This window comes from Thamnophis elegans, chromosome Z, assembly GCF_009769535.1.
Source record: "Thamnophis elegans isolate rThaEle1 chromosome Z, rThaEle1.pri, whole genome shotgun sequence".
In the NCBI taxonomy this organism is placed as follows: domain Eukaryota; kingdom Metazoa; phylum Chordata; class Lepidosauria; order Squamata; family Colubridae; genus Thamnophis; species Thamnophis elegans.
The window spans coordinates 136,663,046-136,735,134 of NC_045558.1; the positions used below are offsets into that span (position 1 = coordinate 136,663,046).

General features: G+C 40.0%; 3 protein-coding genes across 3 annotated transcripts; all 3 read left to right on the forward strand.

Moving 5' to 3' along the window:
- Positions 1-8,306: 8,306 nt before the first annotated feature.
- On the forward strand, positions 8,307-9,236 carry LOC116521986 (vomeronasal type-2 receptor 26-like). Its single transcript, XM_032236574.1, has one exon. The coding sequence runs from the start codon at positions 8,307-8,309 to the stop codon at positions 9,234-9,236; it is 930 nt and encodes a 309-aa protein (XP_032092465.1).
- Positions 9,237-12,188: 2,952 nt separating this feature from the next.
- LOC116521987 (vomeronasal type-2 receptor 26-like) lies at positions 12,189-19,401 on the forward strand. Its single transcript, XM_032236575.1, has 7 exons — positions 12,189-12,238; positions 13,086-13,250; positions 15,057-15,354; positions 15,578-16,423; positions 16,805-17,032; positions 17,976-18,102; positions 18,500-19,401. Exons 1-7 carry the CDS (start codon positions 12,189-12,191, stop codon positions 19,399-19,401), a joined length of 2,616 nt encoding a protein of 871 aa, XP_032092466.1.
- Positions 19,402-52,495: 33,094 nt separating this feature from the next.
- Positions 52,496-60,207, forward strand: LOC116521988 (vomeronasal type-2 receptor 26-like). The gene is made up of 4 exons (XM_032236576.1): positions 52,496-53,293; positions 54,124-54,351; positions 55,353-55,479; positions 59,306-60,207. Exons 1-4 carry the CDS (start codon positions 52,496-52,498, stop codon positions 60,205-60,207), a joined length of 2,055 nt encoding a protein of 684 aa, XP_032092467.1.
- Positions 60,208-72,089: the final 11,882 nt, after the last annotated feature.

Genomic DNA, 72,089 nt, shown 5'->3' on the forward strand with positions numbered 1-72,089 from the left:
GCCATGTTAATCAGGGCTTCCATTGAGAGATTACCCTTAGGAAAACATGCATTTTGGACCTTCACATGTTATAAAGGGCCCTGTTAGAGATCTAGAGATCTAAAGAAGCATTTTAAGAGAACTTTGATTTTTGAAAAAAATGCTGCAAGAATATTCGTCTCTCCCTTTCAAAAATGGAAATACCACCAAGTTTATTTTATTTATTTATTTCATTAAGCGTGGATTAGATAACAGATATAAGTATAAACATGATTTTCAATACATGATATCAATACGAATACCAGGTAATATTAGGACAGTGACGGCAGGTACACTGGTGCGACTGTGCACGTCCCTTAAAGTCCTCTTTGGAATGGGGTGAGGATGACCGTAGACTGTCTAAGGTTAAAGGTTTGGGTTTTTGGGGAAGAAACCACAGTGTCGGGTAGTGCATTCCAGGCATTGACCATTCTGCTGCTGAAGTCGTGTTTTCTGCAATCCAGTGTGGAGTGGTTTGCCATACGTTTGGATCTATTGTGAGCTCGTGTGTTGTTGTGTTTGAAGCTGAAGTATTCATTGACAGCTAGGACATTGTAGCAGATATTTATGTACTGCGCTTAGGTTGGGTCGAAGATGGCAAAGTTCTAAATTGTCTAAGCCCAAAATTTCAAGGCATAAGTTATTCTGTTGAGAGCAGAGGAGTGGAGGACATTTCTTGGGCAATATCACTGAACTTGTTTGATTCTATTTATGTCTGATATGCAGTCCAATTTTCAGACAGATGAGCTGCATTCAAGAATTGGTCTAGTGAAAGTTTTTTATGTCCTAGTTGGCAGTTCAATATTATCAGAGAAGAAGCTATGCAAGATTAATGCCCTTTTAGCAATGTGGTTACAGTGAGCTCTGGCACTTAGACTGTTTGAGATGAGTGCTCCAAGTTCCTTGATAGTGTGTGGGTCGTCTACAAAGTCACATCCACGCAGCTTGCATTTAGGGGACACAACACCAAGGATGAAAACCTGCTAGAATGCTTACGGTTGAACATAAAAAAAGACATTACCATAAGAATATACTCTAGGGCACCAAACCAAGCATACGAAATAGATGAACGTTTTGCTACAAACTTAACCAATGTATGTCAAAATACATTACAGGAGTAACAGGGGGGTTTATTTACCCAGACATTAAAGGGGGGAATCGGATGGGTTGACCCAGCTGACAAGTTTGTCATTCAAACGGTAAAGGAGGAAGCAAGAGGGCAGCTCAACTAGAATTTATTCTATTTTGTTCTTTTTTTTCTCTTTTTTTAAAGTAAACTTTTTACTACTTTCCAAAATATTTTTATTAAACAGTTTTTTCCCAACATTTCCACATCGTAAGCTCCATTATAATATTTTTGTCTGTACATGTATACACATACACACACACACACACAGAGAGAGAGAGAGCGACAGAGAGAGAGAGAGAGAGAGAGAGAGAGAGAGAGAGAGAGAGAATACATTTCCATTTACTAATATGTTAATTCATAATTATATTTCTTCTATGCTTTTTATTCTTTCAATGTGCTAATTTCTATGCAATGCATCTTATATCTATCTGTGTACATATATTCCTCTTATAGATATTATTCTGTACTATTTTATATACAGTAAATCTTACTTTTTCCCCTCTTATTTATTTATATGGTTTCATGATTTTTCTCTGATTTCTTAATCTTTCTTCCCTAAATGCTTTTTTATTCTTTGCATCTTTCCTCTAGCCATTTGTACCATAAATTCCATACTAAGTGATAATCAGATTATCCTTTATCTTTTATTTATTTTGTAATTCTGTCCATTTCAGCACACTCTAATACTTTTTAAATCAAATTTCCTCTGTTGGTATAGTTTTGTTCTTCCAATTTTGTGTGTATATGATTCTTGCTGCATTTATTGCATATAATATTAAGTATTGATTTTTTTTCTCATAGTTCCCAGTAATCATCCCTAAGAAAAATAATTCTGCTTTTAGCTCTATTGCTAATGTAGTTATCTCTTCAAGCCAGTTTTTTATTCTTGTCCAATATTTTCTTGCTACTATACACATCCACCACATATGATATAATGTTCTGTGGGCTTGACTACATTTCCAACAATTCTGTGAACAGTTTGGAAACATTGTCGCTATTCTATGTTCTCTTCTAAAGAGCAACCATCACTTTCCCTGTTGAGGAAATGTCTTCCAGTCAACCTCTCCCAAATCCTTGCCTAGAGGCAGTGGTGGGATTCAGGCAGTTCACACCAGTTCGGGAGAACCGGGGGTTAATGTTTTGAGCAGTTTGGCAAACTGGTGGTTGGAAAAAATCATTAGGGGAGAGAACCAGTTGTTAAATTACTTGAATCCCACCACTGCCTAGAGGTATAGAACAGGTCTTGCTAATCAGTGACTGTGGAGACAGTCAGAATAATGTGCAAAGCCAAAAGTCTCATTCAATGAAATTCAAAATTAATCTCTATTGAATAAATTGCTAAAGTTACCTATTTAGTTGAGAACCAGATTGAGTTCTTTTTTGGGATTTGATTTTCTCCACTTCTCCACTTTTATTTCAGCCTAATACCAAAATATGCCCAGCATCCTCTTTCTATGTATTTTGCCATTGATGAGATCAACAAGAATGCCAAGCTGTTCCCCAACATCACACTAACACCGAAGATTTATGAGACTAGTTTCAATGCCATGAAGGCCAGTGAGGATGTTTTAGATTTTCTGTTTCTGAATCGAGGGAGTCCTATCAACTTCAATTGTGTTGGAAGAAGGAATCTGAACTTCTTGCCTATCATTGGTGACCTCCCCTCGCTCAATTCCATCCAGATGGCCCACATGTTGAACATCTACAAGTTTCCACAGGTATGACCATTTTCCATAGATCAGTTTGTTTCTTGTTTCTTCTTTGTTTCTTTTCTTTTTATTAACCCTAGCTTCTTTCATTTTTACCGGGCTATCATTTATCAGTTCTGAGTCTACTATAATGAATCTTATGATCTCTTTCTTAATGTAAAACTTTCGCAAAAAAGTCATGATGTCACAGTGAAATCCAATATTCTATGGAGAATGGAAAAAGTCTATGCTCTTCATGATCACAAAAGGACTCTGAATTTAATTTTCTATGCCTCCTTCTTTCCAACAGATCAATTATGGTTCCTTTGATCCAGTCCTGAGTGACAAAAGGGAGTTCCCTTCCTTCCTCAGCATGGTTCCCAATGAAAATTTGCAATACGAGGGGATTGTCCATTTACTGAACCATTTTGGATGGAATTGGATTGGCCTCTTGGTCTCAGAGGACGAAAGTGGGGAAACCTTTCTTCAAAATCTCCAACCAAAACTCTTCCAGAGTGATATTTGCATTGCTTGGACAGGGTTGATTCCAATTATAATGGATGCAGTCATAAATAAGTATGTTATTTTTGATCGCGTAACAAACATAATATACACTATCTTAGGGAAGAATATCAGTATATTCCTTGCCTCCGGGACTGCCCAATCTATGGAGACTCTACAATGGGGGCTTTATTCTACTGAAATTAACCATCAGAATCCAATAGATCACAGAGTATGGATCATGACCTATCAATTGGATTTCACCGTGATTTCATCAGCACGAGGGAAATTCCAAGTTCAAACTTTCAATGGTTCCTTATACTTCTCCCTCCATACTAGGATTGTCCCAGGATTTCAGGAGTTTCTTGAGAAAATAAAACCTGATAAACATCCCTTTCTTTACATTAATTGGTTCTGGGAATTGGTGTTTGATTGTTCACTGCCTCCATATCAGAAAGGTGTTAAACGCTGCACTGGGAGGGAAAAACTCAAGACCGTCTCTGGCTCTGTGTTTGAAATGACCATGTCTGGAGAAAGCTACAATGTCTACAATGGGGTTTATCTTGCAGCACATGTGTTGCAAGCAATGTATTCAAAAAGAGCAAAAAGAGCAAAGCCAGCTCCTGTGAGGAATCAGGATGCATCAAATCTTCAGCCTTTGCAGCCATGGGAGGTATGTCATTGCTCTTCTCAGATACATTTATAGAAGCCCTGAAAGGGATGGAGTAGGATGGGAAGGCAACAATACATAGACAATCTGGATTTGTTTCTCTGTAGCAACCAATAACTATTAGCAAATATTAGTAAATCTCCAATAACTGATGCAGCTCAATTATACCTAAAAATCATCTCCAAAGTCAAACCATCTCCAAAAGGAACTATGTTTGGAGATCTACTACTTAATGCTGTTTCAGGGAGTGAAAATCTATTAATTTTAGCAACTTTTGTGCAAAGTCTCACACCCAACATCACCCAAAAAATTAATGCACAAAATTAAAAAAGTTTCTAGGTTGTCTCCATATTCTTCATTATAGTATCTCTCCTAATCTCTCTGTAGTAAACAATACTTCTGTTCTTGCTATACTAACTATTGTGCTATGGAACTGTTGATGTACTGTGCAAATATTGTGAAAAAACTTTTACATATATGGTAATCCTGAAAAGTTTGTGACGTTTTAATATTTCTACATAAACATGACCTAAAATATAACTGGTTTTCATCACAAATCCTAAAACTAGAAAAGGAGGGCTGAAATAAACCTGCTGATTGATTTGTTGAGTAAAATGATCCATTTGTGCACATCTATGGACCTAAAATCACTAGAAGATCATAATAACTGGATTGTGTTTTTATCTTAATTAATAAAATTTCCAATTCCAATTGATGTATCCATTTTCACTGTAACACTTTAGATGTATTATATTTATATGGCACTACAGACATATGGGACAGGAGGATTGGAAAGACTAAGTTAAATTTCTACAAGACTCTAAGTAATATTACTTTAAGGAATTTATTGATTCATGTGAAAGAAACTTATACAAAGCTGTGAGTCAAGAGTAAGAGGTGGAGAGTGATGCATTCCCTGTCCTTCCCTTTTCTTCCCATCACATGTAATGGATATCTTACCTTATTTATGTAGAATTGTCTCTTTCCTCTAATGATAAATTTATGCAAGAATTGAAAAATAAGCTGTGTGAGAATCTGATGCCATGAATCTTAATTTTATCGGTTACTATATTCCATTTAAATCAATACATATTAGGAAATTGTTGGATCTGATATTACTGAAATTTAAAATGGGTTCTGGTCCATGGGTTGAAGAGATTTCTGAATCAAACCAGAAAGCAATTGGTATTGGTATTGGTATTTTATTATTTGTATGCTGCCCTTCTCCGGGAGGACTCAGGGCGGCGAACAATTCAAAGGGGAAGAAAGGGGGAACATAAAAGACAAAATACAAATAATAAAAGTGGACAACAGTCGCACAACCATACATGTCGAGAGGGGAGGGAACTCATCACCCCCAGGCCTGCAGGCAAAGCCAGGTTTTGACGGCTTTTCGGAAGGTCTGGAGAAAGGTGAGGGTCCGAATCCCTGCGGGGAGTTCATTCCAGAGGGCCGGAGCTGCCACAGAGAAGACCCTCCCCCTGGTAATAGCCAGGTGGCATTGGCTGGTAGATGGCACCCGGAGGAGGCCAACCCTGTGAGATCTAAGGGGTCTGTGGGAGGTAAATCGCAGCAGGCGGTCTCTCAAGTACCCAGATCCAATACCATGAAGGGCTTTATAAGTTATGACTAGCACCTCGAAGCGTATCCGGAGACTGATCGGTAACCAGTGCAGCTCGTGGAGGATAGGTGTAACGTGGGTGTACCGAGGTGCACCCACGATCGCTTGCGCGGCTGCGTTCTGGACGAGTTGAAGTCTCCAAATACTCTTCAAGGGCTGCCCCATGTAGAGCGCATTGCAGTAGTCCAGTCTTGAGGTCACGAGGGCTTGAGTGACTGTTGCGAGTGCCTCCTGGTCCAGGTAGGGACGCAACTGGTGCACCAGGTGAACCTGGGCAAATGCCCCCCTGGTCACAGCCGACAAATGGTGTTCTAAAGTCAGCTGTGGATCCAGGAGGACCCCCAAGTTGCGAGCCCTGTCTGAGGGGCGTAGGTTTTCACCCCTCAGCCTGAGTGATGGAATATTGACCAAGTTTTTGTGAGGAAAACACAACAACCACTCGGTCTTGTCTGGATTGAGTACAAGCTTGTTAACCCCCATCCAGACCCTAACAGCCTCCAGACACTGGCACATCATGTCAACCGCTTCACTGAGTTGGTACGGGGCGGACAGATACAACTGTGTATTGTCCGCATATTGATGGTGTTTTATCCCGTGCCGTCGAATGATATCACCCAGAGGCTTCATGTAGATATTAAATAGCAGGGGGGACAGGACGGAACCCTGAGGAACCCCGTATTTCAGGGGCCTAGGGGTCGACCTCTCCTCCCCAACTAACACCGACTGCGACCTGTCCAAGAGGTAGGAGGAGAACCACCGAAAAATGGTGCCTCCCACCCCCACCTCTCGCAGTCGTCGCAGAAGGATACCATGGTCGATGGTATCGAAGGCCGCTGAGAGGTCAAGGAGCACTAGGATGGAGGAATGACCTCCATCCCTGGCTCTCCAGAGATCATCGGTCAGTGCGACTAAAGTGGTTTCCGTGCTGTAGCCAGGCCTGAAACCAGACTGAAAGGAGTCTAGATAATCGGCTTCATCCAAGGACCGCCAGAGTTGCGAGTCCACCACTTTCTCAACAACCTTCCCAATGAAGGTGAGGTTGGAGACTGGACGGTAGTTGTTCAAACTGGCTGGGTCCAGTGATGGCTTCTTCAGGAGGGGTCTCACCACCGCTACCTTCAATGCCGGTGGAAAGAAACCCTCCCGAAGAGAGGCATTCACCATCGCCTGGATCCAGCCCCGCGTCACCTCCCTGCTGTTCGCGACCAGCCAGGAGGGGCACGGGTCCAGTACACATGTGGAGGTACTCACCACTCCCATGGCCTTGTCCACTTCATCAGGAGCAACAGGTTACAATTATGATAAGATTCACTAGAGAAAATCAGTTGGGATTCTGAATAAAGCCAATCTTTGGGGAAGATTAGGATAACTTCTCTCTCTCAAATCCAGCTTCACTACGCTCTGAGAAACACCCGTTTTAATAACAGTGTGGGAGAAGAAATCTTTTTTGATGAGAAAGGGGAGTTTGACCCAGGATATGACATCTTCAACTTTGTCTCCTTCCACAACCAATCCTTCCAGAGAGTCCAGATTGGAAAGATGGTCTCCAAATCTCTTGATGGGAAGAAATTCACTATTAATGAAAATACCATTGTGTGGAATCACAAGTTTCAGCAGGTGGGATATTTGATAAACTCTAACCTGGTAGACTATTATTCAGAGGTGAAGATATTCTTCTCCAATGATCTTAAAGTCCATAAATGAAGAACAGTGATAGTACTCAGGAATCTTGTGGTTTTGCTAAATATTTGAGATGGTCTTTATGAAGACCACTACATACCAAGAAGAGCAACAAACATGATTAGGGGGCTGAAGGCTTAAATACATCAAGAATAGTTACAGGAACTGGATATGTCTTAGTAAAAAGAAGGAAGATGTGGTAGCAGCGTTCCAACATCTAATGAGCCATGAGAAAGAAGAGAGGGTCAACCTGTTCTCCAAAGCAACTTAAGGAAGCTGGGTCTTGGGAGGCAGCAAATAATTCAGGGGAGGGCAGCTAGAGGTGGCATTTGCTGGTTCTCATAACTGCTCAAAATTTCTGCTACTGATTCACCAGAACCGTTTAGAACCGGCCAAATGCCATTTCTGATGTGTTTGCAGAAAACTCAGAACTCATCCTAGGAAGTGGATGATTTGATGTAAATATGGACACTCTCCAAATGCATCTTGGGCCATGTTGACATCAGAAGATTATGCATCTCCCTGAAAGTACCAAGTTCTTTTAATAAAATGGAGAATTTGTACAACATCTTGATGAATCCCATTCCTAAAGTTTCTTGGTTTTTTTTCAGGTACGTCCCCGTGCCAGATGTGTAGAGAGCTGCCATCAGGGGTACAGCAAGGTTGTTCAGGAGGGGAAACATATTTGTTGCTACAATTGTAGACAATGTCCTGAAGGAAGAATTTCAATTGAAATGGGTAAGTAAAGGAAGAGACAGCTGAGAGTTGAGAGCTTACAAATTCATCTTTCCCTATTTTGGTTGAGGGTTGCAATTCTCTCCAAAGCACTCCACCACTAATGCTGCTGTTCAAAGAAATAGATATTCATAAATAACAAGGCAGAATCCATACGCTTGTTAAGAAAGAATTATTGTGTATGTTTCATGGGGATTGTGAATGGCATCCACAGACATGATCTCTTTCAGTTAGCTGTATATATATTGTCCTATATAGTTGGGAATGACAAGGTTTTCGTCATGTATTTCAGATGCAGACCAATGTGAGAGATGTCCAGAAGATCAGTATTCGAATGCAGAAAAAGTCCAGTGCCTTCCCAAACGTTTCAGCTATTTATCCTATAGGGAACCCTTGGGAATCGTTTTGAGTTCTCTGACTCTTTTCTTTTCAGCAATTCTTATTTTGGTGGCAGTGACCTTCATTCTACATTGGGACACCCCCATTGTCAAAGCCAACAACAGGAACATCACATGTGTACTCGTTTCCTCTCTCCTGCTGTGTTTTCTGTGTTCTCTGATCTTCATAGGTCAGCCTGGGAATGTGACTTGCTTTCTCAGGCAAACAATGTTTGGTACCATTTTCTCTCTCTCGGTATCTTGTGTCTTGGCCAAGACCATCACGGTTGTTTTGGCCTTCCTGGCCACTAAGCCAGGAAACCAGATGAGGAAATGGCTAGGAAACAGACTGGCGGGATCCATCATTGTCTTCTGCTCCTGTATTCAAGCAGTTATCTGTATGGTATGGTTGATCATATCTCCTCCCTTCCCTGAATGGGACATGCATTCACAGGCTCAAGAGATCATTGTTCAATGTAATGAAGGCTCAGATGCCATGTTTTACATTATCCTGGGCTACTTGTGGCTCCTGGCCACCAGCAGTTTCACTGTGGCTTTCTTTGCCAGAAAACTGCCTGATACTTTTAATGAAGCCAAGCTGATCACCTTCAGCATGCTTGTGTTTTGTAGCATTTGGGTGTCCTTCATCCCAGCCTATATGAGCACCAAGGGGAAATACACGGTGGCTGTGGAGGTCTTTTCCATCTTGGGCTCTACTGCAGGCCTCCTGGGCTGCATCTTTTTTCCCAAGTGCTATATCATTCTCCTGAACCCACATCTGAACACAAAGCAGCATCTAACCAGGAGAACAAGTTAATAATCAATAATGCTATAATTCAGCCTTTATCTGGTGACCAAAATCATCCATGTGAACAGTCCAAATATTCAAACTTGCAACCTTAATCATGCAATTCAATGCTATTTATTTTATTTTCTTCATTTCTGTAAAATGCTGTATATAATCAATCCCTAAGGGTTCATCTGAGCCGTCAAACAGCTAAATGGTTAGAAGATGGTTAGCTATATAAAAGTTTCAAAACAAACAAACAAACAAACAAATAAAAATAAATAAATAGTACCAAAATTGCATTAATTTTTTTAATACTATGGAGAGAATAAGGGTATATTGGGAAATGCATGGTTTTGGTTAATGTGTGAGAATCTCTTTGGTTTCCATGATGTCAAGTAGTTTTATTGAAAATTTTAATATTGGCCTCATTATCTACCCCTGATTTTATCAATTTGAGAAGTCCCACCTGGCTCTTCTGTTGTTGAAATGCGGTGATTTTTGTCATCTGGAGGTGGGACACCTATTGAAAAATATATATTAGGTTCCTATGTTAATATATATTAATTAGCTTGTTACCTTATACAGTATGTTATACATGAGATGAAAGCTGCTGAGATTTGCTTAAGAATAGTATTGAAAATGCAATGAATTAACTCACAAACATGAGAGTTTTTCAATGAGCAGAGATTGACATTCAGCAGCTCCACAGTATCTTTCAAAATAAATTTATCTATTTTGTACCATTACAATCCCAAATGGTATTTTTCCCTGCATCCTTCCAGAGATTTACATAAGGGCCACTTTCTGTTCCTGACACTGATTTTACTAGTAGACAAATCTTAGTAAACAATGTGAGAAAACCAAACAAAGCACCCATAGGTGCAGACACTCCTACAACATGGGAATAATAATCTGAATAGGAAAAAATTGTGGAAATTTTCTAGCAATTTAGCTTGATGCATCTTCTACTCTCTTGATATCCAAATACACTCCAAGCTGACTTTTCTGCTTTGTTTTTCCCCCAGCAGAGATTGGTTAGAAAGAAGTCTGTGTTTTGCCCTGGCTATTTTATGATCCCATGTGCATTACTTTTATATAAAACTTCAAACATATTTATACTCCTTCATATAATACTCCTTCGTGTAATTTAGCATTCATGTGTTTTACAGGGGAAAAAAAATGTCTGTAAGATTAGTTGGGTGAAGACTGAGAAACATGGAAATCCACCACACTCTACACTGAAATTGTTTGTGCATTACATCACACATACATCCAGAGATTAACAGAATTGGAAGAGACCTTGTAACCTCCTGCCCAAGCAGGAGACCCTACATCTGCCTCCACCTAGGAACAAACTCACCACCTCCTGATTGTGAGGGGAGAGCTCCACAAAATGATTAGCATTAGCCCATAGCACAAATTCAAGGAAGGAACAAATACTAAAGGGACAGTGAAATACCTTTAATAGTTATTTTCTGATATTGTAAAAGCTCATCTCCAACATATGAATGCTTTTAAAATGACATTTATGCAGACAAAAGCTTTAGTAAATCTTTGGAATTAGAATTTCCATACATCTGAAGGAAAAAATATCCTTAATGTTGTCAGATAAATTTAGTATGAGTCATCTTCAAAATGCTTGTAAAATATTTGACCTTATTTCTTTTTTGCAATTATTTTTATAATATTATTTGGTGTTAGTTTTCAACCCTCTTGTTTAAAATCCCAATAAATATTTTTAATGGCAAAACACTCACAAAAGGGCAAAATGAACCTCTTACACCTTTTTTTATTGCAAACCTAATTTACGATTTCTAAGCATTCCCAACTCCAATCATGAAGAAGAGCCTACAGCAACTTTCAAGATAAGATTTACAGATACAGATGAACAGAATTTGAAGGTACCTTGTAGGTCATCTAATCCAACCCCTCACCCAAGCACGAAGCCCTACACCATTTCTGACAGATGGCAGTCCAATCTCATCTTGAAAACTTCCAGTGATGAAGGTTCCACAACACCCGACGGCAACTTGTGTTCCATGGGTGAATTGTTCTCACTGTCAGAAAATTTCTCCTTATTTCCAGGTTGAATCTCTCTTTGATCTGCTTCCATCCATTCTTCCTTGTCTGGCCTTTATGTAGTATCTGAGATCTTTAAAAATCACTCCACCCAGATTATAAATTTGAAGCTAAAGCTGCTTATCGTGTGGGTTTCTCGTTCTTCTTGTTTTCCCTGAAATATGCGGAGCCAAAAAGGAGAATATTTGAAATGATTCAACCCTGAGCTTCACATATTCTCCTTTATTGGTAGTGAAATATGATTTTGGTGAAATTTGGGAGATTTCTTGTATAGGAATATCAGACTGATAGATGCTTGGATGGATTATTTCAAGAGATAGAAAAAATACAGCTAGTCCTTGACTTACAACAGTTTGTTTAGTGACTATTCAAACATACAACGAAACAGAAATAACTGATTTATGACCATGTTTAAAAGATACGGCCTTTGCAACATCCCCATGATCATGTGATCAAAATTCAGATGCTTGGCAATTGGTTCATACTTAAGGCGGTTGCAGTATCCTACAGTCATCGGATCACCATTTGCGATATTCTGACAATGGACAATTAAGTTGCAAGTAAGACCCCCAATGAAAGAAGACTCCGAGTCTTGAAAGTTCCATTTTATTAGAGATGTCATATTGGCACATCTGGGAAAACCCAAATCTGAAAGTTTCCAGGTTTCTTTCACCCAAAAGAAAGTTCAAGTCCCTGCACAGCACCCACATGTCCATCACATGGCCCAATCAGGCACCTCCCAACTAGAGATGCCTCCCAGTCACACCCCTCCAGGTACAGGCCAAGGTGTCCTTGACTCTCTGAGAAAGGAATGTTATTTAGACTATCTATCTCCCATACTCCATGTAATCCCTCCTCCCAATTTCCCACAGCACTAAATGTGGCAGGCCTGGAGGCCCAATGCAAGTGATGGCTTCCTGGCCTGACACTAACAAGAAGTCCATGAACAGGCTAGTTTTACTTAACAACTGGGTTATTTACTTAAAAACTGCAGTGATTCACTTAACAACTAAGGCAATAATGGTCACAAAATGGGGCAAACCTCACTGAAAAAAATGTCTCAGAAAGTTTGGGCTCAGATACGGTCATAAGTGGAGTATTGATTTCTTTTGGTTTTTCCATTTTAGCAAAGACAACGGACTATTACAGCTTTCCTCTCTATATTAAATTAATCCCACTTTCAAGATCATATCTTTCTGTCAGCCCCTTGTAATTAAGCTTAATGTGATCTAAGAAGTTGGCATCCATGTGGAGGTTGATGTAGATCAAGACAGCTAATTCAATTCTCAAAAGCCAAAGTTTTTGAAAACTTTCTGGATATAAGGTCAAGGTAAGAACAAAGAAGATTGCAAGGCAAGAGAAAGAAAATAGCACTTGCTTATGGAAACAAACTGTAACTCTTACAACAACACAAACACTATTTGCTGAAATCCCCAGGGAATACAGTCTAAGGTGATAATTTGCAAATGTCTGTATTTCAGTTCAGTTCCTTGACATCATCACATCTGAACAAGGATGGCAAGGAGAAAAAAACCAGAAAATCCTGCTGCACTTTGAAAGATCCCTCAAAATTGATCTTGTGCCACTGAAATCAAGGAAACCACTCTATTTTATCTTTACTTTTTAAATTTATATATCTTCCTCCTTTTCAGTGGATGTTCCCCATTAGGTCTAACCAAGGCAATTTTTTTTCCAAACTTGACTGCTATATTTGTTGACCATGTTTTCAAAAGGATGGAAGGATGGCTCAAGTCTTCTGGCATATAACCTTATTCTGTTCTTCTTTCTACCTGGCAGTGTCAATCAGAATTTGAAATCAATCTGCCTCCAATCCAATAATGTTCACAGGAAACTTTCCACCTCTGGAGATGAAACATTACTTGTGGGATTTTTTTCCTATGTCAACCCTGATGAACGTGCCCAGAGTTTCAAAAAAGTGCCAGTAATTTCTGAATATGGATCGTAAGTGCCTCGTTCTTCCTTGAGTAAAATGCAATATAAATTCAGACAAAGGGGATAGAATGTAGAGAAAAGGTAGATTATACTAGTTCAATTATGGCACTGCTAGTTTGGCTGTCATTTTTAAAGATGTTAGCTATGTTGATCAGGGCTTCCATTGAGAGATGGCCGTTAGGAAAACATTCATGTGGGACCTTCACATGTTACAACAAACCCTCTTAGAGATCTAGAAATCTAAAAGTGCATTGTAAGGTAAATGTGGATTTTGGGGGGGAAAATGCTCCCAGAGCAAATACTCTTGTCTTTTTATTTTCTGCTTAGTTTTTTTATTGAAAACAAAGGGAAAAGAATAATGCTATCATATTGTTTATATCTTTCATAGATTTTTAAAAATCTACTTGTAAACTGATCAAATGATATTGGCTACTAGAAATATATAATATGCTTATTATATTTATGATATAATAAATTAGAGATATACTATCATGCAGTCACAGCAATAACAACCCAAATAATAATAATATCAAGAATAATAATCTCCATTTCAAAAATGGAAATACCACAAAGTTTGTGGGGAATAGGATCATGTCCTCCTAACCTTTTTCCATTCAGCAAATACTGGGTTCTTTCATATCATCTTTTTGACTATGATCAGAATTCACAAATTAAAATGCAGGCAACTACAATCCTTTCTAGTAAAGTATTGGTAGCACTTTCTCAAAGGAATACAAAACCAAGAGGCTTCTTTCTAAGAAATTGCAATGCACATCATCATCACCACCACAAGGTTTTTATTAGCTGATGCCATGGGCTGAAGAAAAGATGATACAATTCAAAAGAACAATGTAAAGATCTATTTCTATCTTAAACATTGTTCTATATTGATTGAAGTGTGTAGTAGTTACATGTAAACTTACTTTATACAACAGTTGTAGAAAGATCTAGATAGTTGATAATTTTATAAACTCTTCAATATACCTTTCCTATTGAAAGAAGGAAGCTCCAACAAATCACCAAACTATGAACTAAAAGTTTAATTTATGGACCTGATCGTATAATTTACTGCCCAAGATTAACATTTTGTTTTTAGTTGTGAAGTCAGGTCCGACCCATCACAACCCCATGGACAATGTTTCTCCAGGCCTTTCTGTCCTCTACCATCCTCTGGAGACCATTTAAGCTAACACAAACTGGTTGTTGGAAGAAATCATTAGCGCAGGGAACCAATTGTTAAATTACTTGAATCCCACCACTAACTAGAGGTATAGGACTGATCTTGCTAATCAGTGACTGTGGAGATGGTCAGAATAATGTGCAAAGCCAAAAGTCTCCTTCATTGAAATTCAAAATTAATCTCTGCTGAATCAATTGCTGAAATTATACTCAATATTACATGGGCAAACAATATATACAAACTCAAGGTAAACTGCTCCAAACTCGATTACAGAAAATATGACTTCAGCAACAGAGTGGTCAATTCCTGGAATGTACTACCTGACTCTGTTGTTACATCCTCCAACCCCATAACTTTAACCCATAAACTGTCTACCATTGACCTCACCCCATTCCTAAGAGGTCTGTAAGGGGGCTTCCATAAGAGCATGAGAGTGCCTACCATCTCTGTCTTACTCTTCCCATCTATTTGTATCCATATCCTGTGTTCATGTCCAAGTTTATACGTATACCTCTAGTCTCGAACATGTTTGACAAACTAACTAACTAAATAAAAATAAATCAATATGTAGTTTGGAAGTAGATTTAGTTCTTTTTTAAAATTTGCTTTTCTCCACTTCTGCGCTTTCATTGCAGCATATTACCAAAATATGTCCAGCATCCTCTTACTATGTATTTTGCCATTGATGAGATCAACAAGAATGCCAAGCTCTTCCCCAACCTCACACTAACACCGCTGATTGCTCAAACTAGTTTCAATGCCATGAAGGCCAGTAAGTTTGTTTTAGATTTTCTGTTTCTGATTCAAGGGAGTCCTATCAACTTCAATTGTGTTGGAAGAAGGAATCTGAACTTCTTGCCTATCATTGGTGACCTCACCTCACTCAATTCCATCCAGATGGCCCACATGTTGAACACCTACAAGTTTCCACAGGTATGACCATTTTCCACAGATCAACTTGTTTGACCAAAAATCCTCTCATAGTTTTTTTTGTTTTTCTTTCTTGTTTCTCCTTTGGTCTTTCTTCTTCTTTTTCTTTTATTTTTATGAATCCTAGCTTCTTTCAATGTCAGCCAGTCTATCGTTTACCAATTCTGAGTTCCCAGAATCTACCATCGTGAAACTTATCTTTTCTATGCATCCTTCTTCCCAACAGATCAATTATGGTTCCTTTGATCCAGTCCTGAGTGATAAAAGGCAGTTCCCTTCCTTCTTCAGCACGGTTCCCAATGACAATTTGCAATACGAGGGGATTGTTCATTTACTAAAACATTTTGGATGGAACTGGATTGGCCTCTTGGTCTCAGAGAATGAGAGTGGGGAAGCCTTTATTCAAAATCTCGAACAAAAGCTCTTCCAGAGTGATATTTGCATTGCTTGGATAGCGTTGATCAGAATTTTAGCAGATGCACTCTTAAATAGAGGTTTCATTCAGGAACAGGTAGACAACCTATTAGGCATTATCTTACAGAAGAATGTCTCTGTATTCCTTGCTTCTGGAACTGCCCAATCAATGGAGATTTTACAATGGGGGCTTTATTTGCGTGAAGCTTACCAAATGACCCCAATAGATCACAGAGTATGGATCATGACCTACCAGTGGGATTTCACTGTGAGTTTATTGCCAATAGATAGCTTTCTAGTTCAGACTTTCAATGGTTCCCTATACTTCTCCCTCCATAGAAGGACTGTGCCAGGATTTCAAGAGTTTCTTGAGAAAATAAAACCTTTGGTGCATCCCATTTCATACATTGATTGGTTCTGGGAATTTGTGTTTCATTGTTCACTGCCTCCATATCGGAAAGGTGTTAAACGCTGCACTGGGAGGGAAAAACTCAAGACCGTCTCTGGCTCTGTGTTTGAAATGACCATGTCTGGAGAAAGCTACAATATCTACAACGGGGTTTATCTTGCAGCACATGCGTTGCAAGCAATGTATTCAAAAAGAGCAAAAAGAGCAAAGCCAGCTCCTGTGAGGAATCAGCCTTTGCAGCCATGGGAGGTATGTCATTGCTCTTCTCAGATACATTTATAGAAGCCCTGAAAGGGATGGGGTAGGATGGGAAGGGAACAATAGATAGACAATCTGGATTTGTTTCTCTGTAGCAATCAATATCTATTAGCAAATATTAGCAAATCTCCAATAACTGATGCAGCTCAATAATACTTAAGAATCATCTCCAAAGTCAAACCAGCTCCAAAAGGAATTATGTTTGGAGATCTACTTCTTAATGCTTCAGAGATTTCTGAATCAAACCAGAAAGCAATTCAGTTACAATTCAGATAAGATTCACTAAAGAAACTCAGTTGGGATTCTGAATAAAGCCAAACTTTGGGGAAGATTAGGATAACTGATATGACTTCACATCTCTCTCAAATCCAGCTTCACTACTTTCTGAGAAACACCCGCTTTAATAACAGTGTGGGAGAAGAAATCTTTTTTGATGAGAAAGGGGAGATTGACCTGGGATATGACATTTTCAACTATGTCTCCTTCCACAATAAATCCTTCCAGAGAGTCCGGATTGGAAAGATGGTCTCCAAACCTCTTGATGGGAAGAAATTCATTATTAATGAAAGTATCATTATGTGGAATCACAAGTTTCAGCAGGTGGGATTTTTGGTAAACTCTAACTTGGTAGACTATTATTCGGAGGTGAAGATATTCTTCTCCAGTGATTTGAAAGCCCATGCATGATTGCACTGGAAAACAAAGAGCAGTCCTTCCAGTTTCCAGAACTTCCGTACGCATGAAGGCCAGCTGATTTTTGCCCACACATGAAAATGAGCAAATGAGAATGGAGGTGAAGATATTCTTCTCCAATGATTTGAAAGCCCATGGAGCATGCTCCCACCAGAAACTGAACTTCTGGTTTCCAGCATGCATGTAGGCAACCTACCCTTCTTGTTACTTGAACAATGATCAGTTGGCCGGCATGCATGATTGCACTGGAAAACAAAGATCAGTCCTTCCAGTTTCCAGAACTTCCATACGCATGAAGGCCAGCTGATTTTTGCCCACACATGCAAATGAGCAAATGAGAATGGACGTGTTTCAGTAGCCGGATTTTTTAAAAAATACTACCGGTTCTTTGAGCATGGCTTGGTGGGCATGGCAAGGGAAGGATACTGCAAAGTCCCCATTGCCTCCACCATTACTTGCTTTCCAAATCCCCTTTCCTGTGCAGGGCAACAAAAGAAAACCCAGCTGATCATCTGAGTCTCGGGAGGCAGCAAATAAATCAGGGGCAGGGGCAGCCAGAGGTGGTATTTGCCAGTTCTCCTAACTGCTCAAAATTTCTGCTACTGGTTCGCCAGAACTGGTTAGAACCAGCTGATTGCCATCTCTGATGTGTTTGCAGAAAACTAAGAACTCATCCAAGGAAGAGGATGATTTGATGTAAATATGGACACTCTCCAAATGCATTTTGGGATATGATGACATCAGAAGATTACTAATCTCCCTGAAAGTACCAAGTTCTTTTAATAAAATGGAGAACTTGTACAACATCTTGATGAATCCCATTCCTAACATTTCTTGTTTTTTTATCCAGGTACGTCCCCATGCCAGATGTGTAGAGAGCTGCCATCCGGGGTTCAGCAGGGTTGTTCAAGAGGGGAAACATATTTGTTGCTATAATTGTAGACAATGTCCTGAAGGAAGAATTTCAATTGAAACAGGTAAGTAAAAAAAGAGACAGCTGAGAGTTGAGAACTTCCAAACTCAACTTTCCTTTGGTCTTTTCATCTCTGCTATGCTATTTAGTGGATGGGATTTGGGTGAACTGCAGTAGATTTTATTTTCAAAGGTGGGTCTAATTTAAATACTTGTATAAATCCATTTTATTTTGGTTGAGGGTTGCAATTCTCTCCAGAGCACTCCACCACTAATGCTGCAGTTCAAAGAAATAGATATTCATAAATAACAAGGCAGAATCCATACGCTTGTTAAGAAAGAATTATTGTGTATGTGTCATGGGGATCGTGAATGGCATCCCAAGCCATGATCTCTTTCAGTTAGCTGTATATATATTGTCCTATATAGTTGGAATCACAAGACCTTCTTCATGTATTTCAGATACAGACCAATGTGAGAGATGCCCAGAAGATCAGTATTCGAATGCAGAAAAAGTCCAGTGCCTTCCCAAACGTTTCAGCTATTTATCCTATAGGGAACCCTTGGGAATCGTTTTGAGTTCTCTGACTCTTTTCTTTTCAGCAATTCTTATTTTGGTGGCAGTGACCTTCATTCTACATTGGGACACCCCCATTGTCAAAGCCAACAACAGGAACATCACGTGCATCCTCCTTTCCTCTCTCCTGCTGTGTTTTCTGTGCTCTCTGCTCTTCATAGGTCAGCCTGGAAATGTGAGTTGCTTCTTCAGGCAAACTATGTTTGGCACCATTTTCTCTCTCTCGGTATCTTGTGTCTTGGCCAAGACCATCATGGTTGTTATGGCTTTCCTGGCCACTAAGCCAGGAAACCAGATGAGGAAATGGCTAGGAAACAGACTGACGGGATCCATCATTGTCTTCTGCTCCTGTATTCAAGCTGTTATCTGTATGATATGGTTGATCATATCTCCTCCCTTCCCTGAATGGGACATGCATTCACAGGTTCAAGAGATCATTGTTCAATGTAATGAAGGCTCAGATGCCATGTTTTACATTGTACTGGGCTACCTGTGGCTCCTGGCCACCATCAGTTTTACTGTGGCTTTCTTTGCCAGAAAACTGCCTGATACTTTTAACGAAGCCAAGCTGATCACCTTCAGCATGCTTGTGTTTTGTAGCATTTGGTTGTCCTTCATACCAGCCTATCTGAGCACCAAGGGGAAATACATGGTGGCTGTGGAGGTCTTCTCCATCTTGGGCTCTACTGCAGGCCTCCTGGGCTGCATCTTCCTGCCCAAGTGCTACATCATTCTGCTGAACCCACATCTCAACACCAAACAGCATCTGACTAGGAAGACAGATTAATGGTTAAGTCTAACATTCTATACTTCAGCCTTTAACTGTGACCAAAAGTAATACTAGAGAAAGTCCAAATATTCATGGTGGCACCTTAACCATGCAATTCAATGCTATCTTTTTCTGCACTTTTTCTGCACAACATATATAATAAATCCACTAGGTTTTATCTAAGCTAGAGGATAAACAGTGAAATCCTACTTTTTTTTTACACTTCGCTGGTGCTCGTGAGGAACCATAGGAGAGTCATAAGATATTGAAGAAGACAGCCAGAAACACATTGCCCTGTTCCCGTCCCCTGCATGCAGACATGAGGAGTTTTATAACTTTATTGAGGTCCCATTCACACTAACCATAAGTTCTATTGAGTTCGATTCTTCTCAGTCTAGGTGTCTCTGTATGCTGTTTTGTGTATGAATAGTAAATTAGTTTCACTTGTATGTCTGAAGATAACATCGCAGATCATTTTACCAAGGCCCAAGGGAATATGAAGCATAACCGTTGTTGCAATGAATACAGATTATGATTGTAAGATTTATATATTGTCCTACCCAAAGGGGAGAATGTTAAGAATATAATTCCAACGGTTGAGTTGGCAATATATCATCCATATAGTAATGCTGTAATTGTTTCTTTAAATCATACTGTAAAATGTGATTGGTTGCTGTACTCCTCAATCGGCCATAAGAGGGAGCCAGAATGCCTGTTAGTTCTCTCTCTGTTTGTTAGATGCTGGGCTGATCTGATCTGAGTGCCGTAAGCTATTGTAAGTTTTGCAACTTTTAGCAAACCTTGATTACTGGACTGATTATATGTTACTGGACTATGTTATTTGGATTATCCCTTTACCGAGAGATGTTGAAAGCTGACAGACTTATCCGTGTATGACTTGGACTGTTTGATGGACTTTGATACCTCTATTTCCAAGAAAGTAAAAGTCTATTTAAACTGCAGTGTCTCTGTATGCTGGTTTGTGTGTCCTCCAACAAAACTCTCACAACGCTTCACTGAACGTACTCGCTCTCCCAACGGGGAGCTTACCTAACAAGAGCCACGAAGTCCAATGGCAAAGATACAAGTCTGCAAGTTCACACAGATGAAGTTCAAAGTTCAGACACATTCCAAAGTTCACACAGGCAAGCTTCCAGGCAAATATGCAAAAAGAAGCCTGTAGTACAATTATGTGGTCCAACAAATCACAGGTCTCTTTCAATAGAGCATGCACATTCTTTGCACTGGTAGAGAATGCAGTTCATCCTCATCCACCCTGACTGGCTACATCTGTAATCCTTCTCCACCCCATACTTCTGACTAGCTGTCTGAGCTCTACTGCTACAGCTGCATCTTTCTCCCTTCCTTTCCAGCCAGGTGTTAATTTGGTAGTTCCCCTGATTCTCCCTCTAAGGTTCCTGGTCTCTCTTCTTTCTTTGGCTCATTTACTCCCAACTCGGAAATCTTGGCATCTTCCTGATGCTCCTCCACAACCCTTCTGAAGTTCCCAGAATTGATTCTTCCTTGCGGTCCAAGCTGGAGTCCAGGGAAGCCATCTGAAAATAAGGCCATGCTATATTTTTGGGTGGGCAAAATTATAAGCCCCCACTGAAAATAAGCCCCCTAACACTCCCCTCTCCCGCCAGGCACAGCGCCACTCAGCAACCTAGCGATACCCCGAAGGCACCAAGCCATAAGAGCCAGGAAGGGGAGGGAGCAAATGCGCTCATTTTGCTTGCTGCCTTCAGGATACTGCAAGGTTGGTGAGTGGCGCTGTGCCCAGCTGGAGTGGGAGGTTGCCTGGTGGCTGCTCTCTTACAGGTCCAGGGGCAAATGGCTGTGTTGCACTGTCACAGCAGTGCAACACAGCAGCCATGAGGTGACCATGCTCACGAGCAGCTGCCCGGCAACCCCCCTTTCCAACCAGGCAGAGCACCACTCACTGACCCAGTGATATCCCATAGGTGCTAAGTCACGTGGCACTCTGCCCACCCCCCAGCTCCCGTGGCTTGGCACATTCAGGATACTCTTAGCTCCGCCTGGCTGAAAAGGCATGCTGCGCGAGTGTCTGTTCTGCCCCCACCTTGCGTGCCTCCCAGCAGCAACCTGCCCTGGCCCAGCTTTCCCTGCAGGACCAAGGCACCACCGCGGCGCTCTGAGCATAACCTATTCTCTGGCTTCCAAACTCCGGAGATCCACTGCTGTGTCTTCCAGCAGCGGCCCGACTGGGGGTATGCTCTATGGTTGTGGGCCAGCTGCCGTAAGACTCTCTGTCTCACTTTGGGATATCACTGGGTCAGTGAGTGGCTCTCTGCCGAGCTGGAAAGTGGGGCTGCTCATGAGCGTGATCACCTCATGGCTGATGTGTTGTGCTGCTTTAACAGCGCAACACAGTCATTTGCCCCTGAGGCTATGCCTGGCTCTTGGGGCATCAGCTTGCAAGAGAGCAGCCACCTGGCAACCCCAAAACAATAACCCACCCCAATAATAAGGCCCAAGCAATATTTTGTGGGTCAAAAGAAAATAAGATCCTATTTTATTTTTGGGGAAACACGGTAGTCAGTGAGAATGAGTCAGCACAAACACAGGTAGAATGTTTGGCATTGTTTCTTTTTCATTTTGTACTTATTTTGTACTTTTTTCTAAATATTACTTAGCATTCATTTTTTATCTTTCTCATTTAAAATGCCAATAAAGTTATTTTTTTAAAAAATGGCAAAGAGCAAATTCCCAAATTCTCTTCCCAATTCTTTATTGCAAACATAATTTAGGTTATTTGAGAAACGCCAATCCTCAAGAACAGCCTATAGCAGTTGTCAAGATAACATTTTTATCTGAGATTTTACAACTCCTATTTTAAGCTAAAGATGCTTATCATTTCCTATTTCTTCTCAGGTTAAACACTGAAAGGTGATTCTGGTGAAAATTGTGAGCTTTTTAGTATAGGAATAGTTGATTGAGAGATGTTTAAGTGGATTGTTTGAAGAGATAGAAATAATTACATTGATTTGCTTTGGCTTTTCCATTTGAAGGAACACCAATGTACTGTTGTAGATTTTCTCTGCATATTGGAATAATCAAATTCTCAAAGTCACATCTTCAGTGGGATTTCTGTGACTCAACAAGTGGGCAATAATGTGAGAGGTAATGTTGGTTGATGTAGGTAATGTAATTCTCAAAAGCTTAAGTTTCTGTTGTTGTTGTTTTTTTCTATGTGGAAGGTCAAGGTAAGAATAAAGAAGATTGCAAAGGAAGAGAAAAAAATAGCACTTGCTATGGGACATTAACTGCAACTCTCACAATAACCATGTACAGACTTTAGACAAACAAAATTGCCTAAAATCACAAGGGAGTAGAGGATAAGGTTATGATTTGCAAAATGACTATATTCCACTTCTGTTTCTTTGGCAGTCTCACACTTGAATAAGGACATCTGGGAGAAAAAGAGTAAAAAAAAAAATATCTGTACTTTGAAAGATTACTCATAATTCACCTTAGGCCACCACCATCTCATTTAGCCAAGTCAAGAAAACAATTCTTTTTTATCATTTACTCTTGCAAAACCTCCTTCTCAGCCAACATTTCTCATTAGGTCTAACCAATGCCAGTTTTTTGGGAAACCTGATAACTATATTTTCTTGACCATGTACTTGAAAAGATGGGACGATGGCTCAGGTCTCCTGGCATTGAAATGTATTCCCCCCCCCTCCTCCTCCTCTTCTTCTTCTTCCTCCTCCTCCTCCTCTTCCTCCTCCTCCTCCTCTTCCTCCTCCTCATCCTCCTCCCCCTCTTCCTTTTCTCCTTCTCCTTCCCCTTCTTTCTTCCTTCCAGTGAGAATTTGAAATCAATCTGCCTCCAGCCCTTTAAAGTTTCAAGGACCAATTCCACCTCAAGAGCTGAAATGATACTTGGCGGATTTACTTCATTTTTACTCAGTGTTAACAGCGTACAGGATTTCAAAAACCTGCCAATTGTTGTTAAAATTAGAAAGTAGGTGCCTCTTTCCTCTTTGAAGAAAGTACATTGGAACTGGAGAGAAAGGTGATAGAATGCAGGGTACATTATTCTGCTCCCTTTGCTGTCACATTTAGAGATAGATACAGAGACAGGTTTTCAGAATTGGAAGGGACCTTGTAGTCCAATCCTCACAACCCCCACAAACCCCCACACTATTTTTTTCAAGTTTTATTTGTTTTTTTTATATTCCATTTCCACCGAACATTTAAGATCTGGGTTTTAAACAATCAAAATCCACATGCTTATTACAATATTCATCACAATGGTATTAATAATATATCAGTACAATTACAATAGTATATAGCATCTTCATCATCAAATTCTCTCCACATTAACATTTTTTATATATATAATATATATTTCATTTGTATAACATTTTTGGCAGTTGTATTAGCCACTAACACAGCCCAGCTTCGAATCCCAATAAAGGTATGGCTAGCTGATGAGAGCTAAATAGCTTGAAACAGATCTATACTAGTCTCCCTTTATTTATTTATCAGCACAAATGCAACACAAATGTAACACAGGCAACAGTAAAAATAATGGCTTTCTATCTGGATGGTCTTTTGTAATTAGCCAATAGACATAGAAAGGAAGCAGTATGCTTCCTCCCATATTTGGGCATACCAGGGGCTGTGACACAATACATATACATATACATACATACATACATACATACATACATACATACACACATATCTCCTCCTTTCTAACTTCTGTTTCTATTGTCTACCCATTGGTAAAATACCTCCCATGTCGAAAAATATTCAGTTTCTTCTATATCTTTAACAATGAGCAATAGGTTGATAGATAGAAGAATATAATTTAAAACTAGCTAAACTTACCTAAATTTAGTGACAACAGGTATAGTTAAATAAAAATTGATAATTATAGAAATGTATACAATATCTAGTGTTAATGATAATTAATAATTTAATATGAATATTGAATGTTACCCTTGAAGGGAAGGCTAGAAATACTTTTGGACTATATATAAAAGTCATTAATAACAATAACAATAAAAAAGAACAAAATTAGACAAAGTTAAGTTTTAACTATTAAGGGGAAAATGTTATGATATAGGATCTAGTTAAATAAAGAAAGGATAATGATAATAAATTATATACATGTATGGGTAGAATATAAGGGAATTGGATGTAAATGGTAAACAGGGATTTGGAAAGGATGATTAGAAAATTTTGGTATTAAACATTATGGATGTTTAGCTAGAATAGGATATGAGGATTTAATGTGAATGAAGAATTTTATAAATAAGTAAATGAAATGCCAGTATGTGATTATGTATTAAATCTTGGTATATTTTATGATGAAGGACGTTTAAATAATCATAGTTAAATAAAGGTGGAGGTATGATGATGGTAATATAATAAATATCCGAGTTAAGATATTAGAGTTAATATGAATTATATTTGATAACGGTGGAAGAGATGCACAAAAGCCTTTTGTAACCAACTGATACACTTTCTACAGTTTGTAAAGAAGGAGGATTTGTATGCTTGTTTTTGAAAATAAAAATATATTTTAAAAAAACAATGAGCATTCCTCTGTCCATTTCTGTCCATTCTAATATTTTGTTTCATTACACTCTCATCTGACACTACTTCATCTTTTTTCCATTCTTGTGCAAATACAATTCTAGCAGCAGTTAATATATGTAAGACCAGATACATAGTCTTTTTGTCATATTATCTGAGCACCAAAGGGAAATACAAGGTGGCTGTGGAGGTCTTCTCCATTTTGGGCTCTACTGCAGGCCTCCTGGGCTGCATCTTCCTGCCCAAGTGCTACATCATTCTCCTGAACCTACATCTGAACAGAAAACAACACCTGACCAGGAAGAAAGATGAATAGTTAAATCTAATAATCTCTTATTCAGCCTTTAACTGGTAATTAAAAGTGTTGGTCAGAAAATGTTCAGATTTATAAATATTGTAAATAAATGAATGAGTGAACAAATGAATGAATGAATGAATGAATGAATGAGTACCATAACTTCATTGGAACTTTTAATAGTTTGGTGCGATGGATAAAGCAAGGATAGTTTGAGAAATTCATGGTTTTTGTAGACATGCGAGAACCCCTGGAAAATAAGCTTTCCCAGATGTCATATAGGTTCATTCAAAATTGTTATCATTGGTCCCATATTCTATCTTTGTTTTTCATCTATTTGAGAAGCACACCTTGGTCCTCTGCTTTGGAAATTGTATAATTTTAATTCTTATGAAATATGGCCTCTGCACAGGTCTCCTGGGATGATTTTTCTCCCCAAGTGCAATATTATATTCTTCCACCCACTTCTAAACACAAAATATCTAACCACAAGGAGAGTTTAATTGTAAAATCAAACTTTCTATTATTTGGCATATATCTGGTGACTTAATTATCCATATGGACGGTCTAAATATTCAAGGTGGCAATTGTACGAATGCATGTCCTGTCCTGCTGGGTTTGAAATCTTCATTGAAGCTTTGCCAGCCTTGAATAGTATTTCCCTCATATTCGCCCTGTGCAGGAACCAGGCCCAAACTCAATGAGTCCAATTCAGGAACACAACAAGTCTATAAAGTCATCCACCTGGTTTAGAGTCAAAAAACAAGTCCATGGTCCAAACACAAAATACCAAGACCAAAGGTCCAACTTTCTAGAGGCAAAGTCCAAAGTCTGATGATCAAAGTCTAATAGCACAGTCAATGTTTCAATTCACAGAAAACATTACACTTGGCCAATAAAGAACTATTCTGTTCTGTTATGTTCTGTTCTGTTCTACTCCGTTCCATTCCATTCCATTCTACTATACTCTATTCTATATTCTATATTCTATTCTACATTCTATATCCTATTGTACATTCTATTCTACATTCTACATTCTATTCCACTCTACTCTACTCTGCTCTGTTCTGTTCTGTTCTATTCTATTCTATTCTATTTCTATTCTATTCCATTCCATTCTTCTATATTCTATATTCTATTCTACATTCTATTCTATTCTATTCTATTCTATTCTATTCTACTCTACTCTACTCTACTCTACTCTATTCCCTTTCCATTCCATTCTTCTATACTCTATTCTACATTCTACATTCTACATTCTACATTCTACATTCTACATTCTAGTCTAGTCTAATCCATTCCATTCCATTCTTCTATATTCTATTCTACATTCTACATTCTATTCTAGTCCAGTCTATTCCATTTCATTCCACTCTTCTATATTCTATTCTACATTCTATTCCATTCCATTCTGTTGAAAATAATTAATTCGTACCCAAATTCATTTTGTTTTAGTGTTGAGTGAACAAGTTGTTTAATAAGCATGTTGTAGTCATCATAATCCCCAGTTTATTATAATATATTTTCTTGAACCTATGGGATGTCACATTTTGATAGGCCTATGTCATTCAGAGTCAAGGTAACCTTCAGGTTGATGACTTGCAAATTGAAGGGCATTCAGTAACTGCCTCATGGGATAGATGTATTCTGAAAGCAGGCACCAGGTATCAATCCACTCAAATTAATTTCACTGCATGGACTACAAATCCCTCCTAGATAGATGTGGATCAGATTCTGATTTCTGAAGGAAACAAACACCATTTTAGAAGAAGCCATGAGGAGAAATTCCTGAGGTAGTGGCCCAAGGAGCAGAGAGAGAAAACCAACAGACAGAATGTCTGCAGAGACCACATTACAGCCCAGCAAAGAATTTCTAAGAAGAAAAAATGGGAACAATGATGGCATTTCATCTGTGGTGATAAGACTCCTTTAAAAAAAGACTGTTTACAACGAAGAAAAACAACTGATGGACAAGTTGCTGTTTCAAAATTTAGCTACGGCAATAGCAGAAACAAATGGTTAATAGATAGTGGGGCCAATCCAGAGGTGGGTTCCTACCGGTTCGCACCAGTTCGGTAGAACTGGTTCGTCAAATCTACCGAACCGGTTAGAAGAGGTTCCACTAGAGGACCCGGAAAGCAGGCCACACCTACAGAAGAGGTTCCAAAAAATTTTGAAACCAACCACTGGGCCAATGAAACAATTGTTAATAATTCAAAACTGTTTTTCAGAATGTGTCCAGCTGGAGGAGATGCAGTAGCTTTGGCAAATGGCCAGAAGGCTAAAGTCCTGGGAAAAGGCAATGTGCTGATTCCATGTCTGGAGGAAAAGTTTAGTAACATATTATGTGTGCCTGAAATGGAGCATAATTTAGATTTGGGTGAAGTCACGTTGACTGCCAATTATTTAATCAAATGGGTCCATTTTTTTTTTCAAAAAAGGGAATGAATAGCCCTTAGGAGGCTTATAGAGTGCTCCTGGGTGGGGGGCAATAATGAGCAAAAATGGTCCATTTTTTGCAAAAACGGGGCGGGGTTTTTTTTTTCCAAAAAAGGGACATTGATAACCTTTAGGAAGCTTACAGAGTGCTCCTGGAGCCTGGGGGGACAAAACTCAGCAAAAATCTGCCCATTTCTTTGCTCATTTCTGCCCTCTCAAGCCGCCAGATTCTGGGGCCCAGAATCTCTCAGGAAGCCTCCTACAAGATAGGCATGGCCATCATGGTGAAGAGGACGGGGTTTTGGGAGGCAAAAATGGTATATTCAGTGTATAAGATGCACCCAGATTTTCAGCCTTTTTTTTTTTGAGGGAAAAAGAAGTGTCTTATACTCTGAAAAATATGGTATATATTCATACACACACTCACACAAAGAGGGACGGAGAGAGAGAGAGAGAGAGAGGGAGGGAGGGACATATGAACTCTCCACTGACATTATTCCAATGGTGATAATATTCTCCAGACATCAAAACTGTAAACAAATGACATTAGAAAAAAGAAAATATAAAAAAGGACTGCCCCATGGGCACTGGGGAGTAGAATGCAAGAACACACAAGTCTTGTGATTTAAACTGTCCCAAATTACGTTGTGTTTTCTGGAACTCTACATGGCTATTGAGACATTTTTCAGGATTATCACTATATGCAATAAGAATCAGAGCTAAGAGTCAGGCTTCAGACTTGCTCTTGACAGCAATATTGAGGCTGTTGTATGCAGAGTAACATGGGAAGCTGCTGGAGGAAGGTCTATACTTACAGAGCATTTAATGTGCAGAATGCTCTTCATTCTCCTATTTCCACTCTTCAGAGTGGAGTCTCTGCCATGTCACCCAGGAGAAGCCATACCTGTTCCAAATGAATGGTACCAGCAAGGGGACTTTGTCATCGGTGGGATGGTATCCATGGCTAACTACCAATTCAATGAAGTTTCATTTGAGCAGCATCCATCTCAGGAGTATTTTGGACATCCAGAGTAAGCTATTCTTAACATTCAACCTTTCTGTTATCTCTATGTAGGAATTTGCAATGAATAAAGAGAAAAGTAGATTATCTTATTTCACAATGAGAACATTCTGTTATGTGTTTTCAGGGATATTAGCTACAGTTTGATTCAATCTGCAACAATGGAAATCACAAGTTCAGTGCAGGAGAGTTTAGAATAGAGTTGGATTGGTCATTCTCCAATTGTGCATGCATATGGGGTAAAGCATCTCTCTGGGGTTCCAGGAAAAATAATCAGGAAATATTTAATGATATGTGTAAATTTTTCCCGTTTTCAGCGTGCTAACAAAATTTTACCAACATGTCCTTTCCTTGGTCTTTGCTGTGAAGGAGATCAATGAGAATCCAGAAATCTTGTCCAATGTCACTCTTGGTTTCTACATTCACGATAGCTATTACAATGCCATCATGACCTATAGGACCACGATGGATCTGCTCTTCAGATCAGACAGATTAGTCCCCAACTATAAATGTGACACCAGGAGAAATCTCATCTCTATCATAGGAGGCCTCAGCTTTGGAACTTCCTCCTATATCACAGATCTCGTGAAGTTTTACAAGATTCCACAGGTAGGATTTTTGGAAACACAGGCATTAAAATTCCCTCCTCCTTTCTTTTTTTTCCAAACTGGGGATATTAAAAAATGGTTATCGTACAACCACACACCTCTACAATCTAACTAAATTTGTTGGAAAATATGAAGAAAAAAGATGCTGATATATTCCCATAATATTTGTTTCTTTTAGCTCACATATGGCTCATTTACTCCACAAGATGCTTATAGCACAGAGGTTCCCTTCTATTACTCCATGGTCCCAAATGAGTCTTCACAGTACATTGGGATAATCCGACAGCTTCAACATTTTGGGTGGATTTGGGTTGGGCTCATTGCTATTGATAATCCCGAAGGAGAACATTTTCTGCAGATCATGGAGTTCCTTTTCCCCCAGTATGGCATCTGCTCTGCTTATATGGAAAGAGTTCCATTATTAACCCACTGGGATAAATTAATTGAGATGGTTGAGGAAGGGCAAAATATTTACAAACACATAATCGATGAGAAGATCAACACCGTTGTCATCTGTGGAGAATCTTTGACCATTGCATGGTTAACAAATATAAATTTTTGGCTTGATCCTGCACGTGAGCAGAGTTCCTTGGGAAAGGTGTGGATCATGACAGCCCAGATGGATTATTTATTAACAGGAATGAATAAAAAATGGGATCGGCAGTTCTTTGATGGTTCCATTTGCTTTACAATTCACTCCAAAGAAATTCCAGGGTTCCAGGAATTCTTGAAGTTCATAAAACCTCCTTGGATTCCAGGAGATGGTTTTTTCCCACTTTTCTGGGAACAAGTCTTTGATTGTTCATTACCATCCTCTTCTTTGGCCGAAGTGGACAGTCACATATGCACTGGAGAGGAGAAACTATGGGAGATTCCTGGGGCTCTTTTTGAGGTGGAGATGTCTGGGCACAGCTATAGTGTCTATAATGCTGTCTACATATTGGCTCAAGCTTTACACGCTCTTTTCTCAGTTCGATCTAATCACAGGCATTTTTTGAGGCATAAATCTTCAGAATATGAAGAATCACAGCCATGGCAGGTCATTAGTGTGCTGCAAGCATTTTGTATGAGACAATAGCAAAGTACAAAGTTGGGGTATGTAGTTCTGACAGGGAAGTGCAACTACAGCACTAAAAATTGGATTTGAATATATATTTTTCTATTGATGATATTTATTTGCAAACCTCTATTTCCATGCCTGTAATTCTTCTAAATGGCAAATGTAAAAGTGAGCTGATATGATGGACTAAAGTGAAGTGGCAATTTTCTTGGAAGAAGGGAGCACATTTCAGAAATTGTTTGCAGGGGAGAGAAGAGGCAGCACAGTCTCCAACTTCAGAGGAGACAGAGGAAGAGGAGACAGTAGGAAAGAGTTAGAGGAGAGAGAGGAGGAGAGTTAGAATATCCACTGTCTAGAATCTCTCAGGGTATTTCCATTAGGATGTGAATAGTAAGGATTAAATCTAGGAAGATTTTGCCTACAGTGTGTAAGCAAATAAAAACCTTGATTTTTGGTGCAATTTTTGTATGTCATTTTTGGGCTTAACCGTCACAGTGATATGTTTTCCAGTTTATTTCCTGAGCCTAGTAAACTTGTGGTGCATAATCCAAATAGGGGGAAAAGCAACTACAACATGGATTTGAACAAATTGCATCATTTCATTTCCATCACTGTAATTGGTTTCCAAATTCCAAATAATTTTGATTTCTACTGAAAATAGTTGAGGAATGCTGCTTAGCTGAGCCAATTATCCAATTATCAGTACTTATTATGTCCTTAGCAGCCGTATAACTGTGAAAATGTTACGCAATGAAAAGTGGGTGGGATATCTGAAATATCTGATCTTGTTATCCCAGTATGCACAAGATAACAAACTGGTTCTCAAAAGGCTGGAGAAATGGACTTTGCATGTTTGCAGAGTTTCTCCCTCAAATGTATAGTGCAACTATGACAAAATTGTTTGTACATTTCATAGAATTCTTTATTGGCCAAGTATGATTGGACACACAAGGAATTTGTATTTGGTGCATATGCTCTCAGTGTATGTAAAAAAATGCTAGATACATTCATCAAGAATCATCAGGTAAAACATTTATTGATGGTCATAGGATACATATAAGCAATCAGGAAACTACCAATATTAATTGTAAGGACACAAGCAACAAAGTTACAGTCCTGTGGTCATAAGTGGGAGGAGATGGGTGATAGGAACTATTTTTATTGTTTTATTTACCTGTTTTATCATTCCCAATTATATAGCTCCACTTATTTCTTAGAGGCATGAAAGTCAACAATTCTCTTGGACACATCTTGACCTTTTATGATCAAAAGAAGATGGAAGGTGGATTTGATATTGTAAACATAGTTGCCTTTCCCAATTCCACTTTCCAGAGACACAGGATTGGAAATGTGGATCCTGATGCTGCAAAAGGAGAGGAATTAGTCATTAATGAAGACATGATGGTTTGGCATAGATCATTTAACCAGGTATGGTTTCAAAAGAATTTTTATGACCATTCTCCTGTGGATTCTTTTGGCTTGGAAATTTAATGTTCTCCTTCCAGGCAAACCACGAGGAAGAGCCAAATGAAAAAAAAAAGTCATTCTAATGTGGGTGTAGGGTTTCCTGCCTAAGCAAGAGGTTGGATTAGAAGACCTCCAAAGTCCCTTCCAACTCTTTTATTCTATTCTATTCTAAATTTGATTGACTCAATCTATATGAACAAATGGATGAATTGAAATAATATAACATCACATATGGATTTATTAGATTGGCATATTTACTTTTATTCTCCTGGGTAACCCAAGAAAATAACCAGATTAAGAAATGTTTTTTTCTCTTTAATTATTAAAAGATAACAATATCTGGTATTGTGCACTATATTTAATAGTCTTCCCTCCTATATTGCAATGTAAATGAGAAATAAAAAATCCTTTTAAGGGACTATGTTTCCCTAGTTGAGTGAAGCTTTATGAAATCTGTGTGTTCAAACCACGAGTGAAATTCAGCAGGTTCTGACGAATTTTGAAGAACTGGCAAATACCACCTCTGACTGGCCCCGCCCCATCTATTCTCTGCCTCAAGTGTCCCAGCTGATTGGGAGGAAATGGAGATTTTGCAGGAATCTTCCCCTGGAGTGGGGAGGAAATTGAGATTTTACAGTATCCTTCTCCTAGCATGCCCACCAAGCCATGCCAACTCAACCCAAACCTGTGATGGACTGACTCAAAACTTCTGGTCAAATGGATATCTTGAATTAATAAATTATATATTGAAATTCTCATATGGATTTAATTAAACAAAAACTGGAAATCCAGATCAATTATGGTCACAAAATAAAATCAGAGGGCAAATTGAATTGTACTTCGTTGCTTTTGATATAAATCATCAAGTCCAATCAATTTCTCCTTTTACAACCTTTAGATGGAACTTTTCTTTTTAATGGAACAGCATATTTTATCTGCAATGTAACAACTGAATTTTTTGAAAACAATAAATTTTCATATTCTAATATTTTAATATTGATAACTAGGTGCTTCCCATTTCTCTGTGTAATGAACATTGTCACGGTGGATATCAGAAAAGGAAAAAGGAAGGGAAAAAATTCTGCTGTTATGATTGTATTCCCTGCCCAGAGGGAAAAATCTCCAAAGAGATGGGTAAGTTTACAAATCATTTAATTTTATTGTTATACTGTCTATTGTGGGGAACCCTTTCAATTTATTAAATTGTCGGATTGTGCATGGATGAGAGTTTCCTTGGAAGCTGAATTGGACAATGAAATCAAATTCATTAATACATGAAAAATTATAGGCCCCAACAACGGAATTATAAGTGATGATTACGACCACACAACGTCTTAAATAATAAATAATAAACAAACAAACAAAGAAAGAAATCTTGGAAAGGCTTCAGCTTTATAACCAAGCAACCATCATAGTGGAGATTCAGAAACATGTAAAGAATGTATAGATGCATAGATAAAAATAATTATTTCAGAGATATTTTTTTAAGATTAAAAAGGAGAAATAACAAAAAAGTGATTCTACAATTTAAAAATTACATATAATACAGTGACTGGGAAGGAAGGAAGGAAGGAAGGAAGGAAGGAAGGAAGGAAGGAAGGAAGGAAGGAAGGAAGGAAGGAAAAAATTCAGAAGTGATGTCTTGCTATTTAAATTGAAACATTTGGTATTGCTATGAAAAACCTCCAGAGTGCACCAACTAAATAAGGACATTCTTGAAATACCATAATGAAAACAATTTATGAAATTTATGGAAGTGAATATTTATTTCTTAGGAAGAGTGGACAAACTAATGAAACATATCTCTTAACAATGAGAATCCCGTAGACATAATGAGAACTCTGATTAAATCACTTGCTACTTTAAAATTTAAATCTTTTTCATTTCCATCCAGTCACTACATATCTACCTACCTATTTACCTATTTCTACGCAATTTTGTTTCATTGTAAAACATTTATTCATATTTCCCCAAAGTGTGTAGCTCTCTTGGATGTGAATTATCTAAATATGTATTTTATATGTAATGCTGGTTGATTCCAATATTCTCCTTATGGGGGTAAAGACAAGCAATGAAATGTTAAAAGAAAGCAAGAAAGCAAAAATAACAATAATAAATAAAAAGGGTTATAATCCTATTTCCATTCTAGTTTTCACTTGAAATATGTGATAACTCATCTTTTTACAAGTTCATTCTTGATACATTATCTTTCATTTTCACTTTGTATTTATTGTATTCATATATCTATCTATCTATCTATCTATCTATCTATCTATCTATCTATCTATCTATCTATGTATATATATGTATCTATGTATGTGTGTGTGTATGTGTGTATGTGTATGTGTATGTATGTATGTGTGTATATATATATATATATATGTGTGTGTGTGTGTGTGTGTGTGTGTGTGTGTGTCTGTGTGTGTGTGCGTGTGTGTTTTATTTGTGCTGATAAATAAATAAAGGGAGACTAGTATAGATCTATTTCAAGCTATTTAGCTCTCATCAGCTAGCCATACCCTTACTGGGATTTGAACCTGGGCTATATGACATACTAGGCAGACTTCTTAGCCATTAGGCCACAGGCTCTTATCCGTTATCAGCGAAGCCAGGGTGAAAGGTATCTATTAGATTTTTACAACCCCTGGTAAGCCCCAATTATGGGTGGAAGCTAACTGCTTCCATCATCTGTCAATCGGCTCATCACAAGAGTCCATCACGACAGAAACCCAACATTTTTACTGTTGCCTTTGTTATATTTGTGTTTTTTTTTATTTGTGCTGATAAATAAATAAAGGGAGACTAGTATAGATCTATTTCAAGCTATTTAGCTCTCATCAGCCAGCCAGGGTGAGAGGTATATATTTAAAGTCACAACCCCTGGTATGCCCAAATATGGGAGAAAGGTCACACTTCCACTCTCTGTCTTCGGCTCGTCACAAGAGACCATCCAGACAGAAACCCAATATTTTTTACTGTTGCCTTTTTGTTACATTTGTTATATTTATGCTGATAAATAAATATATACCTCTCACCCTGGCTGGCTGATAAGGAGTCGAGCTCTGTAGCTGAATGGTTAACACATCTGCCTAAGAGGCAATAGAGCACAGGTTCGATTCCCAACAAAGGTGTGGCTAGCTGATGAGAGCTAAATAGCTTGAAATAGATCTATACTAGTCTCCCTTTATTTATTTATCAGCATAAATATAACAAATGTAACAAAAAGGCAACAGTAAAAAATATTGGGTTTCTGTCTGGATGGTCTCTTGTGATGAGCCGAAGACAGAGAGTGGAAGTGTCACCTTCCTCCCATATTTGGGCATACCATGTGCTGATAAATAAATAAAGGGAGAGTAGTATATATATATATATGATAGATAGATAGATAGATAGATAGATAGATAGATAGATAGATAGATAGATAGATAGATAGAGATAGATAGATAGATAGATAGATAGATAGATAGATAGATAGATAGAGATAGATAGATAGATAGATATAGATATAGATATAGATATAGATATAGATATAGAGACAGAGACAGAGAGAGAGAGAGAGAGAGAGAGATACATATAGATAGATAGATAGATGATAGATAGATAGATAGATAGATAGATAGATAGATAGATAGATAGATAGAGATAGAGATAGATAGATAGTTTCAGTTCAGTTTCAGTTGCGTTTATTTATAGGCCGCACTTTTCCCTGAGGGGACTCAGGGCGGCTAACAACTTGTATGGGAGGGGAAGACATACAATAACATAACAACACAATATATGATTAAAATCAAGCAACATTCATTCAACATTCGTGTGGGGGCAAATTATGGTCTTTACCCCCAGGCCTGGCGGGATAGCCAGATCTTGAGGGCTGTGCGGAAGGTCTGAAGGGTGGTGAGGGTACGAATCTCCACGGGGAGATCGTTCCAGAGGGTCGGAGCTGCTACTGAAAAGGCTCTCCTCTGCATAGTTGCCAGCCGGCACTGGCTGGCAGATGGCACTCGGAGGAGGCCTAATCTGTGGGATCTTATGGGTCGAGAGGAGGTGATTGGCAGGAGGCGGTCTCCCAAGTACGCAGATCCACTACCATGAAGGGCTTTATAGGTAGTAAGAAGCACCTTGAAGCACACACGGAGATCAACAGGTAGCCAGTGCAGCTCGCGGAGGATAGGTGTTATGTGGGTGAACCGAGGTGCACCCACAATCACTCGCGCAGCGGCATTCTGGACTAGCTGAATCCGCCGGATGCTCTTCAAGGGCAGCCCCATGTAGAGCACATTGCAGTATTCCAGCCTAGAGGTCACGAGGGCGCGAGTGACTGTTGTGAGAGCCTCCCGATTCAGGTAGGGTCGCAACTGGCGCACCAGGTGAACCTGGGCAAATGCCCCCCTGGTCACAGCCGACAGGTGGTGATCAAAGGTCAGCTGTGGATCCAGGAGGACTCCCAAGTTGCGAACCCTGTCTGAGGGGTGTAAAATTTGGCCCCACAGCCTGAGCAATGGAACACTAACCAAATTTTTGGGAGGGAAACACAACAGCCACTCGGTCTTTTCTGGGTTGAGTACAAGCTTGTTAGCCCTCATCCAGTCCCTGACGGCCTTGAGACCCTGGTTCATCACGTCCACCGCTTCATTGAGTTGGCACGGGGCGGACAGATACGGCTGTGTATCGTCCGCATATTGGTGGTATCTTATCCCTTGCCTCCGAATGATCTCGCCCAGCGGTTTCATGTAGATGTTAAATAGTACGGGGGACAGGACCGACCCCTGCGGCACCCCATATGTTAGGGGCCTCGTGGTCAATCTCTGTCCCCCGACCAACACCGACTGCGACCTGTCCGAGAGGTAGGAGGAGAACCACTGCAAAACAGTGCCTCCCACCCCCACCTCCCTCAGTCATCGCAGAAGGATACCATGGTCGATGGTATCGAAAGCCGCCGAGAGGTCAAGGAGAACCAAGATGGAGGCGTGGCCACCATCCCTGGCTCTCCAGAGATCGTCAGTCAATGCGACCAAAGCGGTTTCTGTGCTGTAACCAGGTCTGAAGCCGGACTGGAAGGGGTCCAGGTAATCGGCTTCCTCCAAGGACCGCTGGAGCTGGTAGGCCACAACCTTCTCAACAACCTTCCCAATAAAGGGGAGGTTGGAGACTGGACGGTAGTTGTTAAGTACGGCTGGATCCAAAGATGGTTTCTTCAGGAGGGGTCTCACCACCGCCGTTTTAAGTGCGGTGGGGAAGTGCCCCTCCCGAAGCGAGGCGGTAATAACCGCTTGGATCCAGCCCCGTGTCACCTCCTTGCTGTTAGCAACCAGCCAGGAGGGACACGGGTCCAGTACACAGGTGGAGGCACTTACAGCCCTCATGGCCTTGTCCACGTCCCCGGGGGTAACATCCTGAAACTCAACCCAGCGATGATCTACCAAATCGTCCTCTCGTGCCTCGGCTGGCTCTGCAAAGGTGGAGTCCAAATCCGACCGAAACCGTGCAACTTTGTCCGCCAAGAACTGGGCATAGTCTTCAGCCCTACCCTGCAAGGGGTCCCCCGTATCCCTCTTATTTAAGAGGGAACGGGTTATCCTAAACAGGGCGGATGGACGGGACTCGGCGGACGCAACCAAGGTGTCAATATAAGATCTCTTTGCTGCCCTAAGTGCCCTGATGTAATCCTTGGTTCAGATAGATAGATAGATAGATAGATAGATAGATAGATAGATAGATAGATAGATAGATAGATAGATAGATAGATAGATAGATAGATATACACACGCACGCACGCACACACACACAAACACACTCACACAATGTATTTATAAAACATCTAAAATTCAAATGCGGTCAATATGATTCAATATTCAATAAGTCAATATGGTTTTAAATTTATAAATGATCCCTTCAGATATTCACAAATCTTGACTGGAGCATTCCTTTATCAAAAGAAAGCAAACAAAGATAACATGGATGTTCATGTTATTTGCTGATTTTTTTATGTATAATCAAAATAATATTTGACAATATCACAATACAAAAAATATACATATACACAGGGAGTATTATCATTTTGTAGGTGCAATGTTTGATACAAAGGCATAAATATCAGGATGTGGATCAATATGAAAATTAATAATGATCATTCTATTGAACCTGTATTGATATTTTTTTCCTCTTTAGACGTTGTTGCTTGCTTTCAATGTCCTGATGATCAATATGCAAACCATAAGAAAGATAGATGCATCATGAAAACAATTAGCTTCTTGTCGTATGAAGAACCTTTAGGACTCATTTTAACCACTGTTGCCACTTTATTTTTCCTCACTACAACATGGGTGTTGGGAGTATTTATTAAACACAAAGACAGTCCTATTGTGAAAGCCAACAACCGAGATCTCACCTACACTCTCCTCATCTCCCTTCTGCTTTGCTTCTTCTGCTCTTTGCTCTTCATTGGACAACCTGGAAGAGTCACCTGTCTCCTCAGACAGTCTGCATTTGGACTCACCTTCTCATTGTCCATCTCTTGTGTGTTGGCCAAAACCATCCTTGTTTCTCTTGCCTTCAAGGCCACCAAGCCAGGATCTCGGTTGAGGAAATGGGTGGGGAAAAAACTAGCTGTTTCTATTGTCCTTCTCTGCTCTCTATTCCAAGCAAGCATCTGTATTGTTTGGTTATCCACCTCTCCCCCATTCCCAGAATTAGATGTGCACTCAATCACTGAAAAAATGGTTCTACAATGTAATGAGGGGTCAGTTGGTATGTTTTATTGTGTCCTGAGCTATATGGCCCTCCTTTCATTTGCCAGCTTCCTTGTAGTGTTCCAAGCTCGTAAACTGCCTGACACCTTTAATGAAGCCAAGTTCATTGCCTTCAGCATGTTGGCTTTCTGCAGTGTGTGGGTCTCCTTTGTGCCAACCTACCTGAGCACCAGAGGAAAAGCCATGGTGGCTGTGGAGATCTTTTCTATTTTGTGCTCTAGTGCAGTGCTTCTAGGATGTATCTTCTTCCCCAAGTGCTATATTATAGTATTTAGGCCTGGTTCAAACAACAGGGAACAATTGATAAGAAGAATTGTTTGAATACCTTTTGCCTTTTTCTGACTATGTTTTAAAGTTGAGAGGATACAAATATAGTATATCCCATGTTGTCAAAGCCAACAACAGGAACATCACATGTGTCTTCCTTTCCTCTCTCCTGCTGTGTTTTCTCTGCTCTTCATAGGTCAGCCTGGGAATGTGACTTACTTTCTTAGGCAAACTATGTTTGGCACCATTTTCTCTCTCTCGGTATCTTGTGTCTTGGCCAAGACCATCACGGTTGTTATGGCTTTCCATGCCACTAAGCCAGGAAACAAGATAAGGAAATGGGTAGCAAACAGACTGGTGGGATCCCTCATTGTCTTCTGCTCCTGTATTCAAGCTGTTACCTGTATGGTATGGTTGATCGTATCTCCTCCCTTCCCTAAGTGGGACATGCATTCACAGGTTCAAGAGATCATTGTTCAATGTAATGAAGGGTCAGATGCCATGTTTTACATTGTCCTCGGCTACTTGTGCCTCCTGGCCACCATCAGTTTCACTGTGGCTTTCTATGCCAGAAAACTGCCTGACACTTTTAATGAAGCCAAACTGATCACCTTCAGCATGCTTGTGTTTTGTAGCATTTGGGTGTCCTTCATCCCAGCCTATCTGAGCACCAAGGGGAAATACATGGTGGCTGTGGAGGTCTTCTCCATCTTGGGCTCTACTGCAGGCCAGTCAGGGTGGATGAAGATGAACTTTACACAGAGTGTAATGAAACAAAATAATAGAATGGACAGAAATGGACAGAGGAATGCTCATTGTTTTTTTAATATATTTTTTTTTCAAAAGAAACATACAAATCCTCTTTCTTTACATGCTGTAGAAAGTGTATCAGTTGGTTACAAAAGGCTTTTGTGCATCTCTTCCACCGTCATCAAATATAATTCATATTAACTCTAATATCTTAACTCGGATATTTATTATATTACCATCATCATACCTCCACCTTTATTTAACTATGATTATTTAAATGTCCTTCATCATAAAATATACCAAGATCTAATACATAACCACATACTGGCATTTCATTTACTTATTTATAAAATCCTCCATTAACAATAAATCCTCATATCCTATTCTAGCTAAACATCCATAATATTTAATACCAAAATTTTCTAATCATCCTTTCCAAATCCCTGTTTACCATTTACATCCAATTCCCTTATATTATACCCATACATGTATATAATTTATTATCATTATCCTAGAAACAGAAGTTAGAAAGGAGGATATATAGCAATATATATATTGTTTCAAAACCCCTGGTATGCCCAAATATGGGAGGAAGCATACTGCTTCCTTTCTCTGTCTATCGGCTCATCACAAGAGACCATCAAGACAGAAAGCCATTATTTTTACTGTTGCCTTTGTTACATTTGTGTTGCATTTGTGCTGATAAATAAATAAAGGGAGACTAGTATAGATCTATTTCAAGCTATTTAGCTCTCATCAGCTAGCCATACCTTTACTGGGATTCGAACCTGGGCTGTATTAGTGGCTAATACAACTGCCTAATATGTAATACAAATGCAATATATTTTATATGTATAAAATATATTTATAATGTTAATGTGGAGAGAATTTGATGATGAAGATGCTATGTACTCTCCAGGCCTTCCGGAAAGCCGTCAAAACCTGGCTGTGCCGGCAGGCCTGGGGTTATTGAGTTCCCCTCCCCTCTCGACTTGTATGGTTGTATGATTCTTGTTTATTTTAATCACATGTATTGTGTTTTATGTTCCCTTTTCCCCCCTTTGAGTTGTTCGCCGCCCTGAGTCACTTCCGGAGAAGGGCGGCATACAAATAAACTAAAGCTTAATCTTAATCTTAATTGTACTGATATATTATTAATACCATTGTGATGAATATTATAATAAGCATGTGGATTTTGATTGTTTAAAACCCAGATCTTAAACAGTTCGGTGGAAATGGAATATAAATAAAAGAAATAAAACTTGAAAAAAATAGTGTAGGGTATGCTTGGTTTGGGAGGGGGGGGTTGGACTACAAGGTCCCTTCTAAAGCTGTAAACCTGTCTCTGTATCTATCTCTAAATGTGACAGCAAAGGGAGCAGAATAATGTACCCTGCATTCTATCTCCTTTCTCTCCAGTTGCAATGTACTTTCTTCAAAGAGGAAAGAGGCACCTACTTTCTAATTTTAACAACATTTGGCAGGTTTTTGAAATCCTGTACGCTGTCAACACTGAGTAAAAATGAAGTAAATCCGCCAAGTATCATTTCAGCTCTTGAGGTGGAATTGGTCCTTGAAACTTTAAAGGACTGGAGGCAGATTGATTTCAAATTCTCACTGGAAGGAAGAAAGAAGGAGAAGGAGAAGAGGAAGAGGGGGGAGGAGGAGGAGGAAGAAGAAGAAGAAGAAGAGGAAGAGGAAGAGGAGGAAGAAGAAGAAGAAGAGGAGGAGGAGGAGGAGGAGGAGGAGGAGGGGGAGGAGGAGGAGAATACATTTCAATGCCAGGAGACCTGAGCCATTGTCCCATCTTTTCAAGTACATGGTCAAGAAAATATAGCTATCAGGTTTCCCCCAAAACTCGCTTTGATTAGACCAAATGGGAAATGTTGGCTGAGAAGGAGGTTTTGCAAGAGTAAATGATAAAAAAGAATTGTTTCCTTGACTTGGCTAAATGAGATGGTGGTGGCCTAAGGTGAATTATGAGTAATCTTTCAAAGTACAGATTTTGTTTTTTACTCTTTTTCTCCCAGATGTCCTTATTCAAGTGTGAGACTGCCAAAGAAACAGAAGTGGAATATAGTCATTTTGCAAATGATAACCTTATCCTCTACTCCCTTGTGATTTTGGGCAATTTTGTTTGTCTAAAGTCTGTACATGGTTATTGTGAGAGTTGCAGTTAATGTCCCATAGCAAGTGCTATTTTCTTTCTCTTGCTTTGCAATCTTATTTATTCTTACCTTGACCTTACATATAGAAAAAAACATTAGAAACATAAGCTTTTGAGAATTACATTACCTACAAGGTGGCGCAGTGGTTAAATGCAGCACTGCAGGCTACTGCTAGATCAGCAGGTCAGCGGTTCAAATCTCACCGGCTCAGGGTTGACTCAGCCTTCCATCCTTCCGAGGTGGGTAAAATGAGGACCCAGATTGTTGGGGGCAATATGCTGACTCTCTGTAAACCGCTTAGAGAGGCCTGAAAGGCCTATGAAGCGGTATATAAGTCTACTGCTATTACATCAACCAACATTGCCTCTCACATTATTGCTAACTTGTTAGGTCACAGAAATCCCACTGAAGATGTGACTTTGAGAATGTGATTACTCCAATATACAGAGAAAATCTACAACAGTACATTGGTGTTCCTTCAAATGGAAAAGCCAAAGCAAATCAATGTAATTCTTTCCACCTCTTCAAACAATCCACTTAAACATCTCTCAATCAACTATTCCTATACTAAAAATCTCACAATTTTCACCAGAATCACATTTCAGTGTTTAACCCAAGAAGGAATAGGATATGATAAGCATCTTTAGCTTCCAATAGGAGTTGTAAAATCTCAGATAAAAATGTTATCTTGACAACTGCTATAGACTGTTCTTGAGGATTGGTGTTTCTCAGATAACCTAAATTAGGTTTGCAATAAAGAATTGGGAAGAGAATTTGGGAATTTGCTCTTTGCCATTTTTTAAAAAAATAACTTTATTGGGATTTTAAATGAGAAAGATAAAAAATGAATGCTAAGTAATATTTAGAAAAAAGTACAAAATAAGTACAAAATGAAAAAGAAACAATGCCAAACATTCTACCTGCGTTTTTGTGCTGACTCATTCTCACTGACTACCGTGTTTCCCCAAAAATAAAATAGGATCTTATTTTCTTTTGACCCACAAAATATTGCTTGGGCCTTATTATTGGGGTGGGTTATTGTTTTGGGGTTGCCAGGTGGCTGCTCTCTTGCAAGTGGGTGCCCCAAGAGCCAGGCATAGCCTCAAGGGCAAATGACTGTGTTGCGCTGTTGCAGCAGCACAACACATCAGCCATGAGGTGATCACGCTCATGAGCAGCCCCACTTTCCAGCTCAGCAGAGAGCCACTCACTGACCCAGTGATATCCCAAAGTGAGACAGAGAGTCTTACGGCAGCCGGACCACAACCATAGAGCATACCCCCAGTCAGGCCGCTGCCGGAAGACACAGCAGTGGATCTCCAGAGTTTGGAATCCAGAGAATAGGTTATGCTCAGAGCGCCGCGGTGGTGCCTTGGTCCTGCAGGGAAAGCTAGGCCAGGGCAGGTTGCTGCTGGGAGGCACGCAAGGTGGGGGCAGAACAGACACTCACGCAACCTACCTTTTCAGCCAGGCGGAGCTAAGAGTATCCTGAATGTGCCAAGCCACGGGAGCTGTGGGGTGGGCAGAGTGCCACGTGACTTAGCACCTATGGGATATCACTGGGTCAGTGAGTGGTGCTCTGCCTGGCTGGAAAGGGGGGTTGCCGGGCAGCTGCTCGTGAGCATGGTCACCTCATGGCTGCTCTGTTGCACTGCTGTGACAGTGCAACACAGCCATTTTCCCCTGGAGCTGTAAGAGAGCAGCCACCAGGCAACCTCCCACTCCAGCTGGGCACAGCGCCACTCACCAACCTTGCAGTATCCTGAAGGTAGCAAGCAAAATGAGCACATTTGCTCCCTCCCCTTCCTGGCTCTTATGGCTTGGCGCCTTCGGGGTATCACTAGGTTGCTGAGTGGCACTCTGCCTGGCGGGAGAGGGGAGTGTTCAGGGGGCTTATTTTCAGGGGGGGCTTATAATTTTGCCCACCCAAAAATATAGCATGGCCTTATTATCAAATGGCTTCCCTGGACTCCAGCTTGGACCACAAGGAAGAATCAATTCTGGGAACTTCAGAAGGGTTGTGGAGGAGCATCAGGAAGATGCCAAGATTTCCGAGTTGGGAGTAAATGAGCCAAAGAAAGAAGAGAGACCAGGAACCTTAGAGGGAGAATCAGGGGAACTACCAAATTAACACCTGGCTGGAAAGGAAGGGAGAGAGATGCAGCTGTAGCTTTAGAGCTCAGACATTACAATCTGACAGTACTTCATCTTTTTTCCATTCTTGTGCAAATACAATTCTAGCTGCAGTTAATATATGTAAGACCAGATACATAGTCTTTTTGTCATATTATCTGAGCACCAAAGGGAAATACATGGTGGCTGTGGAGGTCTTCTCCATTTTGGGCTCTACTGCAGGCCTCCTGGGCTGCATCTTACTGCCCAAGTGCTACATCATTCTCCTGAACCTACATCTGAACAGAAAACAACACCTGACCAGGAAAAAAGATGAATAGTTAAATCTAATAATCTCTTATTCAGCCTTTAAGTGGTAATTAAAAGTGTTGGTCAGAAAATGTTCAGCTTTATAAATATTGTAAATGAATGAATGAGTGAACAAATGAATGAATGAATGAATGAATGAATGAATGAATGAATGAATGAATGAGTACCGTGACTTCATTGGAACTTTCAATAGTTTGGTGAGATAGATAAATCAAGGATAGATTGAGAAATTCATGGTTTTTGTAGACATGCGAGAACCCCTGGAAAATAAGCTTCCCCAGATGTCATATAGGTTCATTCAAAATTGTTATCATTGGTCCCATATTCTACCATTGTTTTTCATCTATTTGAGAAGCACACCTTGGTCCTCTGCTTTGGAAATTGTATAATTTTAATTTTTATGAAATATGGCCTCTGCACAGGTCTCCTGGGATGATTTTTCTCCCCAAGTGCAATATTATATTCTTCCACCCATTTCTAAACACAAAATATCTAACCACAAGGAGAGTTTAATTGTAAAATCAAACTTTCTATTATTTGGCATATATCTGGTGACTTAATTATCCACATGGACAGTCTAAATATTCAAGGTGGCTATTGTATGAATGCATGTCCTGTCCTGCTGGGTTTGAAATCTTCATTGAAGCTTTGCCAGCCTTGAATAGTATTTCCCTCATATTCGCCCTGTGCAGGAACCAGGCCCAAACTCAATGAGTCCAATTCAGGAACACAACAAGTCTATAAAGTCATCCACCTGGTTTAGAGTCAAAAAACAAGTCCATGGTCCAAACACAAAATACCAAGACCAAAGGTCCAACTTTCTAGAGGCAAAGTCCAAAGTCTGATGATCAAAGTCTAATAGCACAGTCAATGTTTCAATTCACAGAAAACATTACACTTGGCCAATAAAGAACTATTCTGTTCTGTTATGTTCTGTTCTGTTCTACTCCGTTCCATTCCATTCCATTCTACTATACTCTATTCTATATTCTATATTCTATTCTACATTCTATATCCTATTGTACATTCTATTCTACATTCTATTCCACTCTACTCTACTCTACTCTACTCTACTCTACTCTACTCTACTCTACTCTACTCTACTCTGTATTCCTATTCTATTCCATTCCATTCCATTATTCTATATTCTATTCTACATTCTACATTCTTTTTTAAAAAAATATTTTTTATTTTAAACACATAAACACATCAACAAAAAACAAACACATAACATTAAAAACAACATAGGAACAATAAGTTCCATCGTATATCATAAAGCAGTTCCGAATCGGTTTCTTTGCAGTTAGTGTTTTCCCTACTATACATTTCTTTCTTTCATTCATAATCTCCTTATTTGTTATCCATTTGTATGTACATTTCTTTATTTATTTAAACTTAGCTACTTATGACCAGATATTATTTACCTATATTATGCTATATATTTTTACTGTCATTTGTTCTCTTACATACAGATTATAGATATACATTCACATAATTATTCTTTTTCTTTGCCATTCTTATATTATTATTATCCCATTTGGAAGGTTATAAGGTATAGTTTAGAATGCTTTGTTTACCATCCTTTGCACCTGCTAAGACACCACCTTGTTTTCTCTTTCTTTTCCTTTCTCCCTCCCTTCCTTCTCTACTTCCTTCCTTCCTAGTCTCCATCCCCTTCTTTTTTCTCTTATCTCTTCCCTACTCCTACCCTTTTTCTTCTCCTTCCTACCTTCTCTCCTTCTCTTTCTTTCTCTTCCTCCCTCCTCTTCTTCTTTTTCTCTCCCCTCTACCCACCTTCCCTTAGCTCATTCTTCTTCCCTTACCTCTCCACCACACTTCTTCTTCTCCTCCTACTTTCTCTCCTTCTCTTCCTCTCTCTTCTACCTTTCACTCCTTTCCTTTCCTTCGTCCCTCCATTCTCTACTTCCTTCTTCCCTTCCTTTCTTTTTCTATTGTTATAGGTGTCTCTTTCAGATCCCAGTTCCTGTTTTCTTGGGGATGGTGTTTCCACACACCCAACTTTGTTTCATATCATTTCCTTTTTTCTTTAAGATTCTACAGTCTATTTTCCAACTATCATCCTCATTTGAATTCACAAATCTCGCCCCCCTTGTTTTACTCATAATTATTATTTTTGAGTGTTATTCTATTCTTTCATTTTATTTCTTTGCTCCATCCAACTATACCAATTATCCCATATCCAATAAAATTCTGATTCTTCTTTCTCCTGTATTTCTTTCATTAATTTATCCATTTCGGCACAGTCCATATTTTTTATTATTATTTCATCTTCATTTGGGGTTAGTTTATTTTTCCACTTCTGGGCGAAAGCGATCCTTGCTGCTTTAAGTATATGTAATATTAGATATTGTATTTCTTTTTTGTATTTCATTGGTATGATTCCTAATAAAAAGAGTTCAGGTTTCCAATCTAATTTGACCTTTGTTATTTCTTCCAACCAATTTTTGATCCTTTTCCAGAATTTTTTTGCCTCTTCGCAAGTCCACCATAAATGATAAAAAGTGCCATGTACCGAATCACATTCCCAGCAATTTGGAGAGGTATTTGTTGAAATTTTGGGCAACCTTGATGGTGCCAGATGCCATCTATAAAGCATTTTGTACTGATTCTCCTTGTATGGGATTGATAATGTCATTCTTAAATTTATTCCCCACAATTTTTCCCATTTGTCTAGTTCAATGTTATAGCCAAAGTTCTGTGCCCATTTTATCATTGGTTCTTTTACAATTTCCTCTTCCATTTGATACTTCAAGAGGAATTTGTATATTTTCCCTATCATCTTTCTGTCCGGACTTTGAATAATTTTATCCAATTCGTGTGGTTCTGTTTCTATACCATATATTTTAGTGTCTTTATTGTATTTGGTTTTAATTTGGAGGTAAGTTAGCCAATCAACTTTCATATTCTGATCTGCCAATTCTTCAATTGTTTTTAAATTTCCCTTTCTGTCAATTAGATCTTTGTATCTTAGGATTTTGTTCCAATCTGTAATATATGGGTGTGACGTTCTTTCTGTTGGTGATAGCCAATTTGGGGTTTTCACATAGTGTATTCTTTTGATTTTGAGCCATTGTTTCCGTAAAGTTCTTCTAATTAAATGATTTTGAAAGTATTTGTGTGTTTTATGTTTATCATCCCATAAGAAATTATGCCAGCCTGCCTGGAGGTCATGGCCTTCTAAGATCAGAATTCTTTTATTCCTTAACTCTATCCAATCCATCATTGTCATTGATACTGCAGTTGCGTATAGATCCCAATTTGGTAGTGCTAAGCCTCCCCTCTCCTTGCTGTCTTGCATTGACTTTAATTTGATCCTTGGTTTGCGTCCCTGCCAAATAAATCTGGTAGTTAATTTCTTTAAATCTTGAAGGAATTTTTTACCTGGAATAATAGGAGCGGTTTGCAAAAGGAAAAGTATTCTTGGTAAGATATTCATTTTAATTGTTGCTATATGTCCCATAAGTGATAATTGAATATTCTTCCAATTTTCTAAATCTTTCATTATTTGTATCACTAATTTATTGTAATTATCCTCTTTGATTGTGGAACATTTTGCTGACAACCAGATCCCCAAATATTTTACTTTCTTAGTTAACTGCAAACTGGTTGCTGCTTCCAGTTCCTCTTCTTGCTTTTTTGTCATATTCTTAGTTATCATTTTTGTTTTGTCCTTATTAATCTTTAGACCTGCCACTTCACCATATTCTACTAATTTTTGAATTAATTCCAAACTAGATTCTAATGGGTCCTCTAAGGCAAATACTAAATCATCAGCATAGGCTTGGACTTTATATTCTTCATTTTTGAGTCTTAAGCCTTTTATTCCCTGGTCATTCCGAATTTCATTTAATAAAGTTTCCAAGGTCAGTATAAATAGCAGAGGAGAGTGGGGGCATCCCTGTCTGACTCCTTTTTTAATTTCAATCTTTTCTGTTAGATCTCCATTCATCAGAACTTTGGCTGTCTGAGTACTATAAAATCTTTCTATCATTTTTGTAAATTTTTCTCCGAATTTCATCTCATCCAATAGTATTGGTATAAATTTCCAAATTACATTATTGAATGCTTTTTGTGCATCAAGGAAAACCAGTACCATTTGCTTTTCTGGATGGGCCTCATAGTACTCTATTATGTCTAGAATAACTCTTGTGTTATTTTTCATATGTCTATGGGGTAAAAAACCATTTTGGTCTGGATGTATTCTTTCATTTAAGACCTGTTTAATTCTTTCTGCCATAATTGCTGCAAATAGTTTGTAATCGGAGTTTAATAATGAGATTGGTCTGTAATTTTGAATTTCTTGTAAATCGGTTTCCTCTTTTGGGATTAAGGATATTATTGCTTCAGTCCATGAATCAGGTATCTTGGCTTTACCTAAAACCTCATTAAACATTTCCACTCCTAGCTCCTCCCATATTATTTTGTTATATTTGTATAATTCCACCAGTATTCCATCTGGTCCTGGTGTTTTATTATTTTTTGATTCTTCAGGACTGATTCCACTTCGGTTAACGTTATGGGTCTATCCAACGCCTCCCTTTGTTCTTTTGAAATTGGGGTTATCTTTTCTGCAATTAAATATTGTTTTACTTTAGCTTCCTCCATATATTCCTGTGCGAATAGTTTTGTGAAATATTTGTGAATAATATTCTTCTTTTCTTCCATTTTGAAGCAAGTTCTTCCCTCGTCATCCTTTAATTGATATATCATCCTTTTTTCTCTTTCGTTCTTCAGTCTATATGCCAGCCATCATCCTGGTTTGTTGGCATGTTCGAAGTAATTCTGTCTGACCATTTTGATTTTCTGTGCTAATTCCTTTTGAGTTATTAAATTGATCTTATGTTTTATCACCTCTAATTTTTCCTTTTTAGTTTTATTCTTTGGATCTTTCTGTAGTTCTTCTTCCACTTCTCAAAGTTCTTTTTGCATGCCTTCTTGTTGTTCTTTTTGCTTTCTTCTTTTTCTCGTTATATAGGCTATCTACATTCTACATTCTACATTCTACATTCTACATTCAACATTCTAAATTCTAAATTCTAAATTCTAAATTCTAAATTCTACATTATACATTATACATTATACATTATACATTATACATTATACATTATACATTATACATTATACATTATACATTATACATTATACATTATACATTATACATTATACATTATACATTATACATTATACATTATACATTATACATTATACATTATACATTCTATTCTATTCTAGTCCATTCCATTCCATTCCATTCCATTCTTCTATATTCTATTCTACATTCTAGTTTCTACTTTCTACATTCTACATTCTATTCTATTCTATTCCATTCCATTGCATTCCATTCCATTCTGTTGAAAATAATTAATTCGTACCCAAATTCATTTTGTTTTAGTGGTGAGTGAACAGGTTGTTTAATAAGCATGTTGTAGTCATCATAATCTCCAGTTTATTATAATATATTTTCTTGAACCTATGGGATGTCACATTTTGATAGGCCTATGTCATTCAGTGTCAAGGTAACTTTCAGGTTGATGTCTTGAAAATTGAAGGGCATTCAGTAACTGCCTCATGGACAAACAATGGGATAGATGTATTCTGAAAACAGGCACACCGGGTGTCAATCCACTCAAATTAATTGCACTGCATGGACTACAAATCCCTCCTAGATAGATGTGGATCAGATTCTGATTTCTGAAGGAAACAAACACCACTTTAGAAGAAGCCATGAGGAGAAATTCCTGAGGTAGTGGCCCAAGGAGCAGAGAGAGAAAACCAACAGACAGAATGTCTGCAGAGACCACATTACAGCCCAGCAAAGAATTTCTAAGAAGAAAAAATGGGAACAATGATGGCGTTTCATCTGTGGTGATAAGACTCCTTTAAAAAAAGTATGTTTACAACAAAGAAAAACAACAGATGGAAAAGCTGCTGTTGCAAAATTTAGCTACTGTAATAGCAGAGACAAATGGTTAATAGATAGTGGGGCAAATCCAGAGGTGGGTTCCTACCAGTTCGCAGGAGTTTGGTAGAACTGGTTCGTCAAATCTACTGAACCGGTTACAAGAGGTTCCACTAGAGGACCCAGAAAGCAGGTCACACCTACAGAAGAGGTTCCAAAAACTTTTGAAACCCACCACCTGGCCAATCAAACAATTGTTAATAATTCAAAACTGTTTTTCGGAATGTGTCCAGCTGGAGGAGATGCAGTAGCTTTGGCAAATGGCCAGAAGGCTAAAGTCATAGGAAAAGGCAATGTGCTGATTCCATGTCTGGAGGAAAAGTTTAGTAACATATTATATGTGCCTGAAATGGAGCATAATTTATATTGGGGTGAAGCCAGGTTGACTGCCAATTATATAATCAAATGGGCCCATTTTTTTTCAAAAAAGGGAATGAATAGCCCTTTGGAGGCTTATAGAGTGCTCCTGGGTGGGGGGCAATAACGAGCAAAAACGGTACATTTTTTTGCAAAAACGGGGCGGGGTTTTTGCCACAAAAGGGGCATTAATAACCTTGAGGAAGCTTATAGAGTGCTCCTGGGGCCTCGGGGGACAAAACTGAGCAAAAATCAGCCCATTTCTTTGCTCATTTCTGCCCTCTCAAGCTCCCAGATTCTGGGGCGCAGAATCTCTCTGAAAGCCTCCTACAAAATATGCATGGCCATCTTGGTGAAGGGGGCAGGGTTTCAGGAGGCAAAAATACTGTATTCAGAGTATAAGTTGCAGCCAGATTTTCAGCTTTTTTAGGGAAAAAGATGTCTCTTTGGTCTGAAAAATATGGTATATATTTATACACACACTCACACAAAGAGAGAGAGAGAGAGAGAGAGAGAGAGGGAGGGAGGGACATATGAACTCTCCACTGACATTATTCCAATGGTGATAATATTCTCCAGACATCAAAACTGTAAACAAATGACATTAGAAAAAAGAAAATATAAAAAAGGACTGCCCCATGGGCACTGGGGAGTAGAATGCAAGAACACACAAGTCTTGTGATTTAAACTGTCCCAAATTACGTTGTATTTTCTGGAACTCTACATGGCTATTGAGACATTTTTCAGGATTATCACTATATGCAATAAGAATCAGGGCTAAGAGTCAGGCTTCAGCCTTGCTCTTGACAGCAATATTGAGGCTGTTGTATGCAGAGTAACATGGGAAGCTGCTGCTGGAGGAAGGTCCATACTTTGAGAGCATTTAATGTGCAGAATGCTCTTCATTCTCCTATTTCCACTCTTCAGAGTGGAGTCTCTGCCGTGTCACACAGGAGAAGCCATACCTGTTCCAAATGAATGGTACCAGCAAGGGGACTTTGTCATCGGTGGAATGGTATCCATGGCTAACTACCAATTTAATGAAGTTTCATTTGAGCAGCATCCATCTCAGGAGTATTTTGGACATCCAGAGTAAGCTATTCGTAGCATTCAACCTTTGTGTTCTCTCTATGTAGGAGTTTGCAATGAAGAAAGAGAAAAGTAGATTATTTTATTTCACAATGAGAATATTCTGTTATGTGGGACAAAGTGTTTTCAGGGACATTGGCTACATTTTGATTCAATCTGCAACAATGGGAATCACAAGTTCAGTGCAAGAGAGTTAAGAATAGAGTTGGATTGGTCATTCTCCAATTGTGCATGCATATGGGTTAAAGTAACTCTCTGAAGTTCCAGGAAAAATAATCAGGAAATATTTAATGATATGTGTAAATTCATCCCGTTTTCAGCGTGCTAACAAAATTTTACCAGCATGTCCTTTCCTTGGTCTTTGCTGTGAAGGAGATCAATGAGAATCCAGAAATCTTGTCCAATGTCACTCTTGGCTTCTACATTCACGATAGCTACTACAATGCCATCATGACCTATCGGACCACGATGGATCTGCTCTTCAGATCAGAGAGATTAGTCCCCAACTATAAATGTGACACCAGGAGAAATCTCATCTCTATCATAGGAGGCCTCAGCTTTGGAACTTCCTCCTATATCACAAATGTCGTGAAGTTTTACAAGATTCCACAGGTAGGATTTTTGGAAACACAGGCATTAAAATTCCCTCCTCCTTTCTTTTTTTTCCAAACTGGGACTATTAAAAATGGTTATCGTACAGCCACACATATCAATAATCTCACCAAATTTATTAGAAAATATGAAGAAAATACTGATATATTCCCATAATATGTGTTTCTTTTAGCTCACATATGGCTCATTTACTCCACAAGATGCTTATAGCACAGAGGTTCCCTTCTATTACTCCATGGTCCCAAATGAGTCTTCACAGTACATTGGGATAATCCGACTGCTTCAATATTTTGGGTGGATTTGGGTGGGACTCTTTGCTATTGATAACCCTGAAGGAGAACATTTTCTGCAGATCATGGAGTCGCTTTTTCCCCAGCATGGTATCTGCTCTGCATATATGGAAAGAGTTCCATATTTAACCTACTGGGATAAATTTTTTGAGATGATTAAGAAAGGGGAAAATATTTACAAACACATAATTGATGAGAAGATCAACACCTTTGTCATCTGTGGAGAATCTTTGACCATTGCATGGTTAACAAATATAATTTTTGTGCTTGATCCGGGACACGAGCAGAGTTCTTTGGGAAAGGTGTGGATCATGACTGCCCAGATGGATTATTTATTAACAGGAATGAATAAAAAATGGGATCGGCAGTTCTTTGATGGTTCCATTTGCTTTACAATTCACTCCAAAGAAATTCCAGGGTTCAAAGAATTCTTGAAGTTCATAAAACCTCCTTGGATTCCAGGAAATGGTTTTTTCCCACTTTTCTGGGAACAAGTCTTTGATTGTTCATTACCATCCTCTTCTTTGGCCAAAATGGACAATCACATATGCACTGGAGAGGAGAAGCTATGGGACATTCCTGGGGCTCTTTTTGAGGTGGAGATGTCTGGGCACAGCTATAGTGTCTATAATGCTGTCTACATATTGGCTCAAGCTTTACATGCTCACTTCTCACTTCGATCTAATCACAGGCATTTTTTGAGGCATATATCATCAGAATATCAAGATTCACAACCATGGCAGGTGATTTGTATATTAGTAAATAGTAATTAGTAAATAGTAATTTGTATTAGTAAATAGTAATTTGTATTCGTACATTATAATTTGTATTAGTAAATTGTACTTTTTATTAGTAAATAGTAAAGTACAAAATTAGGGTACATGATTCAGACAGGGAAGTGGCAACTACCATACCAAAATGGGTTTGAACATTTGTCTATTAATGATATTTACTTGCCTCCCTCTATTTGCATCCCTTTAATTGTGGGAAATGGCACAAGTAAAAGATAGCTGAAATGATGGACTATGGTGAAGGGGAAATTTCAGTAGCTTGTCATTGAATCAAAGGTTTTCCACAAATCTATATAAATTGCATCTATTGCTTTAGTCTGGTCTAGTTGTATAGTTTATGGCTCTTTAGTAATTTTACATTTTACTGAAGATAAGTAAGGAATGCTGCTTAGCTGAATCAATTATCTTTCAGTACCTATCATGTCCTTAGCAGCTGGATAACTATGAAAATATTACACAATAAAAAATGGGTGGAAACAAATTTGGAAATTGCTTCTCTAGTTTTTCATATGTCTCTTCCTAGGCAACAGGAAGGACTGGGTTCAAAAAGATATGGAAGGCTGCAATATACCTTATATTTCATTTGACTTTTGTTCAAACTGAAATATCAGAACTTGTTATTTCCATACGCAAAAGATAGCAAACAGGTTCTCAAGAGGTTGGAGAAATGGACTTTGCATATTTGCAGAGTTTCTCCATCAAAGTATAGAACAACTATGATGAAATTGCTCATACATTTCTATTGTTTTATTTTCCCTCTTTTATAATTCTGAATCGTATAGCTCCACCAATTTCTCAGAGGCATGAAATTCAACAATTCTCTTGGAGAAACGCTGACTTTTTATGATCAAAAAAAGATGGAAGGTGGATTTGATATCGTAAACATAGTTGCCTTTCCCAATTCCACTTTCCAGAGAAACAGGATTGGAAATGTGGATCCTGATGCTGCAAAAGGAGAGGAATTAGTCATTAATGAAGACATGATGGTTTGGCATAGATCATTTAACCAGGTATGGTTTCAAAAGAGTATTTATGATCATTCTTCTGTGGATTATTTTGACTTCGAAATTTAATGTTCTTCTTCCAGACAAACCATGAGGAAGAGCCAAATAGGAAAAAAAATGACATTCAAATGTGGAAAACTAAATTCACTAATGCCTGGCATATTATTAGAGTTCTCCCAAACAGTAAACTGAAAATGTGTCAGAAAATAAATGCATTTAAATGACTATATTTCCTTGGTTGAATGAAACTTTGATGTGATATAAAGCAAATTTGCTACCACAAAAAGAGGGAGTCAAGCTATTCTCCAAAGCACAGGGCAGGACAAGAAGCAATGGGTGAAAACTAATCAAGGAGAGAAGTAACTTAGAACTAAGGATAAATTTCCCGATTAACTAAACAGTGGAACAACTTGCCTCCAGATGTTTTGAATGCTCTAACACTGGAGGTTTTGCAGAAAAGATTGGATAACCATTTTTCTGAGCAGTGTAGGGTTTACTGGCTAAGCAGGGGGTTGGACTAGAAGACATCCAAGCTCCCTTCCAACTCTATTATTCTATTCTATTCTATTCTATTCTATTCTATTCTATTCTACCCTATCCTATCCTATCCTATCCTATCCTATCCTATTCTATTCCAAACTTGATTGATTCAATCTATAACTTTATCGAATCTGTGTTCAAACCTAGGATGCATTGACTCAAAACCTCTGGTCAAATGGATGGTTTGATTTAATAAAACATATGTTGAACTTATCATATGAATTTAATTAAACAAAAACTGGAAATCCAGATCAATTGTGCTCACAAAATAAAATAAGAGGGCAAATTGAATTGTACTTTGTTGCTTTTGATATAAATCATCAAGTCCAATCAATTTCTTCTTTTACAACCTTTAGATGGAACTTTTCTTTTTAATGGAACAGCATATTTTATCTTCAATATAACAATTAATTTTTTTAAAAAAACAATAAATTTTCATCTTCCAACATTTTAATATTGATAAATAGGTGCACCCCATTTCTCTGTGTAATGAATATTGTTACCGTGGATATCAGAAAAGGAAGAAGGAAGGAAAAAAATTCTGCTGTTATGATTGTGTTCCCTGCCCAGAGGGAAAAATCTCCAAAGAGATGGGTAAGTTTACAAATCATTTGATTTTGTTGTTATACTGTCTATCTTGGGGAACCCTTTCAACTAATTAAATTGTCTGATTGTGCATGGATAAGAGTTTCCTTGGAAACTGAATGGGACAATGAAATCAAATTCATTAATACGTGAAAAATTATAGGTTCCCACAATAGAATTACACATGATGATGATGACCACTCAACAACAATCACAACAATGTTTCAATCAATCAATGAATCAATCAATGAATCAATCAATCAAATAAATAAATCTTGGAACTGTTTCAGCTTTATAACCAAGCAACCATCATAATGGAGATTCAAAAACATTGGCAATTTAGAGAATATATGGACATGGACACACACAAACACACAAAATATTTCAGACATTTTTTTAAAAAGTATGAATAATAAGAAATTGTATAAGCGATTGTACAATTTAAAAATTACATATAATACAATGACTATAGTCATTGTATTGGAGGGAGGGGGGAAGGAGGGAGGGAGGAAGGAAGGATTTCAGAAGTGGTGTCTTGCTATTTAAATTGAAACATTTGGTATTACTATGAAAAACCTCCAGAGTGCACCAGAGTGAGGAAGGAGGGGGAAGGAGAAGAAAAAGAATGAAGGAGAAATGAAGGAGAAAAAGAATGAAGGAGAAAAACAAATGCCGTCGCTTGAAATCGGAACTGAGCATGCCTGGCTGTGGAATTCTGGGAGTTGAAGTCCACAAGTCTAAAAAAAATTGAAACCCCTGTGTCAGTGCCTCACCAGCCATAAACCTCACTGCACAACACTGAATCTATCTATCATCTATAGTATCTATCTATCTATCTATCTATCTATCTATCTATCTATCTATATTATATACATTTATTGTATTCAAATATTATAAGAATTTGTTGAATACTTATGTCCCATATTTTGAAATGAGGTGAATATGATTCAATATTTAATAAGTCAAGCTGATTTTGAATATGGAAATGATCATACGCTCGGTGAACACTCTGATGGGGCGCAGGAGTTCATGGCTTCCATGACAGCCATGGGCTTGACCCAGATAATTCGGGGCCCAACTCACTCTGCGGGTCACACGCTCGACCTCGTATTCCTCTCGGAGCAGTGGACTTGTGACCTTGGTCTGAGGGGTAATGAGATCATACCCCTGTCGTGGTCAGACCACTGCCTACTGAGGCTTGACTTCCGAAGACCAAACCCCCACTGTAGGGAGGAGGAACCGAACAAGTGGTTCCGCCCCAGGCGACTTATGGACACTTTGAGGTTCCAGACAGAGTTTGGGGTTATTCCTGATACTCTCGCCCACAGTCCGGTAGAGACTCTGGTTGCTGCCTGGCATTCGGCAGCATCGGAGACCCTTGACCGGATTGCGCCACTATGGCCCCTCCGAGGCGGCGGATCCCGGAGGCCTCCTTGGTTCACCGAGGAGCTCCGGGAGAGGAAGCGCCGGAGGAGACGCCTAGAGCACCTGTGGAGGTCCGATAAATCCGAATCGAACCAAGCACTCTTAACAACCTGCACCAAGGATTACATCAGGGCACTTAGGGCAGCAAAGAGATCTTATATTGCCACCTTGGTTGCGTCCGCCGAGTCCCGTCCAGCCGCCCTGTTTAGGATAACCCGTTCCCTCTTAAATAAGAGGGATACGGGGGACCCCTTGCAGGGTAGGGCTGAAGACTATGCCCAGTTCTTGGCGGAGAAAGTTGCTCGGTTTCGGTCGGATTTGGACTCCACCTTTGCAGAGCCAGCCGAGGCACGAGAGGACGATTTGGTAGACCATTGCTGGGTTGAGTTTCAGGATGTTACCCCCGGGGACATGGACAAGGCCATGAGGGCTGTGAGTGCCTCCACCTGTGTACTGGACCCGTGTCCCTCCTGGCTGGTTGCTAACAGCAGGGAGGTGACACGGGGCTGGATCCAAGCGGTTATTACCGCCTCACTTCGGGAGGGGCACTTCCCCACCGCACTTAAAACGGCGGTGGTGAGACCCCTCCTGAAGAAACCATCTTTGGATCCGGCCGTACTTAACAACTACCGTCCAGTCTCCAACCTCCCCTTTATTGGGAAGGTTGTTGAGAAGGTGGTGGCCTACCAGCTCCAGCGGTCCTTGGAGGAAGCCGATTACCTGGACCCCTTCCAGTCCGGCTTCAGACCTGGTTACAGCACAGAAACCGCTTTGGTCGCATTGACCGATGATCTCTGGAGAGCCAGGGATGGAGGCCACGCCTCCATCTTGGTTCTCCTTGACCTCTCGGCGGCTTTCGATACCATCGACCATGGTATCCTTCTGCAACGACTGCGGGAGGTGGGGGTGGAAGGCACTGTTTTGCAGTGGTTCTCCTCCTACCTCTCGGACAGGTCGCAGTCGGTGTTGGTCGGGGGACAGAGTTCGACCATGAGGCCCCTAACATATGGGGTGCTGCAGGGGTCGGTCCTGTCCCCCGTACTATTTAACATCTACATGAAACCGCTGGGCGAGATCATTCGGAGGCAAGGGATAAGATACCACCAATATGCGGACGATACGCAGCTGTATCTTTCCGCCCCGTGCCAACTCAATGAAGCGGTGGACGTGATGAACCAGGGTCTCGAGGCCGTCAGGGACTGGATGAGGGCTAACAAGCTTGTACTCAACCCAGAAAAGACCGAGTGGCTGTTGTGTTTCCCTCCCAAAAATTTGGTTAGTGTTCCATCGCTCAGGCTGGGGGGCCAAATTTTACACCCCTCAGACAGGGTTCGCAACTTGGGAGTCCTCCTGGATCCACAGCTGACCTTTGATTACCACCTGTCTGCTGTGACCAGGGGGGCATTTGCCCAGGTTCGCCTGGTGCGCCAGTTGCGACCCTACCTAAATCGGGAGGCTCTCACAACAGTCACTCGCGCCCTCGTGACCTCTAGGCTGGAATACTGCAACGTGCTCTACATGGGGCTGCCCTTGAAGAGCATCCGGCGGATTCAGCTAGTCCAGAATGCAGCTGCGCGAGTGATTGTGGGTGCACCTCGGTTCACCCACATAACACCTATCCTCCGCGAGCTGCACTGGCTACCTGTTGATCTCCGTGTGCGCTTCAAGGTGCTTCTTACTACCTACAAAGCCCTTCATGGTAGTGGATCTGGGTACTTGGGAGACCGCCTCCTGCCAATCACCTCCTCTCGACCCATAAGATCTCACAGATTAGGCCTCCTCCGAGTGCCATCTGCCAGCCAGTGCTGGCTGGCAACTACGCGGAGGAGAGCCTTTTCAGTAGCAGCTCCGACCCTCTGGAACGATCTCCCCGTGGAGATTCGTACCCTCACCACCCCTCAGACCTTCCGCACAGCCCTCAAGATCTGGCTATCCCGCCAGGCCTGGGGGTAAAGACCATAATCCGCCCCCACCCGAATGTTGAATGAATGTTGCTTGATTTTAATTATACATTGTGTTTTTATGTTATTGTATGTCTTCCCCTCCCATACAAGTTGTTAGCCGCCCTGAGTTCCCTCAGGGAAAAGGGCGGCCTATAAATAAACTCAACTACAACTACAACTACTACTACACTTCAGATATTCACAAGTCTTCATTGGAGCATTCCTTATTATAGGAAAGCAAATAAAGATAAAATGGATTTTCATGTGGTTTGCAATTTTCCTTGTGTATAATAAAAGTAATATTTGACTTAATATCACAAAATATAGATAGGGAGATGTTCAAATGAATTTTCATACTGTAGATCCTATATTTGGTGCAAAGGTGTAAACATCAGGGTGTGGATCCTGATGAAAGTTATTAATTATCATTCTTATGAACCTGTGTTGAAATTTTATTTTCTTTTTAGACGCTGTTTCTTGCTTTCAATGTCCTGATGATCGATATGCAAATCAGAAGAAAGATGGATGCATCATGAAAACAATTAGCTTCTTGTCTTATGAAGAACCTTTAGGACTCATTTTAACCACTGTTGCCACTTTATTTTTCCTCACTACAGTATGGGTGTTGGGAATATTTATTAAACACAAAGACAGTCCTATTGTGAAAGCCAACAACCGAGATCTCACCTACACTCTCCTCATCTCCCTTCTGCTTTGCTTCTTCTGCTCTTTGCTCTTCATTGGACAACCTGGAAGAGTCACCTGTCTCCTCAGACAGTCTGCATTTGGACTCACCTTCTCATTGTCCATCTCTTGTGTGTTGGCCAAAACCATCCTTGTTTCTCTTGCCTTCAAGGCCACCAAGCCAGGATCTCGGTTGAGGACATGGGTGGGGAAAAGACTAGCTGTTTCTATTGTCCTTCTCTGCTCTCTATTCCAAGCAAGCATCTGTATTGTTTGGTTATCCACCTCTCCCCCATTCCCAGAATTAGATGTGCACTCAATCACTGAAAAAATGGTTCTACAATGTAATGAGGGGTCAGTTGGTATGTTTTATTGTCTCCTGAGCTATATGGCCCTCCTTTCATTTGCCAGTTTCATTGTGGCTTTCCAGGCTCGTAAACTGCCTGATACCTTTAACGAAGCCAAGTTCATCACCTTCAGCATGTTGGCTTTCTGCAGTGTGTGGGTCTCCTTTGTGCCAACCTACCTGAGCACTAGAGGAAAAGCCATGGTGGCTGTGGAGATCTTTTCTATTTTGTGCTCTAGTGCAGTTCTTCTAGGATGTATCTTCTTCCCCAAGTGCTATATTATTGTATTTAGGCCTGGTTTAAACAATAGGGAACAATTGATAAGAAAAAATGTTTGAATACCTTTTCCCATCAGGGGTATAGGGTCTCCTGCTTGAGCAGGGAGTTGGATGAGAAGACCTCCAAGGTCCCTTCTAACTCAATTATTCTGTGTTCAGTATTTTCTATTGACACCTCTAGTGCAAATGAAGACAAAACTTGGAATCTAGAAAAATTGAAAATGAGAATTTTGAATTCATTCACTCTATTACAGTGGTTCTCAACCTGTGGGTCGGGACCCCTTTGGGGGTCAAACAACCCATTCACAGGGGTCACCTAAGACCATTGAAAAACACATATTTTGAAAAAATATGGAAAACATAAAATAATCTTATGGTTGGGGGTCACCACAACATGAGGGACTGTATTAAAGGGTCGCGGCATTAGGAAGGTTGAGAAACTTTGCTCTATTATATCCCATTCAAGTGGTTTTTTCCAATCTATTTATATTATTTTGTGATATTGAAAATGATCCAAATGTTAAGGCTGAAGAACTACTACATCCCGCAATTTCATACTGTTTATGAGTAACGAAATTAGGAGGAAAGGTTCTGGTTTTCAAATGTGATTAGTTTATCATATTATAAAATACAAGGGGAAAATCAAAACAAACAAGACTTAAACAAAACGAAACTGAAAAAGAAACAAGTACATATTTTTCATATGTGAATCAATAGTAATAAAAGCTTTACATTAACATTTTGCAGTATATTGAGAATTGGGGCTATTTGAACAAACAGAGCTTTTTTTAGCTGATCAGAAATAGAAAATTTTAAATTAAAATTCATGTCTTAATTACCACGCAATTCATTTCATGGTGTATATTCACATAGGTAGATGAATTTAGTACTTGAGACTATTAAAACTTTCATCATAGCAAAAGAGATTAAAAAAGGGATCTCAATGGATGTTACCATTGTGAAAACTGTCATAGGCTCTTATAGGTAGAAAATATTTGTTCTTTCAAAGGGAAAAACCTTTGAGCTTTGATTGTGTAACTGGCTCGGATGGCTGTGGATAAAGCAGATTATCAGGATCCATTTCACTTAGGAATCAGGCCCAGGTATGGGACAGAAACCACATTGGTTGAACTTTTGGATGATCTCTGGCATTGGTGAAATGGGCTTTGTTAGGGTTCCATAATACACCTGTCAGTCCCAGTGCTCTCAGCGGCTCCAGGGTGTCATTCCATTGGTGGGGAGATTCGTGACTGGGGCATTTCATGACTTGGATTGCTACTGTGCCACACGCGTTTCCCTTCCGCATTAATAGCTTGAAGGACCTCCAGATCCTATGTTGACTTTCATATGGAACGGCACAAGCACATGGAAGGCAATGTAAACCAGCATGGTCTGTCAAATCATTGGAGTATTTTGGGGTGTATTGCATGCACGTAGGAGTGGGTGGGCCACAAAAAGGCAGGGCACAGGAGGGTTTAAACGGTGGAGGAATTACAGGCTTCACTTTCATTCGCTCATGTTTTGCACTGTGTGTTTGTTGGAAGTACCTGAAGAAGCTTATAAAGTCAACAATTACCTCGAACTTCCAGCTTAGTTGTCTTGCTTGTTTCCTTTGCCTGAACGGAACCTGACAACACTTATTGCAAACAGAACTCTGAGGCAGGTTGATTCCTCAGAGAACAGTTTTATTTGGAGATATCATCTTGGCACAAATTGGTGGAATTCCAACTCTGTGAATTCCCGCATTTTCATCTCATTAATAATTGAAAGTTCCCTGTTCTCCCAAACAATAAGTCACATTGTCCAATCTGGGTGCTGGCTGGTTGCCTAGTTAATTTTCTCCTCCTCCTCTGGCCAACCAGCAGTTGGAATGTCCTTGGCTCATAAGGAAACAGTTTTGTTTTCACTACAAAGCCCCAGTATCTCTAATAACCCCCCACGCACACAAACACACATACAAGAGCTCCAGGCTGTGTCAAGCCTGAAGCCTTACGAAGAAAACTCGCTATAGAAAAAGCTACAGAAAATAAAATAGCCACAGCCAGACCAGCTTCAGGGTTGACACTTGATGTTTTGGTGACTTTCAGCACTATGGATCATGGTGTCCAAGTGGAGCAGCTCAGAGAAATGGTGGGGGGTGACATGGTGTTGTGTAGGTTTTCCTCCTTTTTTTCAAGGTTAATTACAGCAGAGAGACCTAAAAGAGTTGAGGTCCTCTCCAAGTGGGGGGGAAAAACCAAATGCACAGGTAAAGTATAGGTGGTACCTTGCTCAATAGTAGTAACTGTGAGTGGGATCTTGGAGTCCTAATGGACAACCATTTAAATAGGAACCATCAATGTACAGCAACTGCCAAAAAAAACCCCAACACAATTCTAGGCTGCATAAACAGAGGGATAGAATCAGGATGACATGAAGTGTTAATACCACTTTATAATGCCTTGGTAAGGCCACATTTGGAATACGGCATTCAGTTTTGGTCACCATGGTGTAGAAAAGATGTGGAGATTCTAGAATGAGTGCAGAGAAGAGCAACAAAGATGATTAGGGGCCTGGAGACTAAAACATATGAAGAACAGTTGCAGGAACTGGGTATGTTTAGTTTAAGAGAAAGAAGGACTAGGGGAGACATGATAGCAGTCTTCCAATATCTCAGGGGTTGCCACAAAGAAGAGCGAGTCAAACTATTTTCCAATGCACCTGAGGGTAGAACAAGAAGCAATGAGTGGAAACTAATCAAGGAGAAAAACAAAGTAGAACTGAGAAGAATTGTTTAAATACATTTTTTCTCTTTTTTTGACCATGTTTTAAAGTTGAGAGGGTACATATACAGTACATAGCATGCTTTCCTGAAAATAAGTGCTTGGCCTTATTTTGGGGGACATCTAATTATTTTAGGAGTACAGCTGAGGTGGTGCAGTGGTTAGGGTGCAGTACTGCAGGCCACTTCAGCTGACTGTTATCTGCAGTTCAGCGGTTCTAATCTCAACGGCTAAAGGTTGACTCAGCCTTTCATCCTTCCAAGGTGGGTGAAATGAGGACCCAGATTGTGGGGGCGATATGCTGACTCTGTAAACCACTTAGAGAGGGCTGAAAGCCCTATGAAGCGGTATATAAGTCTAACTGCTATTGCTATTGCTGCAGGAGACGATGAGAGTGGTCACCTCATGGCTGCTGCTGTGTTGCGATATTATTGCATAGGGCTTATTTTGGGGGAAGGTCTTATTTTAGTGCATGCGCTCAAAAGCTCGGTTGGGCTTATTATCCAGGGAGGACTTATTTTCAAGGAAACAGGATATACATATACATATACATGTATGTATATATACTGTGTATATCTATCTATCCATCTCTCTGTGAGTGTGTGTGTGTGTGTGTGTGTGTGTAAAAACATGTGTGTGTGTGTATATATGTATGTATGCATATTAATGTACATGAACCTATACAGTACATATGCACAGACACAGATGTTGAATTTAGTATCTCTTTGTGACATAGAGGGGAACTTTAATTCATCTCATAGCTAAAATAATATTTTTATATTCATTGAAGTTTCACCATAACAACCACTGGACACACTTAAACTAAGTGTATTTCTTGTGTAAAATGAATGATTACAAATATCGCTTCCCAGGGCATTTTGGGAATAGAACATTGTCCCATTTGTAATATTTAGGCATTGTCACATTGTGACACAACTGGGCCTTAGAGGAAGCCAGCTATTTTGACCCATTCCAGTCCGGCTTCAGACCTGGCTACAGCACAGAAACCGCTTTGGTCGCATTGACCGATGACCTCTGGAGAGCCAGGGACCAAGGCCACGCCTCCATCCTGGTTCTCCTTGACCTCTCAGCGGCTTTCGATACCATCGACCATGGTATCCTTCTGCGACGACTGCGAGAGGTGGGGGTGAGAGGCACTGTTTTGCAGTGGTTCTCCTCTTACCTCTCGGACAGGTCGCAGTCGGTGTTAGTTGGGGGGCAGAGATCGACCCCTAGGCCCCTAACATATGGGGTGCCGCAGGGTTCGGTCCTGTCTCCCCTACTTTTCAACATCTACATGAAACCGCTGGGCGAGATCATTCGGTGGCACGGGATAAAATATCACCAGTATGCGGACGATACCCAGCTGTATCTGTCCACCCCATGCCAACTCAATGAAGCGGTGGACGTGATGAGCCAGGGACTTGAAGCTGTTAGGGACTGGATGAGGGCTAACAAACTTGTGCTCAACCCGGATAAGACCGAGTGGCTGTTGTGTTTCCCTCCCGCCAATTTGGCAAATATTCCATCTCTCAGGCTGGCGGGTCAAATTGTACACCCCTCAGATAGGGTTCGCAACTTGGGAGTCCTCCTGGACCCACAGCTGACTTTTGAACACCATTTGTCAGCTGTGACCAGGGGGTCATTTGCCCAGGTTCGCCTGGTGCACCAGTTGCGCCCCTACCTGAGCCGGGAGGCTCTCACAACAGTCACTTGGGCCCTTGTGACCTCTAGGCTGGAGTACTGCAATGTGCTCTACATGGGGCTGCCCTTGAGGAGTATTCGGCGACTTCAGCTAGTCCAGAATGCAGCCGCGCGAGTGATTGTGGGTGCACCTTGCTTCACCCACGTAACACCTATCCTCCGCGAGCTGCGCTGGCTACCTGTCGATCTCCGGATACGCTTCAAGGTGCTACTTGCCACCTATAAAGCCCTTCATGGTAGTGGATCTGGGTACTTGAGAGACCGCCTACTGCCGATCACCTCCACACGACCCATTAGATCTCATCGTTTAGGCCTCCTCCGAGTTCCATCCGCTGGCCAATGCCGACTGGCCACCACGTGGAGGAGAGCCTTCTCGGTGGTAGCCCCGACCCAATGGAACGATCTCCCCGTGGAGCTTCGTACCCTCACCACCCTCCAGACCTTCCGCACAGCCCTTAGAATCTGGCTATCCCATCAGGCCTGGGGCTAAAGATTGTAACCCGCCCGAATGGTATGAATGTTGCGTTTTAATCATGTACTGTCTTATATGTAAAAGTCTGTCCCCCCTTCCTTTTGATTGTGAGCCGCCCTGAGTCCCCCCAGGGAAAAGGGCGGCATATAAATAAGCAAAATAAAAATAAATAAATAAATAAATAAATAAATAAATAAATAACATTAATCTGCAGAAGCTGATCCAAATTTATCTGGAAGGGATGTTTGCCTGAATTGTGATTGGAAAGGATCCCGATTATCTTCTTCATTCATGGTCTTCTGAACCAATTGTGCAGAGAGGTGTTATAACAGGGATGGGATTCAGCTGGTTCACATCGGTTCAGACGAACAGGTTGTTAAATTACCAGCACCACCCTGCTATCAAATCCTGGGCACTATACTACACAGCAATGCAAAATGGGTAATGGAACATCTGCCACAAGGGAATGAGAAGGTCACTTTCACTCTTTCTTCTCCCTGCTCCTCCTTCTTCCCTCATGCTGGCTGCTCCATTGCCCGTTTCTCTATTGCAGTGCATCGTCCAGGATCCACTTTGATAGCTGGGTGGTGGTGGTCTTAATTTAACAACTTGTTTTCCCAGGGTCAGATTGGCTGTCATGGGATGCTCCTCCCACATGTCCAATGGAGCTAGAGGATGGGAATGTCCCATGCCTTCCACAATAGGAAACCTGACCCTGGGTGAACCGGTTATTAAATTGCTACTACTAGTCAAACAGGTATATTATTTGGAACCCTGACAACCCTCCTTTCACCAATCCCAGAGATCATCCAAAAGTGCAACCAATGTCATTTCTGCTCTCGTCTTTCTATAAATCTTGGTTGGGGGGTGGGTGGAGTGCTGGCTTTGTTTCAGTAAGTGGATTGATTGAGTGTGTGGCTGGATCATGATTGGTAGATTGGTGATGATTGGTGCTGGCTGTGTGTCCGTTGTGGTTTTGTGTTGTAACGGCCTAGGTGGTGGGTGGAGCTTGTTTGTTGACTGGGGCTGGTTTCCAGATGTCTGGTAGGTAGGCCAATACAACTGCCTAATATGTAAAAACAGCCCAGGTTCAAATCCCAATAAGGGTATGGCTAGCTGAAGAGAGCTAAATAGGTTCAACTAAATCTATACTAGTCCCCCTTTATTTATTTATTAGCACAAATGCAACACACCCACACCCACACACATATTTACACAAACATATATATATGTACAAACGTATGTATGTATGTATGTATGTATGTATGTGTGTGTGTATGTATGTATATACATGTATGCATATACACATGCATATATGCATATATACATATATATATATATACACACACACACACATATACACATATATACATATATATATGACTATGTCCTGTATATGTATATATGTATATGTGTGTGTGTAAGCATATTCCTGTGTCCTGTATATTTACACACAAACACACACACACATACATATACCATATTTTTCTGAGTATAAGATGCACTGGAGTATAAGATGCACCAAGGTTTTGAAGAGGCAAAGAAAAAAAGGTTTTTGCACTCTACAAACCTCCCCAAAATGACCCATTATCTGGATTCCTTTCAGTCCGGTTTCAGGCCTGGTTACAGCACGGAAACTGCTTTGGTCGCGCTGATCGACGATCTCTGGCGAGCCAGGGATAGAGGTCACTCCTCTATCCTAGTCCTCCTTGACCTCTCAGAGGCCTTCAATACCATCGACCATGGTATCCTTCTGCGACGGTTGCGAGAGGTGGGAGTGGGAGGCACCGTTCTTCGGTGGTTCTCCTCCTACCTGTCAGACAGGTTGCAGTCGGTGTTGGTCAGATGGCAGAGGTCGACCCCTAGGACCCTAAATTATGGGGCGCCACAGGGTTTGGTCCTCTCCCCCCTCCTATTTAACATCTACATGAAGCCGCTGGGTGAGATCATATGCCGGCACGGGATTAAATACCAACAATACGCGAACGATACACAATTGTATCTGTCCGCCCCGTGCCAACTCAGTGAAGCAGTAGAAGTGATGTGCTAGTGCCTGGAGGCTGTCAGGGTCTGGATGGGAATGAACAAGCTTGCACTCAATCCCTTGCACTCAATCACTCAAGACTGAGTGGCTATTGATGCTTCCTCCCAAAGATTGGCTAACTATTCCATCTCTCAGTCTGGGGTGAACCCTCAGAGAGGGTTTGCAATTTGGGAGTCCTCCTTGATCCACAGCTGACTCTAGAACATCATTTGTCAGCTGTGACCAGGGGGGCCTTTGCCCAGGTTCGCCTGGTGCACCAATTGCGACCCTATCTGGACCGGGAGGCCCTTCAGATAGTCACTCATGCCCTCGTCACCTCAAGACTGGATTACTATAACATGATCTACATGGGGCTGCACTTGAAGAGTCTTCGAAGACTTCAGTTAGTTCAGAACGCAGCCGTGCGAGTGATCGTGGGTGTACCTAGGTACACCCATGATACACCTATCCTCCACGAGCTGCACTGGCTTCCTATTGGTCTCTGGACACGCTTCAAGGTCCTAGTCCTTACTTTTAAAGTCCTACATGGTATCGGACCTGGGTACTTGAGAGACCGCCTCCTGCCAGTCACCTCCCAAAGACCTATTAGATCCCACAGACTAGGCCTCCTCCAAATTCCATCTGCCGGCCAATCTTGGCTGGCGATTCCTTGGGGGAGGGCCTTCTCTGTGGCTGCTCCGGCCCTCTGGAACGATCTCTTTGTGGAGATCCGGACCCTTACTACCCTCCCGGCCTTCCGCAAAGCAGTTAAGACCTGGCTGTTCCAGCAGGCCTGTGGCTATTGAATTATCTATCCCCCTTCAAGGTTACGGCTGTTGTTGAATTTTAAATTGTTGTTTTTATTTTTTGTATCCCCTCCGTTTTTATTGTGAGCCGCCCTGAGTCTCTCGGGAATAGGGCGGCATACAAACTTAATCAATCAATCAATCAATCAAACAATTTTGGGGGAAAACGGGCCCATTTTTTCCAGAAACCATGGCATGAATAACCTTTAGGGGGCTTGCAGAGTGCTCCTGGGGGGAAGGGCAAAACAAGCAAAAAATGGCCTGTTTTTCACAAAAAAAGGACATGGAGAGCAAAAACAGACCATTTTTTGCTCATTTCTGCCCTCCCCAACCCCCAGGAGCTCTCTAAAAGCATCCTAGAGGCTATGCATGGCCCTTTTGGTGAAGCAGGTGAGGTTTCAGAGGCAAAAGATGCTGTATTCAGTGTATAAGATGCACCCAGATTTCCAACCTCTTTTTTGAGGGAAAAAGATTTGTCTTATACTCCAAAAAATATGGTATGCAAATATACTTATATACATACATGTATACACATATACATGTGTGTATACATATATATATATATATATATTTGTTATATTTATGCTGATAAATAAATAAAGGGAGACTAGTATAGATCTATTTCAAGCTATTTAGCTCTCATCAGCTAGCCATACCCAAGTTTTTGGGAATCGAATGGCTAGCTGATGAGAGCTAAATAGCTTGAAATAGATCTATACTAGTCTCCCTTTATTTATTTATCAGCATAAATATAACAAATGTAACAAAAAATGCAACAGTAAAAAATATTGGGTTTCTGTCTGGATGGTCTCTTGTGATGAGCCTAATGACAGAGAGTGGAAGTGTGACCTTCCTCCCATACTTGGGCATACCAGGGGTTGTGACTTTAAGTATATATATATATATATATATATATATATATATATATATATATATATATATGTGTGTGTGTGTGTGTGTGTGTGTGTGTGTGTGTGTGTGTGTGTGTGTATGCATGTATGCATATATGTATACGTATATATGTATATATGTATCTATATATCTATATATCTATATCTATATATATATATCTATATATATATATATATATATATGTATATATGTATGTAAACATGTATATATATAAGTTTGTAAACACGTGTATATGTATGTATGTATGTATGTATGTATGTATGTATGGATGGATGGATGGATGGATGTATGGATGTATGGATGTATGGATGTATGGATGTATGGATGTATGGATGTATGGATGTATGGATGCATCTATCTCTATCTCTATCTCTATCTCTATCTCTATCTCTATCTATATCTATATCTATATCTATATCTATATCTATATCTATATCTATATCATCTATATCTATCTATTTAGATTTTACAACCCCCGGTATGCCCAAATATGGGAGGAAGATCACTACTTCCATTCTTTGTCCTTCGGCTCATCACAAGAGACCATCCAGACAGAAATCCAATATTTTTTACTGTTGCCTTTTTGTTACATTTGTTATATTTGTGCTGATAAATAAATAAAGGGAGACTAGTATAGATCTATTTCAAGCTATTTAGCTCTCATCAGCTAGCCATACCCTTACTGGCTCAATGGTTAACACATCTGCCTTAGAGGCAATACAGCACAGGCTCAATTCCCAGTAAGGGTATGGCTAGCTGATGAGTGCTAAATAGCTTGAAATAGATCTATACTAGTCTCCCTTTATTTATTTATCAGCATAAATGTAACATCTATATCTATATCTATATCTATATCTATATCTATATCTATATCTATATCTATATCTATATCTATATCTATATCTATATCTATATCTATATCTATATCTATATCCATATCCATATCCATATCCATATCCATATCCATATCCATATCCATATCCATATCCATATCCATATCCATATCCATATCCATATCCATATCTATCTATCTCTATCTCTATCTATCTCTATCTCTATCTCTATCTCTCTCTATCTCTATCTCTATCTCTATCTCTATCTCTATCTCTATCTCTATCTCTATCTCTATCTCTATATCTATATCTATATCTATATCTATATCTATATCAGGGATGTGCAGTCACTAGAGGCAGGGGAGGCGGGGCCTCACCAGTTTCCTGAGGGAAAGGAAGAATTTTAAATATTTTTTTTTAAATAATTAAAGCCAGGGTAGTTGCTACCAGATTCAGTCACAGTGGCTTGGTGTCTGCTCTCAGTGTTAATTATGGGAGGAGGCCAGAGAACTCGGGGCCTCTTTTGCCTAAGGAATTGTTCGCCTTTTAAAAGTTAAGGAGGAGTTAACAAGCGAAAACTTTCATATGCAAAAGAGGCACTGATTCTCCCGCCTCCTGATCGGGGAGCAGCGAATCATGCCTTATGAGCATGCTTACGTTGGGCAGACAAGAGGAGAGTTGAGAGAGTTTCCACAGCTGGAAAAGTTGGATCAGACGAAGGGAGGGGGGGTTCAAATTTATTGTAATTTAATTTGTAATTTATAATTTAATAAAAAAATATTTTTTTATTGGGAGGTTTGTGTGTGTGTTTTTTTTTCTTTCTTCACAGCGGTGGGGTCGGAGGAGGCAGGGGGGCAAGGCGGCGGAGCACAGAAGCGGCAGGGACGTTCTCACTGCTGTGTTTCAACAGGCCAGGCGTCTCGCATTTATGTCAGCCATAAACGCGAGACACCTGGCCTGTTGGACACAGTGGTGGTGGTGGGAGGAATTGGCTGGGTGGGCTCGCTGGCTGGGGAGGGGAGACCCCTTTAAAGCCCAGCACCGAGCGGGGAGGAGGAGGAGGAGGAGGAGAGTGGTGAGTCCAGGCAGGGAGCAGGGCAGGCGGGCTGGCTGCAGGCTGGGGCAGCAGGATTGTGACTGTCCGTATGAGGAGGTGGGGGGTGGGGGCAATGCGGTGGAGCGTGACGGTGGCGAGAAGCATCTCAGATGGAGCCGGGACACCCGGAAGACAAGCCGGCACTTCGGCATGCCTTTAAGTGCCGGCTTGTCTTCCGGGTGTCCTGGCTCCATCTGAGATGCTTCTCGTCGCCGTCGCGCTCCACCGCCTTGCCCCCGCCCCCGCCTCCTCCGACAAACAATCCTGATGCCCCGGCCTGCAGCCAGCCCAGCACCGAGCGGGGACTTGGAGGAGAAGGAGGAGAAGAGCGGTGAGTCCAGGCTCGGTGCAGGGCTGGCTGCAGGCCGGGCATTTATGTCCGCCATAAATGCGAGACGCCTGTTGGACACAGTGCCGGGGACGTTGCTTCTCACCGCTGCTGCAGTCTTGCCTCACCAACGGTAACCGTCACCGCACGTCACTGATCTATATCTATATCTATATCTATATCTATATCTATATCTATATCTATATCTATATCTATATCTATATCTATATCTATATCTATATCTATATCTATATCTATATCTATATCTATATCTATATCTATATCTATATCTATATCTATATCTATATCTATATCTATATCTATATCTATATCTATATCTATATCTATATCTATATCTATATCTATATCTATATCTATCTATATTTATGTAGGTCTTTGGTTATTTGGGTTTTGTCCCGCGTAAAATTAGAAGTGTCTTGGCGACGTTTCAACACAGACTTTTTCATCATCTTCAGGCTTCGTGCTTCCAGGAGCAATGTGAGATCTCGGCTGAGATCCTGGAAGCACGAAGCCTAAAGATGACGAATGAGACTTTGTCTAAACATTGCCAAGACACTTCTAATTTTACGTAGGTCAAAACCCGAGTAACCAAAGACCTACATACTAACACCCGCGAAAACATAAGAAAACATCTATATCTATATCTATGTGTATACATACGTATGTGTGTGTGTGTGTGTGTGTGTGTGTGTGTGTGTATTATCTCTCCTATGAAATTATTCCAATGGTGATAATATTCTCCAGTCATAAAAACTGTAAACAAGTGAAGAAGACAGCAGAGAATAGAAAATATAGAAAAGGACTGCCCCATGGGCACTAGGGAGTAGAAGGCAAGAACACACAAGTCTTGTGATTTCAACTGCCCCAAATTAAGTTGTGTTGCTGGAACTCTACATGGCCACTGAGACCTTTTTCAGTATTATCACTACATGCAATAACAATCAGGGCTAAGAGTCAGGCTTCAGCTTTGCTCTTGACAGCAATA

Coding starts and splice junctions, on each gene's coding strand:
- LOC116521986 (XM_032236574.1), top strand. CDS start 8,307: ATGACAAGGTTTTCGTCATGTATTTCAGATGCAGACCAATGTGAGAGA.
- LOC116521987 (XM_032236575.1), top strand. CDS start 12,189: ATGCAAGTGATGGCTTCCTGGCCTGACACTAACAAGAAGTCCATGAAC. Junction 12,239..13,085: donor AACAAGAAGTCCATGAACAG/GCTAGTTTTACT, acceptor TCTACCTGGCAG/TGTCAATCAGAATTTGAAAT. Junction 15,355..15,577: donor ACACCTACAAGTTTCCACAG/GTATGACCATTT, acceptor TCTTCCCAACAG/ATCAATTATGGTTCCTTTGA.
- LOC116521988 (XM_032236576.1), top strand. CDS start 52,496: ATGGTCCCAAATGAGTCTTCACAGTACATTGGGATAATCCGACTGCTT. Junction 53,294..54,123: donor AAGATTCACAACCATGGCAG/GTGATTTGTATA, acceptor TGAATCGTATAG/CTCCACCAATTTCTCAGAGG. Junction 54,352..55,352: donor GGCATAGATCATTTAACCAG/GTATGGTTTCAA, acceptor ATTGATAAATAG/GTGCACCCCATTTCTCTGTG.